The 72,089-nt window shown below is 44.4% G+C and overlaps 1 protein-coding gene across 1 annotated transcript; it reads left to right on the plus strand.

Annotated features, from left to right (window-relative positions):
• Positions 1-5,458: 5,458 nt before the first annotated feature.
• Positions 5,459-56,040, plus strand: LOC119455913 (uncharacterized). The gene is made up of 6 exons (XM_037717451.2): positions 5,459-7,042; positions 39,019-39,054; positions 42,243-42,383; positions 51,216-51,350; positions 54,314-54,425; positions 55,753-56,040. The coding sequence occupies exons 1-6, from the start codon at positions 6,805-6,807 to the stop codon at positions 55,943-55,945; spliced, it is 855 nt and encodes a 284-aa protein (XP_037573379.1). The 5' UTR covers positions 5,459-6,804; the 3' UTR covers positions 55,946-56,040.
• The last annotated feature ends 16,049 nt before the right edge of the window (positions 56,041-72,089 follow it).

Here is a 72,089-nt window from a genome sequence, read left to right on the forward strand (position 1 = left end):
ATTGTGCTTGACCTCATTTCTATGTGGCCTGTTTGCCTCCAGATGAATGCCTGTATGTTGAATAAAACCATCCTAATTAGGCATTTCTATCACTAATTGACAGTTACAAAGGAGCCAATAACTGCTGTCCCGAAATCCAAGAAACGATGATAGCTTACACGTTGCCATTGAAACCATGCCATGCAGTGCGTATGATGCACGAAGATCACGAAGCACACACAAACACACTATTTTGCATCCGGGCAGTCAAACAGCAGTGAAAACTGTACAAATATTTGATTCTAGGTAAAAAGAGCCAAACACCGACCTTTTCAAATAATGGGCTACCTTTTAGACCAGAAATACTCGTTTACAAAGTTAAACGCTATTTTACGGTGGGAATCTTCCAGATAAAGTCAATGTCAATCAAATAAATACTTGAAGATATCGATCAATTCTATGGTTCTCATACGTTCAACATAAGCGGGATCAAACTTAGGTTCTCTAAAGAGAGAATATGCATTTTTTATAAGTACCGGCAAGCATTGTACATGTAAGCTTACAGTACAAGAAACACTACAATATAGACGATGACGACGACGACACACAACGCGCACTTTGTTGTCGTCCTTGGTTTCGTCTTTTTTGCACTGAAGGCCTGCATATATAGCTCTCACCAACTCTAGAGATTGCCTGTAACTACTCCGGAGTACAATGGCTTCCCAACAGCTTTAATATGAATACAGTTTCTTCGAAAATATTGCACTGAAGATAGGAGATAAATTAAGCAAGATGTAAAGTGAAGTGGGCCGAAAGCAGCATGGTATCTGCAGCAAAAAATAATTTTGGGATTCTGCATTTGAAAACTGCAAAGTGAACTGCAGTGAGGGAATCCGGGCGAACTGCACGGTGCACGAGCCTTTTTGCGTTCCGGCCCCTGTAGATTGGGCCGCTGCGGCCGGTGTCGAATCCACGACCTCGTGCTCAGCTGTACAACGCCATAGCCACGCAGCTACCGCGGTGGTGGGTGTTCTCGACAGGGAAGCCTCCACGACGTACAGGTACAGTTAACCGCAAAAGATTACGGGATGCGGTTTTCCCTTCAAATGTGAATTACTGCACTGTTAAGGCAGGACACTCGTATTTTAATGAATCACTGTGTAGGAGGCGGCGAAGGCTACTACAAGCTGGAACATTTAATTTGAGGCTGCGTCACCACGCGTCGCGAGAATTCAGCTTCTTGGAAGATCCTACGTCCCGTAAACTTTTGCGGCCGACGGTACATAGGTAATCAAGAATACCACGAAGTTCAAAGTTTTCCAAAGGGAAGATCAAATCGGGATACAATTAAGTCACGCGGCCAAAGGTGTCCCGCACCTCGGTAAAGTCATAGTGGCTTCAATATGGACGACCTCTTGTGGTCGCGTTAGTCTTCTAACAAGCGATTGCATTTCATGCAGGACTTTCCGCGGCTGCAGATGCATTTTGTTCGTGCATAACCACAATCTTGCGCAGGCACCACGAAGCACGCAGGCGGGAAAGCCATCGGATAGCAACAGACGTGGAATACTATAGAAGCGGTAATGATGTAATAACCTAGAAGGCTTTATAACTCGTACATCTGGGGTCCGCGTGCCTAATCGAGCAATCTTTTACTCATTTTCACAGTTGAGCATCGATGCAGAAAGAAATGTTAAATAAGCGCTCAGCTGACAAGCAATGTGCGAACTAATTGAGAGGAACATTTTAAGTTTGAACACTCACGCGAAGCGAACCTGCACCCGAAACTGCGTGCTGCAGATAGCCGGGTTTTGAAAATCACCCTAAATGACATTACCATTAAAAAGGTTTGTAGGGGAAATGACCCAGTAAGAAACACTTGAAAAAAATGCGCGAGTGCTTAATAGGTTTTACGTAGTCAAGCATCATTAAGGACTCAAATAACTCAGTAGCACAGATACGAGTTCTCAAGGCAGTTCGTTGTTAGAGTAAGGGTGGAAAACTACCCAGGCATACCAGATTTTCAAAACTTCATCTCTGGCTGTGTCAAAACTCAGCAATAAAATTTTAACGTTTCATGTGCTTTTGTGATCAATACAAAAGAAATACATATATTGCTCTAGGTTTTATTGCTGTAAGTAACAAACTCTAGTGCTACAGAGGAAAAAACGTTATTTTCCTATGTTCCTTGAGGGTGTGTCAAGTGGGCGGTTTTATACCCAGTGCCACTTAGCAGGGCACCGTTGGAGGAAGTAGCACACTTGAGGGCAAGCAGCGGCGAAAATTTGCTCGTGAGAGTGAATCACTTAACAGAAGAATTTGAAGTAAAAGGCCATAAGGTTCCGGAATTTTTTAGTTGCTGACAGACTTCCATATTAAGCCATGAACTAATGAAGTCAATGAAACCATAGTAAAAATCATCTTATGCTTTAAATGAAATGTAAAAATGATAAGGTAAACGGAAATGGAAGTGAGGAGGAAGCCTGAACGGCCCCCTCCAAACTACACGTGCGACATTCCACCGTTCACCTCTGTGACGGCTACTCCCAGGCAAACATTCTTGGGTGCCTAGGCATGTATTTATACAAAATCTCAGCCGGAGAATGTTAGCAAGCTTCACTCATGTTCATGATGACGGACCTGGCACATACTTTTTACCAATGGCATCGTAGAGTTTAGGAGCAGACAGCTGGCAGTAAACCATCGTTTGGTACCTCGAGCTAACAAATCGAGGGTGTGGTTTGGGCTTCCACCAGTGGCAAGTTATTTTTCGGCCGACTTTATTTCTCGTTACCTTGTTATTTCCATTTCTACATTTTATTAAACCGTGAAGTAACTTTCGCTGTGCGTAGCCCGATTTCAATATTTGTTGTTTTATATGGTTGCATGTGACAACAAAAATCGGGACCCTTCGTTCCCCGCCTTCTGGTTGACCTCCTCAGTGAGACATTCCTTCTGATGAAAAGAAATAAGCACGAATCCAAGAATATTGGGATGAACCATTCATCAAAATACAGCTTTGTCGCTAGTTACCCCGCGTGTTCTGCCCTGCTCGAAAGAGGGTCGAATATCTGTGAAAGAATAGAAGCTCCTACTCTCCATCAAGACTGAATCCAAGGGTACTAAAATGATCAAGTCTTTGTTATTAGCGCGAGCAAGAGTTAACAAGTACCCCACAAGAGTCGGGTGTTCTAGTCCCCGTAGATGCTGTAGTTAATGCGCTATCGTCTTTCGAGAAGTGAAGGTGTCATTAGGCACCTTCTGTGCACCAACTAAAGCATTGAATTGTGTAACTTGCACAAAACACTTATGACCTTATTGTGGCATTTACTGGATTATATTTTGGTGACTAACATAATAAATTAGGTCTAGCGTTGTAATATTGAAAACGATGTTCAGCCTTGTATAGCAGATTCGGTGTAGTTGACGTTATGCAACTAACGATTACTTCGCAAATTGCATGCCGCCTCAATTCTGTTTTTCCGCTTTCACTTCGTCACTTATGCATCATTCCTGTTTTTTGCTGATACTTTTTCTGCTATCCCAAGTCTTTTTTAAGTATTCTCTAACGAATCATATGGAATTCCTGAATATTACGGACACACCGTAATTTCTTGCAATATTGTTTTTATTATTGCATCGTATTGTATGTTGCTTCTGAGCGCACAATCACTCATTGCGTACATGTACACTCCCGTATATTGTTGTTTCATATCTTCAAGAACGGCGTGCATCTCAAAGGAGTGTATATTCTGCTACTTTAAATGTTTTTTTTCTCCGCAGAAAATTGGTTTTGCAATAGCGGGAACCTATCTTGTGAAATATAAAAAAAAAGTAAATTCGAGGGCAGCTACCGAGAAACCAAGTTCCTGGCTGTGACGGATGCAATTAATAAAAACAATGCCACATACGGCTCCCACAGTTCTAGAGTCTCTCGCGGTTGTGGCAGCAGAAAAACAGCACCAAATCGCGCCAGCTATGCAGTCGTTCCCATGGATACGATAGGCACATATGGGGTGCGTTCCAATTCTGGCCAGCATTGAAGACAGCATATGTTGACAGCTAAAACGACGGTTTCAAGTCGAAGTAAATAAACGCATCTGGAATACGTCTGTGCGACGTGACTCCACCGCGTGTTCACAAGAAAAAGCTAAGGAAACCGCCTGTAACAGTTTTATTTAAACATTTTGCGTGAATTAATCTTGTAAATCACAACGTACGGTAGCTTCTATTAGGGGCACAAGAAAGCGTAACTAGCTTTTCTTTTGCGCCTCCGACCTTCGCATCGAATTGATAACCAACATATTAAGTCGCCATATTGTTTGGAAGGCAAAACGTGGTCTATATTTTTTTTTTTACTTTGATGACTGTCTTTTTATCGGATATTGTTTCAATTGCAACGAGAGTTAAAATTACCGATGTCCTCTTAGCTGTCTAGTAAGCCATCTACGGCGACTATTAGAACACAGCGCATACTTTGAATGACAACATTGGAATATAAGGGAGGCATTCTTCCTAGTAATTTCTGGTGCTTTCGTAGTTATTTGTCCATGTCTCAAGTACTCCGCTCTAAAGAACTGATACAATAAAACCGAGATTTTGGGATCAAACACAATTTCTCTAAGCAGTATGCAAGTTATTCGGTATGCAAAGCTACTTTGGTAAGATCGATGACTAGTCCCTCGGGATGAACCAATACAATCTCCCTAATATGTTGCTTACAATATTCCTCACATTAGCGGCGTAGAGCTGAAGTGGTAGAATGCTCAAAAAAAAAAAAAAAACGCGCACCTGGCTGGCCGTTTGTAGCAACGCCCAGGCTTTCCTTTTACCATGTACCTTGGTGGTTGGTTACTCGAGGAATTTGTTTAGCTTTATACGGGTGCTCCAAAAGTGATTTCAGAGAATCACATGCGATGCAGTGACAAGAAACGAAATTTGAGCGAGTGCGTTCCCTACGCCACACCATCGGTAAGCCACGGTGTAATCAAATTATCGAAACTCGAGGGAACCTAAGCGCTGCACCAGAACCCGGAAGAGTAACGCTATACTCCTCTTATCTGCGTGTTCTAGCTTCGCATATTGTCTTTTTTTCGCGAACTTTCCGGCCACATTGGTAGGCTGCGCCTGGAAATTACGTGGCAGAATGAAAAGGAAAGAAAAATATCCCGAAAGAGGGGACGAAGTTTAAAAGGACGAGCACAGTGGAAAAGTCATAAACCGCCCCAACAAAATGTGAGTAGCAAACTTCTCCGAACCGCTATCAGATGGCGCCGCAGACGGCGAGAAGCTAGATGGGCGTGCGTCGCTCGCGAAGTGAGAGGCCCGCATCAAAGCGCATGCTCCGTTCCCTCCGTCTCCCTTCAGGCCTCCTTCACTCTCTCCCTGCTTGATCTCGCCTTCTCCCGTAGTTGTGAGCAAGGGTCCGAGCCCAATGGTGGGATTTTGTGACCCGTCGCAAACACTGAATGTGGTGAAGTCGCTGAGTGCGGCGGTGGTTACCGCTCTCCGGACTTCGAGCAGCGGTGGCGCCCGGCGTACTATCTTCTCTCATCCACTGTTGCTCCTGCTCACTCATCCCGGAACTGCGAGAGTGGAAAAGCGCGCGCTATTGTGCCCGAAGAAGACACGTGGCACACCTACTCGATACGGGGCCACCGGCATCGCAAGGTGACAGCTGTGTGTAGTAGCCTGCTGCTCAAGAGGACGTTTCCTAGCGTTCAGCTTATTTGCAAGTTCTTCCCAACTTCCATCAATTACGTGCAAAGTTCATGAGCATACACACAGGATATGAGAAGGGTGCTGATGATCTTCGTGCGAAGGACGAGGAATATCTTTTCAAGTTTCCACGTATTTCTAGGCACTGACAGTTGAATGCTAAGCTGTGTCCGCTCGTAAACTTGGAGTCAATTTCTGTTGCATTAAATTTTCTCCTTTTTGGTAGATCAGTCCTTTTTATTTTGCATGGGATAACTTTGTAACCGGTTACCACGCTCAGGTTTAGCACTACCAAATATCAAGACCGATTGCCATAAAAACAAGCTTTGGGGCATGCCAGCTCTAGGTGATATGCCAGTTCTAGATAATGTAGAGGGTTTCGCGGTGCGCAGTTCATTCGTCGCGTTTTTCAAGGGTATAATCCCGAAAGGCCTTAAAGAATACTGCAAGGCTTTTATGGTAGTGTGAAAACGAAAGATAAGTTGAGAAACCGATCACACTATACGTGGTTCAGAAGAAAACCAATTTCAGAGGAGTTAATTCATCCTTTCCCCAGCACTTGCTGAACACCATGCGTACTGACTTAATGTCGGAAGCAACTTTTCAAAGGGGCTTGGTGGCAGGATGACTTCGATATACGAAGTACGCTTTGAAGACAGGTAAAATATTTTTTTTCTTTTAGCAGTTGCCTATACATCGTACCAAACCAGTTACTGCATCATCTCTGCTACGCGACAGTTCTAAAAGCATTCAAATCGTTCAGTAGACTAAGTGTAAGAATGACAAGGACTCAGACTCCGGTAGTTTTTCGAACTACTTTTTGTGAAGATTTCGCAACTCTTTCCTCATCCTGTGCAGCGAAAGCCTCGTAATGACTGTAAATACAGTGGTCAAGAGCTGGCTTGGCGTCGTCGCAGTATAAAACTGAGGGTTAGCATCTATAAACATCTTCAAAACTGTCCAGCGTATTTTGACATCATCCTCAATGCTGTCAGGTGCTTGACTACTTCTGTACGTTTGTTTAGTATATAGCATGGGAACTGAGAACGCAAAAAAACGTGTGATAACACGCATTTTGGAGAATAGACTGATCATACAGATATCATAATGTCACCGACGACTGGGTCATGGCAAAGCGCGACTTCGTGCACTGCGGCGTGCACCCGAATTCCGAAACTCGTGAGGTTGCCAATGATACGGTGGTCTGGCCATGGTTTGGTGCTGGTGACAATGCTATTGTCGGTGTTACTGCTGCCTAGCCTTCTGCCGCAACACCCTACTGCTGCAGTAGGACTGCCTCTTTCTACGGAGTCGACGAGCTGGCTTGCCAGGATCCGTAGGGACGGTGAGTTGATGTCACATATTTGCCTCATGCGCATTGCACAAATATATATGTCATGGCTTTCATGAGTAAAGCAGAATACCACACGTACTACTTGCAACATAAGCATTAGCAACATGAGAACAGTATAAATACCCAGTCTTAGCAGTTGCTGCTAAGCTCGATGCAATGGCTTCCTGTTTAATTCAATTTCCTCTCGCCGTTTTGAAGACGGCAGCGTCATTGTTAAAAAATGCCCAACGGGAAACAGATGAATTCTCTATAAAAACACGTTGGCCGCAACAAGGTCCTTGCGTGCGGGAATTTCGACTCAAATATGAACTCACTGATTAGGCGTGACAACGCAGTGCGTGGTAGCTTCGCCGCAAATTAGCCTTAAATAATGGATCACAATGCAATAGCTAGCACTTGGGCTTTGTCCGAAAATACTTAGAAATACAATCAACACAAGTGAAATAGTTACGTTTAGCTGCAGCACCAAATGCGTAATTATATAAAAAAAGTTGTCGCAGTTTCACCTGATAGGTGAAGCATCAATTGCGATAGCAAACTTGTAGAGAGCTATACGGAGCAATGATATTAGCTTTATCAGCTGTATAAACTTGGACATGCAGCAGCATCGGCAACACGCAGAACTGTTGTCGACGCCATCCGCGTTTTGCCCGCGTTCGCTCAAAATGCGTGCGGCGTTGGTGACTGTTGCCGGAGCCTCTGATATAAATAGGCACTGCGTGCCGCAGCTTAACGTCGCCTCCCTTCCCTCCCCCTCCCCCACGGCCTCTCGCTCGTCGGAAGAAGGCGCGTTGCTCTACATACATGGTGATTGTGAAGGAGAACAGAGACGCCTACTTCTGCAGCCCTTAAGCGAGCACGGCGCAGAACGCGCGTTTGTTCTCCGCCTTGCGTTCACTCCCCGTGAAAGACGCGCCCCTCGCACCCTTTCACTCGCACATACAGCGTTCGTGGCGCTGAGCCGTGCTCCCTCAAGGGCTGCAGAAGATAGCGCCAACCTTTCCCTTTCCCTCAAGAACCACTTATCATCATCATCATCGGCGACGATTTCTTCTCCAAATGACGTCATACGGAACCTCACGGCGACGGCGACGCCGACGGCAGAAATCTGCTTTTGAGTGTCCATATAATTGCTATCGCAATAAAACGTTGCAAGGCGAGAAGGTGGTAAACACTTCCAACGCTGCTCGACGAGTGTCCCTGTTTTGATCTCGTCGATAACTCCGAGCCGCCCCCAGAGGCACCGGCAACAGTCACCAACGCCCCGCGCGTTCGGTGCGAACGCGGGCAAAACGCCGACGGCGTCGGCAGCAGTTGTGCGCGTTGCTGGTGCTGCTGCATGTCCAAGTTTATGCAGCTGATAAAACTGCCATCCTTACTCCGTATAGCCATATACTAATTTGCTATCGCAATTGATGCTTCGCCTTTCGCGTGAAACTGCGACATTTTTTTTTCATTTGTGTCATTGTTATCGAAGGACAGAGAACTCCAATCAGATGATTCTCAGTTGATTCAACAGAATTACATGCATTTAAACGTCCCTCTCAACAATTATGCCATGCTAAAAATCTCAATCAACCTCTCCTTTTTTTACGAAAAGCTTGGACTGTACGCAAGCTTGGCACTTCCCTGTGTTTAGAAATAAGGTATTTGGTATTCGATTCGATATTCGGAAATTATTTTTCTCATATATTCTTATTTGGTTCAATTCAAAAATTTTACTTTTCGAACACCCCTAATATAAATTGTCGTGATACGACTTGGTTAAATTCGGGCAAACAGAAAAACGCTGCCGTCTATCCTTCTAGTGGCCATCAAATGTGTTTGCCTACTGAAACACATGTACATTTTAAACATCACGAAAACGCGACAACTTTTCTGACCTTAGGGTATTCATCACCTGGCTATGGTACATTCACAGCCTTTTAAGGTAATCAATGGTAAGATATTATGTTTCGTTATGAAGCTCGCACCACAAGCTGTTTCATGAAATCCTGTCCACGGAGAGCACCGCTATGTTATTGATACAAATGTATGACAATTCTCGCCAGCACAGCGTGAGACACTTGCTTTCGCATTTGCAAGCAGGCCTCCAATGTGAGAATCCATCAATTACTTTCAGCTCAGTAAACGCATCCCGCCCATTCAGTCCCGAAATTATCATGCGCTGTCAATAAGTGTGTAAAAGCAGCACAATTTCATTCAAGGTACTGCGAAGTCCACCAAATTAAAACCAATTACAGAAAATTAAATATCCATTTACTGAGCAGCCAGTCTTCCCGAGATTTTGTATAAAAGGTTTAAATCGCCGGGTTGAACCAGATGCGCAAATCAACTATTTGCTGCAGGCATTACAGGGAAGGAAAAAATACTATTCATTGACAATTGCTGACGGGCCACTGCACGTCAAACATTCCGTGAAACATGGTAGAGTAGTTGTGCGCAGCAGTAATCTGCAACTTGATGAAAACTGGTGTCACGTTGAATAAGCAGTGTACAGTTGGGTCTCGGCTAAACGTCCGCGCGTGATTTTATTGGCACTACATACAGAACTGGCAGAACATTAGGCAGCACGCATTCTTTCCAAATAATTCTCTGTTAATGCAATTAGCATTCAGGTGGTGGTGCATATGTGATTTAGGGATATGGGAGACTTTAGTGGAAAATATTTTTTTCGTTTATGCGATGAATTCAGGAGTGTGTTTTGTCTGTTCGCACACATATCCAGTGGTACCATATCCACTGACGGTGACAAGAACCTTATTTGATCCTGAGAAACTGTATCCTGGTGGAGCCGAAGGCTCCCTCAGGTAAAGTCGATGGCTCCGCCCAGGATGGCACCGGGAGGCAAAGTCCGTTGCGATGTCGTGGGCCCTCTGGACTGCCTGGAGCTGGATCCACTGACCAAAGCTTTCTACTAGGCCAGACTTTAGCCAGCACCAAGTTGTCTACTCTAGCACATACCTGAAGGCCCAAACAATAGTAGGCAACTTCGGTCACTGGGAAGAGCGGCAGATTAGATTGAATAGATTGACAGAGGCAGACATACATACATACACACAGGCAGGCAGGCAGACATATATATATATATATATATATATATATATATAGATAGATAGATAGATAGATAGATAGATAGATAGATAGATAGATAGATAGATAGATAGATATAGATTCGAAGTCCCTGAAGTAGACAAAGATTGTCACCCGCAATAATATAGCTTCAAACACATCACACACGGAATTTGAACTGTGCACGCAGGTAATGGAAATAGCATTGTCGTCCTTTCATTAGGTGAACTTTTCTTTTTTTCTCAGAAGCAAATTTGAGCCCGACACGTGGCAAAAGGGAAGCCTTTCTGTGCGGAATATCTTTTGTAATTCAATGGTGGCTGCTGCTGAATTTCTGTTTCAACTCATGAATTTAAACAAGGCTGCGGTTGTGCTGACAGTCTATTCAGGACTGCGGCTGATATTAAATATCACGTCTTTGAAAGCGGCTCACATAGCCAAAAGCCGTTTGTCGCTCTTTTTGCCGTCTTGCTTTCTACGGAAGGTAATTGCGCCAATTGGAGAGGTCGAATGCGTAAAAGCACGAGCAATATTTCGCAAGCATATGCTACGGAATAAAAAACAAGCACCATGAACGCATCTGCGCTCCTTGGATCTTTTGCGAGTGCACGCGTACTGAGCAAATTTGTTAACCGCGAAAAGTGTAGGAGAAAGGTCACGTCGCCTAAGGGCGGAACCAATTTGGCGTTCGGGGTCGGCTGGTGCAACGCAGTGGGCCCTGAATAGGACGTTCTACAGTGGTCGGAAAAAACGCGCCGAGCTCGAGACGGAGTTTCCATGATTCGTTGTTAAACGAAATGTCAGCAGCAGAATTCGGCGCGAGCACACGTTGAGGCGTGGAGTGGATGGTAGCACAGCTTTTTTGGGACACGTGTGCTCGAAGGCATGAAATGAGGAAACGTGGTCACACGGGAATAGGTCCAAGCAGAAATGTTCGTTCAAAAAATTACCAGTGTCAGTCGAACTTTAGAGTCGTTATACATCTCAAGTAATTTTGAGATGTGCCTGAACTGTTTTCTTGACAAGGCGTAGGGCGCCGTTGAGGACGTATTTCGCCAGCTACTGTGCACTGTTCCCAATTGAATTTGTTTTTGCCTCATTCAAAAAGGTATCTGCCTAAATTGGCCTTTTCCTTGTCTGAACGTGTTTCTCAGATGGTGTATTTATTATTTCTACGCACTGAAACTGATCAGTAGTTTTCACATAAAAACATTGTTCTGCGCATGCGCACGTGCCTGCCAGCATGCTTGCGCGTGATTCGTTTATGTGCGTGCGTGTGCGTGTGTACGTGTGCGTGCGTGCGTAACCACCACTACTTCTGGTTTTTTTCGCCACATTTTATCTAACATGTAAGGTAGAGGGAGTGATGGTTATGTCCAGGCAGCGTATGCACCCTGCTTGTATTCTTATGTACCTTCGGTTTTTTTCACTAAACGCTCAATTCTTGTCGGTGAGTGTGTCATGCCTCACTCATTGGTCATGTCCCTCGTTTCAAATGCATTTTAAAGAATAACCAGTACCAACTCATACAGTTTGCTGCTGTACTAAAAAATATACATGTCTTCTAAGGAATCCGAATCTCTCTAAAGATGAAAACAACACCAGCAGTTGATTCCGCAGTTGCTTCCGCAGTTGCTTCCACAGCGGTTAAGAAATCTGTCGCGATGTGTTTAAAGGAGCAGACTCGGACTTTTTTGTTTGGCGATGTGCAAGCTTTCGGAACAGAGGATTAAATAAAGATATTGGTGTAAAGGTTTAATGAATTATTTGGCATTTATTGCAGAAGCCTAGAGATAGCACCGACACATCGCCCACATGAAACTAGCAAGGGTACGCAAAAAAGTTAGAGGACTCAGGTGCAATGCTGGCGTGACATAAAAGCATATGAAGAATAAGCTCGTTATTACGAGCCTGATATTTATTTTGAATAAAACAAAGTAAGAATTCAAACGAGATACCGAAAATCACGCTGTCATTTCTTGCGTTTTTAAACAGCTACCAGCTATTTTGATCCTCCTCTTCCCCATTTTGCATTCTCCTGGGCGACAAACCTAATTTCCGGTCAACTGATTCGTATAATGCACTAACACTCACTCTAATAAAGCTCTTTGATGCTAGTGACAAGTGAATGTCGTAATTTTTCGCGCAATTCTTAGTGATGTGCATGCGATGTGACAGCTATCACAACTATTCCGAACCAACTATCCGGAGAAGGTACACAACTATGCCAAAACCATAGCTTCACTCATGGCTAAGTTTGCAATACGCTATATCATCAGTGGTCATCTAGCTTTCACAAATAAAAAAAAGCTTCAAAATGTATCTAGATGCGACTGGAAACGACTGATTTGTTTGGTACGTGTTTAATTCTGTAGCTATAAGTTCACCTTCTGAGTTTTGTTTTTAAAGAAAAAGACTCGACAGTCCAGCACCTCTTCACATTTACCGCCCGGCCGACGGCCGACGGCATTAGACCCTGAGCTTTGTTCAGCATTTTAGGTTCCCTGCTGTTGTTACGGTGTACTTTCAGCGATTAAGAAGAACTTTGGCCCTGAGAAGGAAGCCCGAGTGGCAGGATTAAAGGTTTGGAGAGAAAGCGGTCTTTTTTTTTCGTCTTTGCTACAGCGTCCACAAAAGACGGGCGATGGAGCAGGGATAAAAATCGAACACAAGCGTTGCCTCCAAGCTATGAACTGTTTTTGTTACGATAAAATCCAGACAATATAAACAAAGCTTATAAAAATATTTCTGAGAAATCAACAAATAAAATTGAAGGCATTTTGTCTGTGATACCTCTGGTCCCTATTGCTTTAAACTTTCTTTTTGGGATGTTTTCTAGATAAGCTGCATTTCTTAAGACATGAAGCCTCTTCGTTTTTTTTTTCAGTCCTGGTACTTTACGCCATTAGTTCGTCTTTCAGTCTACGTTGGGGCGAACTAAGAGGAGAATGGGACCGTTTCGAGTAACTTTGAGTTAACACCGCGGCTTTACATGGATTCAATTCTATCGTTTTGAGACGTCAAGTGTGTCGTGTTTCACGCAATTCTATGAAGTACAGTAACAGTATACGTTCATGGAGGCACTAAAAGAGTGGAGAGGCCCTTTTGTGCATTAAGAGAGAGCATTAAAAATCCACATTGTGCATTGTGCATTGTGCATTAAAAATCCACAGAAATGGCGTTACTCGATATTAAAGATAAAATAATTGACAATATGGAAAAAAAGCTACTTACTGTAGGGTTGTTCCTTGACTTTAAAAAAGCCTTCGATTCTGTCAAACACGAAATTTTACTGCTCAAACTATACAGATACGGTATTAGAGGAGTAGCTTTAAACATCTTGAAAAGTTACTTCGAAAACCGTCTACAATACACCAAAATTGGAAGTGCGAAATCTCACTTCGGTGAAATTATATGCGGAGTGCCGCAAGGTTCAATCCTTGGTCCTCTATTATTTATCATATACATTAACGACTTAGTAAACATACCGCTAACACCCGACATTATTTTGTACGCTGACGACACCAATGTATTTTTCTCTGGGCCAGATATTGATGTCCTTAAATCACAGGCCAATCTGTGGTTAGAAAGTCTGTCTGCCTGGCTAAGGGCAAATAGGCTAAATTTAAACGCTAAAAAAACTAAGTACATTATATTTAGACCCCGTAATAAAACATATACAAGCGAAAAGATTATTAGCTTTCAGGGACAGCCTATTGACCGCGTTACGTCGCACAAATTCCTCGGTGTATTCTTTCACGAAAACTTAGACTGGTCTATTCATATCAACTACCTACGAAAAAGCATCGCCCGAGCAGTTGGCATACTATGCACGTTACGTCACTTATTACCAGTATGGCTAAAAAGACAAATTTACTACACAACAATACATTCGCACCTTCACTACTGCCTTCTTATCTGGGGGACAACGACAAAAACGAACCTCAGCTATTTATATTTATTGCAAAAAAGAGCTCTACGTTTAATTGAACTGCTTCCCTTTCGTTCACATACAGCTCTACTCTTCAAAAAGCATGAACTCCTAATAATTAATAACATCCGATATAAAAAATTAGCGACGGTTGTGTACCACGAAGTTAAATCCAACCCAACTGGATTTTTTAAGACATTTCTCGAAAAAGATCACAGTCACAATTTAAGACACATCATCTACAAGAAAGATACGCTTCGTACCAACTACGGTGAACAAAAATTAACATACCAAATTCCTGACTTCCTTAACGACCACCCCACCGCAATGACACTAATTGATGAAAGCTCTTCCATTCATGTCTTTAAAAAGAAGATGCATGCCTACCTTCTAAAAATCCAAAGATAACTTCACACCACTTTCAATTTCTTCTTATATTATGTAACTTGCATATGCTACGCTTGTTTGATTTCTCTTTTTAAGCTCTGTATAAGGTACTCATTTTTCTTCCGGGTTAATCACCTCAATATGTATATCTTGTATCTAATGGCATGACTTAGTTAAAAATCGCGACGTGTTTTGTTTTCCAGCCCATGTTCACCTACTATGTATGACTGATTATTCATGTGTGTAAGCGGGTGATCGGCGCTCTGTCAGGCTTTCTGAGCCTTTACGCCGATCCCCTAGGCAACTATGTAGACTGGTTGTCTGAAATAAACATTTCAGAGAAAAAAGTAGCAGTTTCGCCTGAAAAGCGGAAGCATCGATTGCGTTGGTAAATTAGTGGACAGGAATACGAAGTATAGTAGTTTTATCGGCCGTATAAACTTGTAAATATAGGCATACTAACTAAATGGACAAGAATTGTGTCACGCGCGCACAAGTAAACATGAGCACATCTCAGTCGATGACCGGGGAAACTCGCTCTAAAAACGCTGGGGTGACGAAGCGCGGCTCAGCAGCGAGCGAATCGACCTTCATGCTGCGTCTCGCATCAACGCGAAAACACAGCGCACGGTGAACTGTGTACCCGACGCAGATGGCTTTCAAGATACAGCAGACCGTGCGGCCGCCGGGGCCGCCTGAAGTAAGGCGCCCCCCCCCCCCCCCCCCTACTCTTCCCACGTAGCGTTGAATGCGACGGAAGACGCCGCGTTTCCTCCGCTTCCTTCGCGTGCGCGAGATTGAGCCGCGATCGCCGGCTGACCCTCGCACGCTTTCACTCGCACATACAGCATACGGCGCGTGGCGATGATTTTATCGCCCTAGGAATTTATACGGAACCTCACGGCGACGCCGACGGCAGAAATGCGCCTGGAGTGCCCATATATTTGCTATTGGAATAAAAATACAACAACGTATTTTGGCTTTATATACGCACTTAGAAAAAACTACCCTAGATAAATCTGCCTAGACAATAACGTTCTAAGGTTATGGTTTAGCTGCCCTCCGCCGACTCCACAGGGACGTATCTAGTAAAATAAGAGCCAGAAATTGTGCCAGTAAAGATTACCACAGAAACTGCAATATAAATACAAGGTCCGGTTACTCGTGAGTGAATTGTGGTAACACACGGCACAAAATTTCATTATTTGTTATACGGTAACATTTGCTGCTCTTTCTCACTTGTATTCCCTTAGTTACAAAGCCAGCGCAGACCAGGCGGCTGCCCATGCGCATTTTTATGGTTGTAGAAGCCGCGGAAAATATAAACATTCTTGATCTTTTGTGACTGGTCCCTGCGTTACACACACCTTCCCCGTTCAACTGCTTCCTAAAAACACGCAGCTATGCTTCGCAGAAACTCCAGCGTGAAGCCTAGTGTGCAGTCATTTGACGAAAGGCAACGAAAACGGGAAGAACACGGAGGCAGAATTGCCATTTATGTGGCTACTTGTGTTAATCACAAAACAGTAGCGACGGAAGTTTTCATTATGAGACCAGCTCTATAAAACTTGATCTGGTTTGTGGCTAACGCATTTGTGTAGTGTTAAACGTGATGTCTATCCAAGAAAACCGGCCTGTTCATTGATTGTACCGTCTAGCATGCTAGAGTAAAGCACTCTACGTAGGCACCCTGGCAAGAATTGCATGTTGCAACATAACGTTTAGTCTTCAACACACAGGCAGAATTTGCTAATATATAAATTAAGCTAAATGCAGGCTAAACGACGCACGATCAATAATTGACATAAGCTCGATAGGCGGATCTTTCAATTACGGAAGCCCGCCACAACGTCATAGCGACTATGGCGCTGCCCTGCTGAGAACGAGGTTGCAGGCTCCATTCTGAGCTCGCGTTTAGAAGCAGGCGAAATGCAAAAACGCCCGTGTTCTTATATTTGGGTGTACGTTAAAGAACCCCGGGCGATCAAATTATTTTGGGGTCCTTCCTTGCGGCGTGCTTCGGTATCAGATTGTAGTTTTGGGACGTACATAGATGCTGATGAACATAAGATGCGCAAGATATGTTATGTAAGCACTAGAGAAGGCATCTTGTATTCTATGAATTTGTGATTTTTGTGATTTAGTAAAATAATGAAGCACACAATGAAGAGCATGCAGTCGGAATTTTGTTCACTTTAATGCTACAATGGCGTCACTAAATATGCGCAGATATTTATTTCCCAGAGGAGTTCCGTAAACTGGGGCTTTAGCAAGTACCTTCGCTAACACTCGACGAATGCATATACCAGAAGAGCTTTCGGTTACGACCGAAACACAGGGCAAATACATTTCAGCATCCCTCCACCCTGCGAGCACTTATTACGGCACCCCCTCCACTAGAAGGGTAATAGTTTCGGCTAGTTTCTCTTCCCAAAGCACTAGGCAGATTCCTGGGAAGCGCATCGCACTATGAAGTTGTATCTCAATTTTAGTTCTATACCCTTCGACGGTTACTCGACATGCTGCGACATTCGAAGCTGTCCAAATGATGGCTATGACTAAGATCTAGCGACTCGTATGCTTTAGAGGTAAAGTGCGTTTTATATGTATATCTGCGTTTCGTCGCCGCGTTCTTCATTGGTTCGTCCAGAAGCTGCGTATTTATTACTTATGTCTTCGACACTGAGCTTTCCGCATAATGTGGGATGCCCTGTTGGACCAATCGTGCTTGGACGCTTGCCCTTTTGGCCATTTCTGAAATAGAAATACTCTTCAGACTCTTCCACGCCATGTTGGAGAGCTCGGCATCATGGGCATGACATGCGTCTGCAGATTATAATGTTTTTATATGTGGGCTTACTTTTTCTAATCTGCACAGTTGGTAAGAAGAGACTTCCGTGCTGAAGGGGGGTCTGATTAATATTGATTGCCTATACAAAACTCATTTATTTAGTTCAGTGCTTGAAGTTCTTGCACCTCGCCGCCGTCGAGTTGCGTCCGCTGCGGCTTGGACTCGAACCCGTTACCTCTTCCTCTGCAGCAAAATGCCTTAGACCCTGAGCTATCGAAGCGGATGCAGCATTCCACCCATTTATCAGATGCGTCCGTCGGGTGCATGAGTTTCTCTCTTAAAAGCACTATTTCCGGCTAACAAGATTACAGCGGGATATGCATAACTGTTTCTCAATTTCTTCCCTTCGTTTCAATCGCAAGTGCATTTCTCTCCAGAGTTTAGAAAATGTAATCTTGCTGGCACTCTTTTAAATTTGCATGAGTGGGACATAATACATAATCTGTCAATGGTTGTTGCTCGTTTTGATCACACCGTGCTTTCCTTTTTAGATTTTAATCGTTATGCCGCTACAGTGCCGAGTCCCACAAAAGCTTGAACTGCCTTATGGCAGTTTCGGAACTTTTGGGCGCGTACGCATGATTCGTCTTATTGGACGAGACATATTCAAGACGCCGCCAGCTTTCACATAAAATCAGTAGATCACTCTTTTGTAGCGTATAGTGCACGAAAGCTCACGTGTCGATGAGCTGCAAATAGTGATAGCGAAAGCGAAAAAATGTCATCTACCCGATTGTAGTACGAATACAATCGAAACCTATAGCTCTTTGGGTTCCCTTTGTAGTTCCGTGCTACAGGTCGGATGAGGTAATAATTTTGCCTATCGTGAATCTCCCTTCACCTCGTGGAATTACGCAGAACAAATCTGACAAATAGTGTTAATGTGAGTCGTTGTATATAAGCCGAATAATGAAGTCTGTCCATTGGGCCAGCTAATCAATGGACAACGGTACAAATGGAAGGTCATTTAATAGTTAGTTCCGTGATCGAAAACCTTAAAACGATTTGTGTTCTTTTCTCACACAAAGACGAGGGCAAGAGTTGTACGTGTAGTGAAAGCTGGTTTCGCCTGATGGAAAATCGCTTTGTCTTATGAGTGTCAGATTTTATATGCAGTACATATTATGCCCAAGTAGATTGCGGTTTTATAGTTTCCTGCATTTATTTAGGCAGCCACACCACAGCGAATGCTGTGAAATATCAAAACAACCTATTTTCGAAGTGGGGCATACGGAGTCGTTCCATCACAATTCGCAAAGCGGGCATCACCGCCGGGAACTGCACGAAAAGAGTAAGAACACAGCGTTTCATTAGAGAAATGTTTTGTAGGAGTTTGAGTTTGACTGGTCGGTAACCTTTCATGGTGCTGAGGAAGTCTTTTAAATTGTGTTATCATTGAAAACTCTCGTTACAGTCGCTAATGCACTAAGCTCTAAACATTTCTGGGTAATATTGCTTTAAATCTGTCCTGTAATATTGCTTTACGAAAGCATAACTAAAGCCAATTATTTATAAATATGCAAAGAAGAACTAGAGCTGTTCGTTAAATGAGCTTTATCATATGGCCAGATATCAATAAATGTTTCATTACCTTCGAGGGACTTTCGAAATAATGAAATAACATGCGGGATCACGCAAGATCAAAATTATGCTTTGAAATTTCTACTATTGTTAATAATATGCCTCGCAACAAACTGCCCAATTTTATTTATTTATTTATTATGATACCACAAATCGCCCAAAGGCATGCATGGCTGTAGGGGGGATCTCAGAGAGGGGGGAGGGGGGGAAACGCGAATAATAGTTGCAAGGTGAACATATCAAGAAACATAGCAAGACCAAACAAACCAAAAGCAAACACACTAAGAGCGTAGTTTGTGCAAGTCAGGATAAGCGCTACGCACTATCACAAATGTGCCGTCTTAGCGCATACACAAAATCATTGTCGATTGTGGGCACCACAGCCTGAGGCAGTCTGTTCCATTCTTTAATGCTGCAGGGAAAGAAAGACGAGTGAGATGCTTTTGTTCGGCAAGAAATTTCGCTTATTTTTCTGTTATGGTCACGTCTTTGTGTTGCGTAGGTAGGGGGTTTTAGGAAAACGCGGCGGTTGATGGCGGAATTTTTCCGATCAATTCGATTTAATAGTGAACAACTAGATAAGGTATGATTCAAGCGTGTCCCAGGGTGGTGACGCTAGTGTTAATCTGATGCGAGTTAGTTACAAACCGCGCTGCATTATTTTTGATAGCTTCGGACTTCTTAGCAAGAGTTACTGAGCCAGAGTTCCCCCACTCCAGCAGCGTATTCCAAGATAGCGCGAACATTAGAAACCTATAAGACCTCTTTGACTTCACGCAATGCTTTCCTGAAGTTAAATACGCGGCCAACATTTACGGTTACGTAGTGTATATGGCTGTTCCAAGTTAGGTTCGATGAAAATATAACTCGTAGGTATTTATTATTGCGATAGCAATTATATGGGCACTCCAAAGCAGATTTCTGCCGTCGGCGTCGCCGTCGCCGTGAGGTTCCGTATGACGTCACTGGAGATGAAATCGCCGCCGCGCACCGCCGAACGCTGTATGTGCGAGTGAAAGGGCGCGAGGGCCGCGCGCTTTCACAGGGAGTGAACCCACGGCGGAGAACAAACGCGCGTTCTGCGCCGTGCTCCCTTAAGGGCTGCAGAAGTAGGCGTCTCTTTCCTCCTTTACAATCACCATATATCGAGAGCAAACGCGACTTTTTCCGTCACGCGAAAGGCCGTGGGGGAGACGGGAGGGAGGGAGGGGAGGCAACGTTTAGCTGCGGCACCAAATGCGTATTTATATAAAAACATTGCGAGGTGAGAAGGTGGGTAAGATTTCCGATGCAGCTCGGCGAGTGTCCCATTCTGATCTCCTTGAAAACCTCTGAGCCGCCCCCAGAGGCACCGACAACAGTCACCAACGCCGCGCGCATTCGGTGCGAACGCGGGAAAACGCCGATGGCGTCGACAACAGTTCTGCGCGTTGCTGGTGCTGCTGCATGTTCAAGTTTATACAGATGATAAAACTACTATCCTTACGCCGTATAGCTCTGTGCTAATTTGCTATCGCAATTGATGCTTCGCGTTTCGGGTGAACTGCGACATCTTTTTTTGTTTTTCCAGGGCCTTTAGGTACAACTCCTTCCGTCACGCATTGCGTCTAAGTGCGCCACTGCCGTTCCGGAGGAGATGCGTTAGACGCTTCACGCGTCTATCAGGATTACTTCCTTCTACTTCTAGGGAGCCTACATGCAAGCGCAACCTACATGCAAGCGCAACAGCGCTTGCATGTAGGCTCCCTACCTACTTCCATCGTGAGGCGCCACCAAGCGGGTACGCTTTCCTACGATCGTAAAGCAGGCACGAACGCTAGCCAACGGGGAGAGTAGGAAGGCCGATTGGAGAGGGTGGTGAACGGTTGGAACAGTCGCATCTGGCTGGTATTGAAGAAAAATTGAGGATGCTTAAGCTTCGCTTTTAGGAGTGGAACGCGATAGCGTTATGAGGATCCGTTCGCATCACATTTTTCTTTATGAGTAGGCTTCACTGCAACATACAACGTGGGAAAGACAGCTTACAAAAACTAAGCTTACACTGATCCCCTTAAAGTCGGCTTGATTTTAAACACAAGCGCATTGCTGGGAAGACATTTTCACAGGAGCCATTTAAGCCGTCTTATCAAAAAGTGAAGGCCCTAGGACCTTTTTTATTATTTTATTAATTGTTTGTTGTTGCCCGGAGGCGCGCGCATGTCCAAAATTTAGAACGGCTCGGTTTTCAACATTACCCTCAATGTTGCCTAGAACCGAAGTACAGCAAACCACCATCAGAATTCGAGGACGCTTGAGCTTCGCCTTTAAGAGTGGAACGCGATAGCATTCAAAGATCCCTGGCTGCTTATCAGGCTTTTTTCTCGTATATTCAAATTACAATCTGACGGTATCATGCCTGAGGTTGTGGTCAAGTCGTACTTTACGATTCTTCTGACAGATTTGACTTTGAGAAGTTCAATTTTTGTTCACTAACGCCTTGCGCCACGTGGAGGGCCTGTGTTGTCGGTATGGTTCGGGATGATGTTGTACGGCATGATTATGTCCTCCAGACGCCGATTCGTAACGCCGACGCCGGATTTTCTGCGTCATGGGGCCCTTAACACTCTCGCGTTAAAGAAAATAAAGGAGGCGCTGTCGAAACTTGCCGAGCCGCCGCCAGAGGCATCAGTTGCAGTAACGGACACCACGCGGACGGCGTTGGCAGCTGCTCTACGCGTTATCCAAAAGCGCGCGCCGCACAGAAACATCTTCCCTTATCGCCTCTCCTCCTTACGCCAAGCACGGACTCTCATTAGTCGCCTCCTCCAGAGCGCGCCCTCTCATTGGTCACCTCCTCCCCCAGCACGTCTCTCCTCCTCTGCAGGTCACGTGACCTGCCCTCCCGGGCGTGGCTCTCATGATATCCTGGTCACGTGACCTGCGTCACGCCGGACAAACGTTGAACGGTCGACTAAGGACAGCTTCGCTGTTATAAAAGATGGTTCTTACGTCGTGACCGATTGTCAGCAGCATTTGCCGCCGCCTTCAATATTGCAATAGTCTGCGACATTTCCGATATGGCATTACCGTGACATGATTCTCGAGAAAGACCAGCATTGTCGTCGATTGGCAAGGCTTGCTCAAAGTTTGTTAATCTTTCGTGAACTTTTTCCAGTTTTGCGTCAATTAACGCCTGACACTAACTCTGACTGTCCTTGCTCGATTCGCTGGACCCCCTCAAGTATACGGATAAAATTTCGCAGGCGTCTGTCCGAGCGCTAGAATTAGCTTTTCTAGAGCCAGGGTTGACATCAACCAAAACCCTCCTTGACTTCAAAATCGCCTGATAATAGTAGCAGCGCACGCAAACAAAGAGCATGGCATATCATATATAAACAACCAGTGAGCCCGTTGCGCGTAAAGTCCCTGAATATTTTTCTGCAGGAAATCTAGGGACTTTGCATGCGCGAAAGTTCACCAATGTCAGCGTCAATTGGGCACGACACCATAAAAAGAAAATGATTACCACACTTATAGCACCAGAAATTGTCCAAGTAACTAACCTAGGTACAAACAGTCGTAAGCTCATGCTCCACTCGGTGGCGGTCCCAAATGCAACTATATACTGGCGGTGGGTGTTTAATAACGCTCGTTATTGATCTACCGGGTTGCCAGATGAATGAAGGAGTCTGGTCTAAGCTGAGCTGGAAATCTTGCAGAGCTATGTTAACTGCGTCGCCGTCGCTGTCATAGCAACACAGGTGTCCTGCAGGCGTGGCACCTTCGACGAATTCCTCGACGACGGTTGCTGGCTAGGAAATCTAGGAAGCAAGCACTACCTGGGTTACAAACAGTCGTAAGCCCATGCTCCGCTTGGTGCCGGCCGAGCGGAGCTAGGATACTAGGATAAATTTCTTCCTCGAATTTGACGCGAAATTGTCAAGGCGACCATTTTCACCAAGCAGAATAACAACAGAAATGCCTGCCATTCCGAAAAGTGCTCAGTGATAATTTTAGTTATAATAGCCTTCGTAAAAACAACGCGTAAGCCGAGACGAGCACATTAAAATATAGAAAGAATAAAGAAAAGTGTTTAATGGGGCATAAAAACCTGCGCTGCTTGACATTGCGAAATAAAATGAACATTGGACTACGGTTCCCTGCTTCAGCTTTTGTCCAGTAATACGAAGCCACGTGCGAGTTTCTTTAGGCACATAAAAAAGCTCCTGTTGCGTCCGGTCACCATGGCGCATGAATAGCGCTGAAGGCAGTCAGAGAGCGCGCACAATCTAAAAGAGGAAACGCTGGAGCATTTAATGCTGCCATTAGCCAATAAACAAAAAGGTGGCGTAAAGCAGCAGGACTTTAAAAACTTCTTCGGTCCTCGTTTGTTAACAAGGTATTAGTGAGGGATTAGCCGCAACATGCTCACCGGAGAGAGCAGTGAACTTCTGAGACGGCTTAAAAGACAGATACGAGAACGCCAGCATCCGGCTGCATGTCCTGTAAACGCGTACAAGAAAAAGAAAGGAATATATACATGCAGGAAAAGTGATGACAGTACTTTGAGGGCTTAACTCTGAGTTGCAATCTCACTTGTCGGCATCGCGCCTGCTTGCGCCGTACTCTTCTGATGACCACGCTAATATTGTAAAAAAAAAAAAAAGCGTAATGCCCAATGAACCGAAAAGTGACCATTTTTACTGCCGGCCAATATTCGAATTTTGTTGTGATGGTGATTGCATGGAAACTCGAGACGCGTTCGCACTGTCTGCGCCGCCGAGCTGTCACGGTACCGATGGCGCATGCGCAGCCGATGTGTGCGTGGTTAGAAACACCAGGGTTCCTGCTTTGCATCTGTGCGCACACCACGCCGTGGTGCATACATACAGTGGGTTCAACCGGAAAGGAGAGTTCATTTCAAGTTACAAATTTGGTCCTTTTCCTTCTGTAACATGTCGTACCCTAACAAGGTGCGTCACCTGTAACGCCGGCTACCGCACTCCTTGTCTCAGTAGCGCACGAAGCCCTCATACGCACGACTACGCCCTGTTGGAGTGGGTGTGCGTGTGAATGGACTCTACGACAGCCTTGGCAGATGCCCAATAGCTGCCAGGACGCTAATCCTGCGCGCTGCGCAACAGCAAGTGCTTTGTGTACTTTTTCGCGCCAACATGTAGCCCCCACGTATTCTAAGAACACTGTATCGTCCGTGCTACAAAGAAACCCTCAACCTTGCTGTCGCTTTAATGTTCCGCACTTTCAGCGAAACTGCGGAATTTTTTGTAGAAGTAATAAAGAATAGTAATAGTGTGGCTGCTGGAAAGTACTTTAGGCGATTCGCTTTATAAAGGGTGTCTCATTTTAGCAGAAGGGAAAAACAAGTTCACAGTTTCATCCGCAGGCGGAAGTGTTCACAGCGATGGCAAGGCATAGCGTTGTAACGCGATGTTGTAACTATATGAGGGTGCGACATGGCTCGAAGCACCAAGCACGGAAAATTCTGCTGGGCAGAAGGAACAGTATCCTCGCAGCTACCAGGGGCGGTATTCTGTAAGAGTCTACCTAGTGGACTGTCCATTTCGGCTGTCGCTGATTGGCTGTTGCTTGACGTGCAGGAAGGAGACTGGCTGGCACCTTCCTGCACGTCAAGCAGCAGCGAATCAGCAACAGCCGGAATGGACAGTCCACTAGGTAGACTCTTACGGAATACCGCCCCAGGCGTCCGAAAAATGCTCGCGTCTTGAGCGCCGCCAATGGCGTTCGCACCTCGTTGCTACGCGAAATGAGATTGGATGAGGCTGACGGGAAACCACCGGAGTTAGTCAGTGTCCAGGGAAACTATAAATCCATAAATAGGATTGGCGCCGGTGCCAGTGAAATAGCATGACTTCGAGACTGGGAGCCCAACTATTGTTTTCCACTGTTTTTATGATTTAGGTTCAAAGGTACACTCTACGAATGAAATATTTCATTTCTGTTCTTTGCGTTCCTAAATTGTCAATATTCTGACGGATAAATCAGTCAAGACCATAAAACGTTGTCCATAAACAATAAATCGCTGTACGTTTTGGTGATTAAATAAGATAGCACCTATCTAGCATATCGAAGAATCCATATGGACTACTACACCAACGGCGACCCGCACGCCGACACCGATGGCGACAACGGCGCCAAATAGTTGCAAGGAGTGCCCATATAGTTGACAATAAAAATTTTAATAGTCATGGTACTTATAGGCGGATGTGGCCAGCAGCATCTCGGTTTGCTGTTTTATTGAGCTACATAAAATATTTCCGCGGTGTTATCAGTAGTAAGAAAGTAAGAGCATTTATGGAATTGCTGGTAAAAAAAGTGCGTTTTACGGCATAACTTGTACTCTAAAAAAATCGATAGCTTCACCCGAAGACTGAAGTCGTGGCAACGACAGAACAGTTTATCTTTGCGCTCGAACTCTTCGTGCGGTGGTTCACCTACGCGCGATGGCGACATATTGGCGCGAAGCAACGCGCAAGGCAACTGCTGCTCGGCAGAAGGAACAGCACCCCGGTAACTACCAGGCGTCTCACAACGCTGGCATGATGAGCGGCGCCATTGGCTTTGCAGGTATCGTATCTCGATAGTGCACGAGATAAGACCAACGGAAAAGCGTTGCCCTTATAGTTAGTACCCAGTGCAATGCTAGATAACGTTAGCTTGACGTTTACTGCCCGTTACGCTGACACGAGTGCGTACACACAGCAGCTCAGCAGGAACTCTGTGTGCTTATAGCACGTTTGCGTGCGCACAACGCTTACACTAGCAGCGGAAGGCGGCACGCTGCCTTTGCTCGACCGCCCAGGTGATTGATAGTAGCGTTGACGGCGCATACATTTCGCTTCATCAATTTGCAGGAGCCGCGCATTCGCCGTCAAAGGGGCAGCATGACTACGGCGGTGTTGGCGTTGACGGCGTGAATGCGCCTCGAACGTCCCTATAGTTACTATGACAACAGACATACGCGTAGACTGCTTTAAAAAAAAAAGTGTGCGCAGTTGTTGCAAAGATGACACTTCACGGGGATTCAAGCTGAAAGAAAGTATCGCACTTTCGCCTTTCGGGAGAAACTGTAATAGCAAGGTGTGTTGACGAGGCGTGTTGACTGCGAAACTGATGCGTCTAGCGCTTTGAATGTTGTTTTGGGACATCTAATTTTAGATTCAGCCACAATGATGTTTGTTTCGTAGTTGTAGAATTTTTATGGAGTGCAACCAAATGCCCCGTTAACAGTGCCCTGATTTTTATCATCAATTAACAGTAGCCTGATCGACGCTGATCGCTACACATGATAAAACTAGTTCGGGAAAAGAAATACGAAACCTTTTCTTCCTGTGTGAGAAAATTCCTTGTTATGCAACGGGTACTGTAAATTAGGGCTGAATATAATGAGGGCATCTACCAAATACATTTTTTGTTAGGCGCATAACGACCTTTCGAGTAAAGTACTGTTCGTGACAATTTCCATGGTCATGAATAAATGCGATTTTTGCATTTAAAGCACGTAGTTATTTGGCTTTGATTAATTCGTATAATATTGTTAGAAATATTTCGGCAATGCGCCGTTTAGCTGCCAGACAGCGTGAAAATGGGCCCGAATATAAAGATCTTGAAGTAAAGCAATTTGAATTCTAATGTCCAGGTGAATGCCAGATGATATCATGCAGCATGTCTGATATGACAGTTCCTGTTCGAGCTTCTGACTTGTAGCCGCGAGCCACTCGCGCAAAATTTGCGTGCACTGATTTGGCTCATCTGAAGGCGAAATTGGTTTCCTTTAGGGAAGTCACAGAAAACAACCTATGCCGAACGATGAATATTCACGAGCTGTCCAAAAATTATGAGGATGTGTGCTTTTCTAACATGCGGAGCGAGATGGGATGACGACACCATCGCCACTCCCTTTCCCCGACGGCTCCAATGGCAGCGCGAAACTAATTACTTGACTTTCACGGGGGAATTCCTTGACGTTAATGCAGACATATTTTCTCTCATTAGCGAGTGATGAGTAAAGAGGAGCGTTGCCAACATCGATGGATCTCTTGTATCAATGTCGCAGCCATCTCTCCTGCTTAGTTGTGCTTGCTTCCATACGCCTTCCCATTATGAGCGAACACAGATTGCGGATGGCAAAGGATTACGGATGAGATGCTATGCTTGCCTAGCCGACATGCAAGGAATCCCCTGGGGATCCGTGTCAGACAAGAGTAAAAAAAAAAGGATGAATAATTACTTCCGTACCTGTACACTTATACGCAAAAATCTGGAAGCTCACACGCAAATACTGTGCTAACGTGCTTCTATCGTTTTGCCATGGGGGAATACGCAGGCGTCAGAAGACGGCCACGCCGCTGTCGTCATCATTTTCTTTATATGTTATTTGCCTAAGAATTAGGTTCTAAAGTTCTGCCAGACTAATTAGCTAACACAGCAGCGCATATTGTCACCGCCGAAACAGCACCACTCCTCTTGTCTCAGGGTTCGAAGCTGCTATGCGTATAAAAAATGAACATTGACTCTGTCCTGTCAACATTGGCTGCGTTTCAATGCTCGTCGTAGGCGGCAGAGTAGACGTCTAAGCGGGCAGCGGCCACCTTAAGTCTCGTTCTAATTCTGACGAAGAAGTCAAAGAAGACCGATGCGCGTAGCTGTCAAAAATGAGGCAGGCCACATTCCTGTCAAAACAAGATGGCAGCTTAGCATGACGCCTGGAAACTTGACCGAAAGTTCGTCTGGGAACAAGAAAACGTAGTGACGTTTTCCTATGCGTTCAATGTAAAACACTTCATGTTTTTTATAGGTTTTCAGGCGCAGGGAGTTCAAATGAAGATATAATTTACGGTTTTTTAAACTGTCTCTTACGACCGCGAGGTGGGCCTAGCGTAGCAGAGGCGCCTTTCCAGTGGTTCAAGACACGGCCCATTACTTAGGCTCGAAGCTGCGTCGGCTGTCTCTTTAGCTGTCTCCGATGCTGGCCAGGATTGGAACACACCCGATGAGTGCCTAGTGGGCGTCGTACTGAAGATACCAAGGAGGTTACAAAAAGAAATTGGGAAGATACCAGGAACGCAAATTCAAGTGCACTTTCGAAATATACATTGAGGTCAAACCCTGCGAACTTTTAGCGTAATGGATAAAAAAAAATGTCAGTGAAAAAAAAATATCGGGCATGATAAAACAAATTTGAAGGCACCACCAGGAATGATTTGGATATCATTCGTAATTATTAATAATAATAGTCGAAATAGTTGGTGAGACTTCCTCCTGTAGAAAACATGAAGGTTATGATGATGACAAAATGTAGCGTAGTGGTATCGACTACTGGCTGCTTCATCTTAATGAATGAGAAGTCCGTTTACGAGTTTAAGAACCCGAAGAGGAACGGTGGGTTACGAGGAACGCGGTAGTGGACGAATGTGCGTTAATTTCAGCCACCTTGTGTTATTCGCCGTCCACCCAAGACTCGGGCACAACGAGCGTTTTGGCTTTCGTTTTATCTGCAATCCTTCGTAAGGAACACCATAGGGCAATCAAAGCGCGTGGGTGGAACGAAACGTTGGTACATGCATAGTGCATGTTAGAGCAACCACGCAGGTGTGATGGGTGTGATGTATGATGCCTGTAGCTCAGAAAGGCGTTTAGTGCGTGCTATCGGCGAACGCAATTGACGAAGCCTTATTCCGTGTAGACCTCTTACTGCTTAATCATGCTTACATTATCGCAAGTAATAAGCAAATAACTGAATCGAACACAGGCTAACTACTTTACCTTCTCACACGCGTGTCTCAAAGCAGATGTGATAGGAAGAGTACTGCAACTAAAACACAAAGAGCAGGAAAAGCTAAACAAATATGTGCATTGTAGGTGCTCGTAAACAATTACTCCAGAGTTATGTTAGGTTGCACACACGGCAGTAGTTCGCAGAGAAACCGGAAAACACAATACAATAATCATTGTGAGCCAGAAAACTTCGGGACCTGCCGGGAAACGCCGGTCAGTGGCGCATGGCGCGCACGCACTCACGCAAATACGCACGCACGACACACACACACGCACACACACACAAGTACGTATTTCTGCGGCAGGCTGCATGCGCGTTCTCATTTTCGTTCACTCCTTTCTTTCTTTTGGTTGCCTACTTCCGTCATAGAAATATGGCTTCCGCTACCAGCGTAGCTTCCGTTTCCTGTCTGCCTTATACTCTCTTTATTGATTTTCTCAGAGGAAACGACGCTTAATGGCGGAAGAACGCTCACGAAGAAGTTAGCGGAGAACGCCCGTCTAGCACGTCAGGCTCTGGAAGGCGGCACTGAAGAGCAACTACTTAAGTAGGCGAACCACCATTTACGCAAATACGCGACCCATGCTCGTGGCTGGTTGATCGAATCGAGCGGTAATACAGAAGGTACTCCAGCTATGGCTGCACATTCCCGCCCACTGTTTCAATTACCTAACCAACCCGGCAAACTTCCTATAGGAAGTTTGAGTGGTGTTCAGCAAGTCAGCAGAGCCATTTACTACTCCAGTCATTTCGTGAAATGCCGACTCTTACGCCGCTAACCGCCATGATTGTCAACAGCAAGATGCGGTGCCAAATCTCGAAGTGTTTGCTGCTCTGCTCGGGAGAAACTGCTTGAAAGACTTAGCGCAAGTTTACGCAAAATCTCCCGATTCTGACGAGAGTGCGCACGCGCCAATTGGCAGCTTGATTAGCGCGCGTATTGTACGCATGTTGATGCCCATGAATAAAAAGAGTACAGAAGTTTTATTAGTGAGTGTTGACATGTTACAGCTCATGGAAAGTCTCCAGCCAGGGAGGCAGACTTATGGAAATTTCAGTGCTGTTTTACTCGTCGTTACACTGACGTACGATGGTATACACATTGCAATTTTTGGTAGAACTAAGCGTCACAGAATCCGCTGATTGAGATCAACGGAACGTATTCAATTCTGCAACATTATTTATAGACACCAAGTATATAGGGAAGGTAAAAGCACGCTAGCTGAGAACGACAGCCAGGGTTTGTTGACATACATTATATATGTGGTCGACCTACACCTTATATAGGCGGTGGGCCGTCTACTGTTATTGTGAACGTCGGCGATTATTAGCGGCTGCTGGCCGGTGGAGGAGCCTACCCTCGTTTGGGCCCGGTATCCTGGAGAAGGAGGAGGAGGAGGAGGAGGAGGAAAAACATTTATTAAGAAAAAAAAAGCACAAGCAGGTGTCTTCGTGCTTGTGCTGGGTGGTGCCCTTAGTGGAGGGCTCCTGAGGCTCTTGTTGTTTCCCGGGCCCGCCGCACCAGTTGTTGCTGGTCACGAGGGTCCGAGCTAGTCAGCACGGCCTCCCACTGCTCGGGTGTGGGGTTGGGTATATGCGGGACTACCTGTATTTTGGGGCATGCCCATGTGCTGTGATATAGGGAAGCGTAGTCGTTACAAAGGGGGCATCCGTACGAGTACGGTGCAGGGTGTATTGCGTGTAAGCTGCTTAAATGGGGTATGTGTTGGTTTGTAATTGTCGCCATGCTACTGCGTCTTCGCGTGAGAGGGTCTTGTGTGGGGGTGGGTGTTGTCGTCTGTTTAATCTGTGATGTTGTAATATGGCGTTGTATTGTTGTCTTGTTGTCATATCATAACATTGGCTCATACCCATTACGGGGGATTGGTCAAAAAGCAGGTCGTTTCACCTGTGTTTCTTTCATGAGTGTAACAAAATAGTACATTTTGCATAGTAGAGCATAGTTTAAAACAAAGATAAATTTGGAAATGAGAAAAAAAATCTAGCTCGCGCGTGGCCGATCGTCCTCAGCTTTGGCGGTCATCGCTAGCACCGATACTAGGGCTTATACAAACCTATCACCGTAGTTCAATGAAGTGTACTATGATTGTTACTTAAAAGATGGAAAATGTTATGACGTCCAGGTGGGTCTTTTAGATGCTATATATCAGTGAAGCAATGGATCACAGGAGCCTGCACAGAAGTAATTCAAAAAATACAAGCACGTCGGAAAAACAGAACAGGACTTTACTGACATTTCGGCCAGGGTCCGGCCTTCTTGATGACTCATGATGAAGGCTGGACCCCGGCCGAAACGTCAGTAAAGTCCTGTTACGTTTTTCCTACGTGCTTCTTTTTTTAAATATATATATATATATATATATATATATATATATATATATATATACTGCTATTCGCCTCAAGATATATCATGTCAAATAGTTTGTCCCGTATGGCATACAACGACGTATTCATTATACTAAGTCAAATTCTCCAATATTTGTTAATTTATATTAGCACTATGCCACGTTATTATTCAAGAAACAAAATCATATAACCCAGTTTTAATCAACGCCCAACGTTTCTTCTTTCGTCCAGTTTTATCACAAGCTGCTTTACATAAATCACGCAAGGAGCCTATTTAGTCTCACAGAAACGAGGCACGAATGAAACACTAAGTTAGGCTATGTGCATTCACTCAAAGCGACATTATATTGACCACAACTCGTTATGTATTATAGGACAGAATACTACCTAATCGCTACTGCATCATTTTATAAGGAAAACACATAGTTTCTAAAGAGTCAGGAGCATACCGACATTAATACTTATAAATGAGATCCGGTGGCTAATGCTGAGGTGAACAGCAACACTGAAATACGGGCCGTCGTTTCCACGTCCGATAGGTAAATAATTTATCTCGTTACCCCTGTGAAAATGCTCATTAGGACTCCTCTTTTAAGTTACTCCAGTTTCATTGTACATGTTTTATTTAAAGTTTGGAGCCTTTATTGCGGTACAATACTGCCGCAAAGGTTATATGAATGTAAATGTGTGGTTTCTTGGCTATGTGTGGCCCTTTAAAGTGGTCACACGGCGAAAAACACGCACGGTGGTGAAAATTCAAAGCTTATATGGCAACTGCGTATCAGAGTTCAAATAGTGACGTAAGAGTTAAACTAGCAATACAATAAAAATAGCAAATACCAAATGTTCACGTGAAAGCAAACAGGTATAATTTCAGGAAAGAAAACAGTAACAAAACTGAGAAAGTGAGGAGAAATTAGATTGTAAGTGCCGCTGTAAAAATAGCACTCGATAACAATGCGAAAAAATAAACACACACATAAGCAGCCACAGACAGACCGAAAACAGATGACGCAAACACACACAGCATACCCTATAAATATCGGGCAGAACGCCTGATAGTTGTACGGTCAGAAATGCACATGTATGCTTATATAGCAACTGGTTTTGATTTTGTGTCAATATGGACATGCGCTTAAGTTCAATTTTATTTGATGTGTTTATAAGTTGGCTCATAGCTGAAGTAAAAACGCGTGAACACGTGCCTAAGCAATGGTCCTAAAACACCAAGGCCTGCGTCGCTAATAATCACAATGGGGACGTTCTTTATTACGGACAAGTGCGTATGATATTTTACTTTACTAGCCAGAACAATGGCTCATTAAAGAACAGCACTGTGTTGTCATTGTCTTGCACAAAAGTTCTATACTATTGCTCTCATCTGGCATATTTTGACGCTGGTATTCTCCTTTTGATCTCCCGCTTAGTGACTACGTGAAATGAAATGGAATCCTCTTTGATCCCTGCGCTCAGCAGGCGTGCACCTTCTGCCGACTTCAGGAAAACATTCTTTTTTCATTGTATTTTTAGCCGCAGCTGAAGCATCCTTTCTCAAAGTTGGGCCCTTTTATGCGCTGGCGGGAGCGCGCTCTCATGGTGAAATGCCTGGACTTATAAAAGCCCTTCGACCCGTTCGTCGCTGGGGCCTCCAAACTGTTCACTCCTCCCCAGCTATGGCTGAAAGAACAAGGAAATCAGTTCGAAAGGCACGTCTCTTAGATCTCGCTTTAGGCGCAATGCAATAACAACATAAAAAAACGGGAACGCCAACGCGTTCATGCATTACGGACGGCTCTACTGCGGAAGACACAATCGGCTACTTCAGCAGACCATAGTTGATAAAGCTCCTTCGCACAACGGCACAATCTGCTTCGCCTTCCCCTCCCTCGTGATATGCCAGCCCTGGCTTTCGAAATCTTTCTTTTTGTTTCGTTCAAATAATTATGCATGACTGCGTTCTATACAATGCTTCTTTCGCACTTCTGGTCGCCCTCTCGTCTGACAAAACCGTTATTCCAACTACCCCTCCCCCCTTCTCCTCTCTCCGAACCATTCTCTTTGCTGCAACTTTAAGGCTTACATTCTAGGCTCACTAGTGTAGCGCATTCGGTAATATTGCGCCGTTTTCGCCCGTGCCTCGCAGTGCGTTCGCATCTTTGTGCAAGAAAATTCGTGCCTCCACGGGCTCTTGTGACGCACAACACAATACATGCGTTACTGCTCAGGAGTATATTGCTGTACAACGCCATTTCTTCACTCACGTGCACATTTCATCAATGTAATGTAATATGATTGTGCGTGGGTCAGTTCGTCATTGTCTCCTGTCTTTGCCTTGTCCAGTAATCTGGCGCAGATATTGCGTGTGGCTTCGGCAGCTCAGTTGCAGAGATTGTGGTAGACTGAGGTCACTGCTATTAGATTTACCCACCTGGGGCCGTGGTCTTGTTTGCGCAGTCTACATAAGCTTGAAGGGCGTACAGGAGGGTTATCGTCACGTTTAGTCAACACCGCCGAGCCATATACCAATGTGGCCGACAGTAGTGGCTTTTCGCCGGCAGCAAGGAGTTCAAGCTCTTGCAGCTGACGAGAAGGAGAAAAGGGTGGATTCGCTGGCAGGATATTGGCGGGCGTTCTGCTTTCCCTCTATGAAGATGTCCGCGAAATTTCTCTTTTACGTACCAGGTTTATTTTTATATATACGTATATATAACATTTTATTGCTGTAACTTCGGCGCAGTATACGCGTTTGCCTACTTTTCTTCCTTAATTTTCTTCCTCTCCTGTGGCTTTAAACTGTCAATATGTGCAGGCTGCCAGCGCATACCCCTGTGAGGAGCGTTTCACCAGTTTTATTTGCTGAACAAAACTTCATGCGCGCACATGTTGTTTTCTAGTTCTGAATTATGTTCTGTATCACGGAGATTGTGTCACAATTATATACGAAGAGATAAATTATACTTAAGTTGCAACGACGGTTTTCAAAAATACTGATGTTAACCGGAAACAAAAGGTTTAGTCTATTGTCCAGAACGAATATCGGCTAACCTGTTATGTACAGCCAACCGCGGAAGCTTTCCGAGCACGGCAGTTGAAAAAAAGTTGAAGTCGAAACTTCACCGCTGAGGCTAAAATACAAAAGGGCCTGTCTGTCACTTGAGGGAATGGCGGGGACTGCAGTTTTCAAAGGGAGGAGAGCTGGTTTGAGTGTGATAAAATACAGTTTTAACAAGCACATCGTGCTTCGAGAACTTTGGCAGTTGGATTTACGTAGTACAAACAATCAGACGTTTAATTTTCTACCCACGCACAATATTTTCATCCTGCAAGCAGCAGCAGCCACAGAGCACGCTTTGCTTATCATGCAATCAACAAGAGTACAGATCGGGTAACTGAATGCGGTTCAGCACGCATAAGTAGAATCAATTCTTCACATAAAACTCGAAGAGCAACATACTTCAACGAATCACTTTGAAAGAGTAATGTTGAGTAATGTCGGCGCCACTAAATGTCTGGTTTCCGATCACGGATCACCCATGCCATTCGTTTTTAGTTCATGCCTTTCCTACCTTCTCGCCACTTCGCATTTATTTCCTTCGTTTTTGCGTTTTACTCCTCACAAAGTAGAGCATTCTTTATATTTGACCCTGGTACTAACCTTTTTGAAACTTCAATTGTTTAATAGAAGAAAAGCCAAAGATAGCAAACTGCAAAATTTGACAAAGTTGTAGTTACAAAAATGGTTGCTGAGGCCCATCAGCGTTTACAACTATAATTTTTTGGTCAGGAATAAACATCACAAGTGTAAAATGAAAACTGTATGTGAAAGCTCGCTTGCTGCCGTAAATTTTGCTACACAGTGCTGGACGAGCCTTCAAACTATGTGCTATAGTCATGTATATTGGCGATCCCCACTCTTCCTATTACATTGCGATAGCAGTTAATGGGCACTGCAGGCGCATTTCCATGGTCGCCGTCGCCGTGATGTTCCGTAGTAAAGTGCAAGGGCGATAACATCTTCACCGCGCACTGTATGCTGTATGTGCGAGTGAAAGCATGCGACGGTGAGTCGACGGCGGTGGCTCAATCTCGCATGCGCAAGAGAGGAAAGCGGGGAGGAAGCGCACCATCTTCCGTGGCGCGTAACGCACCGATGAGAGGGGAAGGAGTGGGGGCGGTCTACCCTGGTGGCTGCTTCGTATGGCGCGGGCCATATCTTGAAAGCGATCCTGCGCTGGAAACCGAGTGCGACGACTGCTGATAGCTTCGTGTGCGCTGTGTTCTTCTAGTCGCTTAGTTGGCGTTGAAGCGAGAGGTAGCACTAATGTCAATTGGCTCGCTGCTGCCGCCGCGCTTCCTCACTCCAGCGTTTTGACAGCGACTATGCGTGGTCATCGAGTGAGATGCTGATGAGTGAGTCACACCATGCTGGTTAATTTAGTTGTTAAGCGAATGTTTACAAGTTTATACGGCCGATAAAACTACTATCCTTACTTCGTATAGTTCCTATTCTACTATCGCAATCAATGCTTCGCCTTTCTGGCGAAACTGCGACGTTTTTGTTCACCTGCACAACAGTTCACTGCAGCATATTTCCTCACTGCAACGGAGTTACGTTTTCTGCATTTGTTGCTTCTAGCGATGATCAGTGTCAATAGTTTAATAAACTTCTGGCGAAGCTTCTATGAATATGTCTTCAGCTATTTGTTGTGCGTTGCTCATTCTTCTTCTTTCCGGGGTTTTACGTGCCAAAACCAGTTCTGATTATGAGGCACGCCGTAGTGGAGGACTCCGGATTAATTTTGACCACCTGGAGTTCTTTAACGTGCACTACAACGCAAGCACACGGGCGTTTTTGCATTTCGCCTCCATCGAAATGCAGCCGCCGCGGGCGGGATTCGATCCCGTGATCTCGTGCTCAGCAGCGCAACGCCTTAGCTGACTAAGCCATCGCGGCGGGTTGCGTTACTCATTACTTCATTTTAATATATGTTTCTCGTTGCTATAGCTTTCGTCACATTTCCCTACGTGTTTTCGGAAGGCGGCAGAAATTTTGGACGCCTAGTTCATAGCTGTACATGTTTATAAAGCCATGTAGTCGCTCGTCAAGGACTCGTTAAAATCAGCGCGCATGGTTTAGCTAATGTTCTATGCATCTGTACAAATACGGCCTGCGACACGTACATTGCGAAGTAGTTTGTTTAAACTATTATTTTTTTAATATAACTCTCGATACGTAGTTTGACTCTGCCGAAGTATAGCTACACTAACATTCTTCTTTATTGTGCTAATTTTGCTATACTTCTCTATTTATAAAGACCTTTGGTTGATTAAAGACAACAAGGATTATAGTGCTGCCACTAAATATGGATTTCGTTTATTTTATCGCAAATTCATTTTATGCGCATCAAACGCACTACACAGTAATAAAAACTGTTGTCTATACTGAAGTGATATATTGATCCCAGCTAAAGAAGCTGGCATGTATAATATGCACTCAGATCATCATAAGCGCACAACAATGATACTAGAAGCAAAGCTCCTCGATTATACAAAAAGCATGCCCGGGTCCTACTGACAAGTAAAGAGCCATGAATAAATAAAATTTGATTTGTCCCAAAGCCGGGGCGGGGCGGTGGCGGCCATCAGAAACGCCCTATAGCTTCAAACCTTGAAACACCTTGAAACGTTTGCAAGAACATCATCGCTGTGACTGTGCCGACGATATAGACCAGGTCGATTATGAAGGTTATGTCAAACTGTGGCCTGCATCAGAGAGGTGCCGCTTGTTCGGTGTCACGGTCGACCACTCCTTCTGGTTTCCTCGAAAGGACCCGACGTTAGTTCCAGCACGAAGCGCACTTAGAAAGGTCGGGCGTCTTCCGGAATGCCGGCCACCTAATTATTCCGCTTCAAATACGCTCCCTGCAGGATGGCGACTCCTTTCGAGCTCTGTATAATGTGATGGCCCTCCTCCACAAGTACCGAATGCTTTGAGGACCTTCGAGTAAGTTCCGGCATTCAGCTTCAAGAATTCTGTTCTCAAATGCCGCCCTTCCCGTGTCCGTTCGGTCAAGTTGGAGCATCGGTTTATGCGTTGTTGCAAGTACGGTGGTGTAAGAAAGATGCGCCTCCTGTCCACTTTCCAAGTTGCTAGTGCTTAGAAAGCTGGTTGAGTTTTAAGTGCGCAATTTTTCCAGGACTGAAAATTTCTATGGAAGATATCTTTGTTACTTATACTTCGTGTGGAATGTTGTTGCTGCGAAGGATCCGATTTCTTTTTCAAGCACAGTGATTTAACGTTGAAGTGCAAAAAAAAGAAGTTAAGCAAAACAAGAAGGGAATATTGACTTGAAACGCTATGGCAAAATAATTGAATTGATATTATAGGAATTGGTTTTTGTCCCGATTTTCCAAAGACGTATTTACAATGAACTGTCAGGAAAAGTCACTGGCAGCTAATCGCGGTACTTGACACAATGTTAGCAAAGGCAGCCGGCCAGTAATAAACAGCCCTTACATACAAGAAGATTTCTGAACTCGACCACTAGAGCCGATTTGATTTATTCTGTGATTCACTGAAGTAGTTTATTCTTTTTTTATTTACTACAAGAACGTGAGTGGAGCAAAAGCTAAAGGCACAAAGCCTAGCGCGGGCCCTTGCTTTAGTAAACATTTCGAGTGAACGAACAATACCAACGCGTGCTCTAGAATTTGATTAGTGCAATTGTAAATGTATTCATCAGGTTTACCACAGATACAGAGGAGTGGTGTAAACCAAACTACAATTAGATTTTCCGACGAACATAAAATTTATTAATGCACTCACCGTAAGTGCAAAATTCCTCACATAGTATTGAAATTAAAGACAGACAAAAAAATCACAGAACAGTTTTTTGGTAAGTGCTGGCTGCCTTAAGTGCATATGGGCACTAGGATAAATGCCAACCTTTAATTATTACATCAACTTAGCCGAGGTGCTGGTGGCACTACAGGCATTAAATACAATGAACAATTATTCAAGAATAGCAGACTGTTTATTCTAAGTGGAAACCAGAAGTTAGGTCAGTGCATTCTCCAAAAACCAACAAAGTCGACATAACGCGTGCAACCAATACTGGGATTTACCAGCATGCACCATGTCAGAGAACGGGGTTTACTGAATTTTTTAAAATTGTGATCGTTGCGATAATTCACATCTTTGCATAAGCAGAAAGTAACCAATATGTGTTTCAAAACATCAGGTGGCAAGGAAAAGAGGTGCGCTTTGCAGCAATTTTTTTATTTTTCTCAGAAGAAAACACTAAATGTTATATGTGCAGGAGCTGTGCAGATGTTCAGTAGACATGTTCGCACATTCAGCTGAAAACGAAGTGTGACCGGTTGCATAGTACACTGTAACTCTTACAGCATGCACCGAATTTATATTACATACGTTGAAGCCATGAAGATTTTAAAAATAGTGTAAAAAAAGTACATAGGATATGCGACTGGCAAAACAACCTGAGCCTTGCCAGATATCCGCACTATGTCTGACCTAGTGGAAATTCCAACTTTTGTAGCTAAAAAAAGAAATTGCGAAAAAAAGTTGGCATTTGATATGCCAGAACCACGGTATAATTAGGAGGCACGCCGTAGTGGGCGATTCCCGATTAATTTTCACCATCTGGGGTTTTTTAACTTGCACCTAAACCTAAATACACGAACATTTTCGCATTTTGCACCACATTGAAATTCTTCCGCCACTGCATCGATCAAGTCCCCGCCCTGGAGCTCAGCCAAGCAGCGCCATAGCCAGTAGGCGACTGCGGAGTGTGCTAAAAAAATTCGTCTCTGATAGTTGAGGCTCGCGCCTTTTTTTTTTTTTTCAACTGATGCACCACGCGGAGCTTACAATTTCACATTCTCATTTGAACTTTTGACTTCTTGACATCTTAAGGCATAGTGATGTGCTAACAGAACTATATTCCATTATCTGATTCCAGAGAGCGAAGGAATCGAGAACAGACATCGCACCGCAAGTGAGTATTCTTTCTATCTGTGCTTAAAAAATGCATGAGTGCGCAAAATGGCGTGTGAAGGTTTGTCTACCATAGCTACAGGAAACTAAAAGCTGCCAAACCACTTTCTCAAGTATGTACACATGCCACACTCTAGGATTGTGGGATTTTTTTTGTCTTTAAAGTTACGTTGCATATTGAAATTAATCTTGCAACAGTAACACCTGTCAAAGTCGGGGTATTTTGCAACGCTGCTGGTCGAAGTATATAGTCGTATCCACCCCTGTAAATGCGATTGCAGAAACAACGCCTTCTTATGCGAAATATTTTCAAAGTGCAATTAAAACAGCACGTGAGGGAACATCACCTTATAATGTTGAAAAATGGTATGTGGGTTGCTTTTCCAGTGTAAAACTGACGGCGCTTACTCTTTGTGTGATTTGGTGTGTTGTAGAGTGCCTTCCCCTTAATTGTCCTTTCGTTTATCTACTTCCTATATCTCCCCCCCCCCCTTCTTTTTTTTTCTCCCCTTCAAGCGGGAAGGCATGGTGCGCCTTCGGGATAAAATTGCTATCCCGATTCTCCTTGTGTCTGGGTGGTGCTTATAATATGCTTACATAGTTGCTGCTACTGACAATAACACAACAAAGGCGCAAATATTTATTAGGCATAATTTCAGCGCAATTGAATTGGCTACTATAACCAAATAAAAAAAAACGTGGAGTCAAACTGGTTGTCGCTGTACCGAATTGACGTCAATTATTGTTCTGTAAATCGTCATTCGCCATCGAAAGTGACGCGGTATTTTCTGGAGCATTTGTATTTATTCCCCTCTTCCGATGGTTGCTTCTAAAGATGCAGTCAACACAAGGTCTGAAAGCCGAACGGGGAAAGCATGAAAGCACGTTGAAACGTGATCTAGAAACAGCAATTGTTAAAAGTGAAAATAAGGAGCTTAATAAACAGAGAAAAGATGTAAAAATGACGAGCAGTCTCATGAAAATGAGCGTTCACATCAGCAGAGGTTTCAAAGCACTGTAGAAGGTACGATGTAGGTACCATCACATGGAAGTATGGCGCGCTCTTGAGGGTTAAATTCCTAAACTGCATCCTGAATTATCAATAAAGATGGTTCCAAAAGGTCGCGCTGCTTGCACTTACCTAAAAACGAGAAAATCTGGAAGTGTACTGAGATACCCCCATCGCAAACAAGCTCAAACTGCCAATTGAAGTTGTTGACCTCATTCGCCAAGTGTCTTATTCGTATCAGTGCAACAATACTTAATAATGTTGTACCAAGTATAACTGTAATTGTATCAAGCTATTTACTGTAATTTATTTACTGTAATGAAATTCCATTGTGGATAAATTATCAAATGGTTTGTATTTAAAGCTTAGAAGGAGACAAACGGCCATGCTGTGTATTCATATCAGTCGTCATCAACGTACCTGCGTTACAGCGATGCCGTTGAAACTGCAAAATGTTTATGAAGACATTAAAATGTCACCACTTCTGTCTGTCCCCCTCCCCTGATCCTTATCTAAAATAATTAGTCTCTATGACTGGAATGACGAAAATTGAAGGATAAAATACGTCGAAAGAGGGGCAGAAAAAAGGGGCCATACAAGCGTATTATGTACAGTTAAGCGCGAAGGAACCACGCAAGGGGAAAGAAAGATGGGGACACGACCCGTCTTTCTGTCACCCTGTGTGGTTCATTTGCGCTATACTTTACATCATACAACACCAACTAGCGCATCAGGCCGTCCTTTTCAAGCGCTCCTTTCCATACCCTCTACCTTCATCCTTTTTCACGCTGCTTTCACCATTACAACTCCGAATACGTACGAACTCGCCCAATTTTCAACGCATTTCAACGTTAGTTTCTCTTGCCTATTTCCCTGTGTTGCGCAGTTCATCGAAAAAAGCTGGTATACACAGTATGAACGTATTAACTGCCACGCACCTCATCTTGCAATGATGTATAACGCGAAGCCGTCGCAACAGGACGATGTCCAGGACTCACAGGGACGTGGGAGGGTGTGATTCTAAGTGTCTACACCTAGTATATTTTTTTCGTGTCTGCTGAAGTGCTGATTAGCAGGGCTGGAGTATGGTGCGAACGAGACAGGCGCCCCCAGCCTGCTTTCTTCTCGGTCGTACAGCTACAGCGAATCCACGGCGGACGAAATGGACAGTCCACTATGTGTACACTTACACTATACACCCTCTTATGTCTTGTCACTCATTGTCTTGTTACTGCGTATCTTAGGTCGAGTATGAAAGCATCGTTCACGGAAATCTCTTTATCAATGTTTTGAACATACTTACGCAATTTTTTACCATCGCCATTTCGGCTATTGACCAAACAAAGTCGGATGCTAAATTTAGGAAAATAAAAATAACTTACGCAGCCTTTATATGTGAAGTACTGCAACTTGGTTGCGATAATTACGACTGTTTTATACGTAGTGCAAGTGATTTCTTCATAAAGGTCAAATGTGTCAGTGAAATATTTGCGGAGTTTCGTGTTTTGTTCTCCTTCTGAACGTCAAGTAGTGAAATGAGAGTGCGCTCAATGTACCCGCTGCGCTTTCCAATCACGCCAATTTCGCGTTAACCCATAACCTCTTTGTGGCGTCTATAGGTTTACGTGGCCCTTTTGATCTGACATTTCGCGTTTACGCATAACCTCTGTGCGGCGGCGCCTATAGGTTTACGTGGCCCTTTTGATCTAACAGAAACTGCATGCGATCTTGTCCCCAAAATACCCTGAGCTGGCCTGCGTGATGCACGCCAGGCTGGAAAAGCAGGCGGGCTCTTTGTGGCTCAGCAACGAGTCAGTATATGTATTCTGTGCAATAGCCTGCTTTCCTCTGCAATATGAATACTTCTACGGGCGCACATTGACGCACTATTTTTATACATGCTATCTTCACTGCACTTTTGTGCCAAGAAAGATAGTCGCTTGAATATATATTTGAAAATTTTAGCCGCAACAGGCCGCACTTGGACATTATTACCAAATTTCCATATTTTGAACTCATACGAGTGACTCTAGTAAGAGCTTCCAAAAAAAAATGTGGTACGCGCAACCACAGTTCTCCTACTCTCTAATGCCAAAGTTATTCCACGCAATGTCTGAAACTTGCCATAGAATCACGTCGATGAATTTGTCCTATCTGTATATATTTGCCTCAATGCCCAGGTGTAGGCTTTTACATCGGTGACCCGTGCAACCAGACATGCAGCAACGTCCTGTACCACGTCTTCTGCAACCTCACCTCCCGGCGCTGCGAGTGCAGGCTGGAGTATCCAGTCAACGTTAACAATCGACAGTGCGTCAAAGGTACAGTCACCATCTCTGGTCTCTTCCTGCAGTTCCGTCAATATTTCATAATAGTTCGGCAGGAGATACAATGCAACCATTTACGACTTGCTTTGATAGCTTCTACGGCCACCACCACGGATGGGCTTCACTGAAAAAGCTTCATTATATGTGGTAACAAAGCCCCCGCCCCTACAAGCCACCAAAATAGGCACCGGGAGGGCTTTGCTTCATAGTACTTGTGACATTCCAAGTAACTGCACCACTAATGTCAAGGAGCCCGTCTATATTTGGCCAATGAAAGAATTTTTTATCCGTTTTGGCGTAGCACTATGACATTCTAGTCATAACCAAAAATATTCTAGAGCCATTTGACGTCCGTCTGTTAAAGTAGACTTTTTCACATCGGGAGCGATCTCTGCCATTTGTATCAAACCTGTGTGCCAGTTAACGCTTGCTTGACAGTAACGTAAACCTAAAACGTTTACAGGAATTTACAGGACGCAGGATCTGCCAAGAAGCTGCATTCTCGTGATGCCTTAACAGAGCAGAATTCAGACTTTCAGGGTAAACCGCATCCCGTAAACTTTTGCCGTTGACTGTACATGCTTGATATCCACCGTCATCAGCCTACTTAGATGCACTTAATGGCAAAAACTTGTCCCCATGTTCTCCTGTTTACATGGCATCCTGTGTAACCTGATTTCATGATCAGCAAATCTCGTAATCACCCGAACTAGTCCAGTGGTGCCCACAACTGTGTTCCCTGTTAATTTTCACCTATTTTACTCTAATATACATGGTTGTCAGTTGTGCGCATTACATGGCCTGTTCAATTATGTCTTCATCATATTAACTAGAACACGACTTAGTTGCATCTGTTTTATGATATATTGTGCCACCTTGAAATTACCCTTAAGCTATGTGCACGACTCTTCGTTCCCCTGCACAGTCATCCTTTCCTTTCCAGTTTCTTTGTTAACTATTAGGTTTTGACGCCAAAGATAATTGCCGATTGAATAAATTATTGCATACATTCGTTAGTGTATTGGTAAAGTGTAAAAACAAGTCAGCCAGCTGGGACACCAAATTACAATGAAGATTGTAATCTTTATCTTCATTTTTGAATCACGTGGTGTACATCACCTGCATTTTCCAGTCTACGGCAGAAAGGAAATATATAAGAAGCTAGCTAGCTTTTTTCAAAATCAGAAGCAAGCTTCTGTTAGTATATGTACTATATTTTCATAGTGTTGTGCTTTCTCGCACACTGATGTGCAATTCCTGCGTGCGAGTGGCCAGTGTTGCTCTGAGATAGTACTGAACTATTAACCCAGCATGATCGACTCTGTGGCAGGTTCAATCAGAAAAACTCCAACGGTTAGTGAAATATTTCCTCAACAAAAAGCACTGCACTTGTCCCAAAGCTCATGGTGATAAGATCGAGAGACATAGATGCAGTTACTTTATGATTCTGATATTAGACTCACATGATGTATGCTTTACAGTTATCTCAATTATATGGTATCGCAAAAATTTTACTGTTCCAACGGTTATGACCAAAACGCCAGTTCAGTTGCTTCATTCCTTCATATTCTATGCAACTGTTCGCACTCTCCTCACCAAATGAAAAGTATAGCATTCAGGTGAACTTGGGCAAGTTCTTGTATCTATATTTCACTACTGAGATTTCTCTCTTTTGCGTGCTCTAAACTGCAGCATTGCAGTATGTAATAATGGACAACTTACTCAAGAAGTCAATATTTCAGATAGTTAGATTAGTTGAATTTGGGCAAGCTTGAATTCACTGAAAAAAATGAGCGCGCTATTACTGAAATGCCCCTCCGAACTTTTACTCAGGTGTCTTTTCGTAGGATTTCTTTACTGAACAAATAGTATCACAATAAATCTAGCAGAATTTTTTAAAGCACTGGATAACTGAGCCCATGGTGACAGCTCTCACTATAGGTGTTTTAGTAAACGAGAAAAAGAATGCGATGTGGATTGTTCGACATTCTGTGCTATGCGAGACTTGGAGCTAATCTCGTGAATGTGCAGATTCGCTTAGTGATCGTGCGAAGGCTTTTTATTCGTAGAAGATTGCTGTACCCTATTGGCTGCACTTTTATGGTATGCTTTGGCAATTGTTTAACTATTTTGTATTACGCATTTTCTAGTACGTATCTGCCAAAGGTTGGTTGTCGCTCTCCAAAGTATCCCGAGATTACAAAGGAAAGCACTCCCTCAAACGGCCAGATAAAGTGCTTTCTTGCAGTTACAAAGTGACCGTACGTGCCCTGCAGTTCGCGACGCTTTCTCTGAGAAAGCAGTGGTTGAATAGTGTGCCTTTCCGAGCAATGGAACGTAGTTTGAGTGACGACGAGAGTTTGGCTAGTCTTCATGAGAAAACACAGAAAGGACAAAGTCAATCGAGAAAGCACCGAATAACCGAATGTGTGCTAGAAGTCCTCAATATTGATCGGATGAGCAAAAAAAATCTATTACGAATGCCACGATTGGTTTCTTTATGTTTAAGTTAAGCGGCGTGCTCAGAATTGCGGGTCACGTCCTGCGGTCAGTCACTTGGGAAGTGCCAATTGTGGAGACGAGGTAATATGGATAGAGCTCAGCAAAGAGTTGTGAGAGGAAGTGGGCACCGTGAGTGTTGCACGAGCATCGTGTGACCCGGAATACACAAGCCCATTATTTTTAGTACAGTGGATAGAACCACTCAGGACATTAGAAGAAACAGGCCTAATTACGCAAGGAGTTACGAAGAGAAGGACATATGCCGTTTTTAAGATAAACACAAAAGATGGCACACACACGTACGTTGTTATCATATTTCAGTAGCTGCAACATTCCAGCGAGAGTGCCCTCTTCGGGCTCACAAGATCACGCCATCGACACTCTCAATGACACCTTTATTAGCTTCGTGCGTTGCGAAGAGTTTCACGAGAAATGAGTGGTGGAAGACGTAAAGCGGTTGCGTCGCTACAATATTTAGAAGTTACCACAAGAGAATAATGTACAGAACAAAGTTTCTTAAGTGAGTTGGCACAGCAATGAATGTGAATGTTCAACCAACACAAAAGCACTGACGAGTGCCAGCTGGTGCACATCGGTGTTAACACAGCGCGGCAGAACTCGCCAAACAAGAAAAGATACGACAGAGAGCTGCGTAATTTGTCTTTTTGCTTTGTTTCATTCTTTCACACTGTTACAACTCTGATTTAACCAGCCCCGACATGCACGCTGAATAGCAGGGTAATCTAAGTAATCCTCTTAGCCAGGCTTGTTGCTTTCCGAGTTTCTGAAACATATTACCGGAAGAAAATCGCACGGGTCACGAAAGATAGACACAGACATGCCAAGCAAAGGATTAAGACTCCAGCGTTTCTCCAGCCTCTGTAGTTTCTGTATATATTTGCTGTAGGAAGCGATACTAAGCGAAACCAAGAATTTCGCTGTTTTGTTAATCATGGCTATATAAAGCCAACAGGCAATGAAGCCAAGGAAAGCATAGGGGTAATTACCTGTGGTTGAATGTGAAAATGGAGAAAATAATGAAGAAAATGGAAAATGAACGTACACGAAAGGATAACTTGCTAACATCGACTTAGAAACTCGCGTGGGCTAATGTTCACAGGTTAAGAGCGCGAGCAGAAAACGAGCCATAAGACACGAGCAAGGGCTTGCTGTTAATTTGTTTCCATGAAAAATAAATTAACCTTAACCCACGCTTTACCCGCCATCTAGCAACACTGTGCGCTTCTCTGGGGAATACACCCTCGCACCACCGCTCCTAACTACCTTATCGCAATCCTAACCGCACTACTTTGTGATGCATGCCAACTTGTTCAAGGGCTTGCAGACTTTGGCAGGACAAGCTTTGCTAAATTATTTCCCGGCAAATTCAGCTAGACTCATTTTCTCTCGCCCTACTATACGCTACACTCCTGGTAAGCTTCGACAGCTGCGACGATTGTCATTGCACAGGAGCAGCCGATCACCACCCATATCGTCGTTGAGACGCTAAGAGCGCACATTCGACACCTTTCACGACTACCGTCCCACCATTCAGCCGGTTTTCCGGCGCGACGACCACAGGCTACATTCTGTAGTATCGTGACGAGACAACACGAGTCGATACCTTCTGGCTTCAAGCCTGCAAAACGCCCAACATCGGCATTGTCGTGTCTCCGACAAATTCACGTGTGCTTCTCAGTTCCTGAGATTGCTAAGAAATCAGACCTGTCACACTTAGCCCTGAAGCTGTTGTCTCTGCATCTCCTACACGAGTCTTATCTTGACCAAATACATATATACACGGACGGTTCCAACAATTCCAACAGCTCTACCGGAGCAGTGGCTGTTCCATCGGACGCCGTCTGTTTGCAATTTAAATACTCTCACAACACCACGTCGACAGCAGCAGAACTTGCGACTCTTCAAGGTGCACTCAATTACGTGCTCCAGCAGCCACCAAATCGTTGGGTCATTTTCTGCGATTCGAAAGCAGCCCTACAAGCTTGGCAGTTTGCCCTACGCCATGGGTTACACGAGCAGCTAGTGTACGAAATAAGGCAAGCTCATCACCACGCGCTCAAGAAAGGACACGACTTTGTATTTCAGTGGTTGACGAGCCACTGCGGAATTGTCGGCAACGACAGCGCAGATGAAGATGCTCGCTCGGCTCCTCAAAAACATCAGCGAGTGCCTATACCGCTCTCAAGAACCGACTCTGTGCGGCCACTTCAATCACTTGCTTCCCACATCACACTTCCAAAATAGAATTCGCCAGGATTCAGCAACTCATGCTTGTACTCTCTCGACCCTAACTTGCGACTTCGCCTGCCACTTGGACTCTCCCGTCGCGAAGCAACTTAACTGTGTCGCGTGTGGTTGGGTGTCGCATTTACAAATTCCTATTCATTCCTACTAGGAATGGCTAACAGCGCGGCATGCAATTTGTGTGGGTGCGATAAGACTCTAGGGCACCTTCTGTGTCATTACCCCCTCCTTTGACGCTGAACGACGGACTCTACAAGCTCAACTCAGCATATTAGATAGCAGAGTGCTCTCACAGGAAAAGCTCCTGGAACCATGGCCTACGCATTCCTGCATGTGAAAGGCCACAAAAGCTCTTCTGCACTTCTTGAAGGCGATTGGACTGTATGAGCTCTTGTGACAGTGGACGTTCCTCTGCGACTGACTCTGTGAATGACTGACTCTTTATTAGTACTTTTTTCTCGCTCATTATCTATTCTTCCCCTTTCCCTCTCCCCAAGCATAGGGTAGCCAACCGGGTACGTCCTTGGTCAACCTCCCTACCTTTCCCTTCTCGTATCTCTCTGGTAAGCTGAGCTGGTAAACACAAGTGCTCGAACAGGTGGTAGCGTTAGTTGCCATCACCGCAACAGGCCGAAGTTTTCGTTTCATGTTAATGTCCGTCCGTCCGTCCGGTCCGTCCTGTCTGTATGTCTGTCTGGGACTGGGTAGGTACCGCTGTTAAATGAAACTCTTTGACGCCTACTTGGAGCACAGGGCATGTACCAGCAGGTGTGTGCCGTGCTTCAATGAACGTCTTTGTCACGTAAAACTTGAGTAACTAGATTTGTGCAACTAGCAATGTGCCGCTCTCCAATAAAATTACCACCCTCGTCCCTCTAGCGCGTCCTTTTCCTTCGCTCCTACTATACCCGACCTGTATCTTACCCTGAGGCCTATATCTATAGCGCGTCCTTTTCCTTCGCTCCTACTATTCTAGACCTATATCTTACCCTGCGGCACCACTGACACGACCCCATTATTCCCCCTCGACTTCTCCCTCTCGCCGTCAATCTCGTTCGCCCCCGTCACGCCGTGCTCCTTCTCCGACCTACTTGCAGCAGTTTACGATTTTTTTTTAATCGCCTGTGACAGACAGCAAAATTCTTATCGTTGAGCTGGGTTATTAGTAGCACGAAAAATGCAAACACATATTCAACTAATTACCAAAAATTAACCAATGAACTTTTCCTTAAAAACCTTACGACATATATTGCAATTTACTAATTGTAGCCGGTGAGTTTGCAAGACGCCTCCGCCTAAAATGAATTTGCAGGTTGACACCAGTTTCGAGATATATTACCTAAGTGTGGGGCGAAATACACGGGCGTTCCAGTTATTTTGTGCTTCAAAGTATAAAACAGAATTTTGGTTAAAAAAGTTCAATGGTACAACTCTGCATTTTTACGGCAAGTTTGATGGCGCATATCACCAAACTGGTATATTCTGGAAATAATTCCAAGTGGATACGCATGACATGCCCACCGTCTACAATTAATAAATTGCAATATATGTCTTAAAGTAAAAACCTAAGAAGTTAATTAGTGCATTTATATTAATTCGTTGAATATGTGTTTAGATTTCTGGTGCTACTAATGTCCGCCTCATCGAATATCCCAGCTCAATGATAAGAATTATGCTACCTGCCACAGGCGATCCTAGGATCTGAGACGCATGAACATTTTAGCGAAAATACCTTTGTGGGAAATTAGGAACGGTGAAGAAAGGCCAAAGACGGGGACGAAAGAAAAAGGTGTAAGAAACATGCTCCGCAAGGTTACATTCTAGTTAGCTTTATATTGATGACAAGGAATGCACAAAAGTAAGCAACAATGTAGGAAATTCGCGACAGCTCGCGTTACCTAAAGCAATTTTTCGTGGTCCAAAGCGGAGTGGCGTGGCCATGATACACTCCCAGAAGGCAATTTCGTATTGAAGGGTTACTGCACTGTTTTATGCATCGACCAACATTTCAAGCTTTCTGGCTGATACGTCTAGACCAAGATCCGAGCACGTGATAGTTTTCGCAGGTGATTACGCTTGGATCGGCCTGCTGCATTCGCGTGTAGATGGGATTTGCCTGTTAGGGCCTGTGGAAATTAAAATAATTGGGATGCAATCAGAAAATATGTTGAAGGAAAATTTGGGATTGACATTATTTTGAAGACACGCTGTAGCCATCCTGGTTGCTGCGCTTATTGTGCGAAAGTAATAAGCACGGGTGCTAATTGTGGCCCCACGCGAACATTATTAAGACGTCAGGCGCAATGATAAACTCAACCGTGTTCAAAATAGGTTTACTTTTAAGCTCACAGTGAAGAACAAATCAACTGGATTTGGACTCTGTCTCTGTGTCACAATGAAAAAGGGCAGTTTAGGAACGACGTCACAGTGAAGGGCGACCTAAATAAGCACAGTCTGTATATCACGTGTTGCTGCGAAGAGTCCAAGTTAATTAAATTTAAAAATCACCTACGGCATAAAGCACAATTCTTCATCTTGAGCCGGTCCACTTGGAAAGACGGACATTACTTCAACAAGAAATCAAAATACATATCCGACAAATCGGGAATAAGTACTAATTCAGTTTTTTGTCTAATTACCTTACGCCACATTTGCAATTTACAAGTTGTACCCGGTGAGACTGCAACTCATATCCACTTGAAAATTTTTGAATGCATCACACCACTTTCGAGATACCCGCTATCAAACTTGCGGTAAAAATGCACTACCGTTCAAATCACCTTTTTTCAGAACGCCATTGTATGCACTGAAGCACAAAAGTAACTGGACTGTCAATGTATTTCTTCGCTAAGTTTGGGAATCAATATATCGAAACCGGTGTCATCCGAAGAAATCATTCCAATTGGATCCGCCTTGCGAGCTCTACGGACACAATTTGTAAATTGCTACATGTGCAGTAAGGTAATTGCGCATTTCGAGTTTTCGTGCATGCCCATTTGGTTGAGGAATCGAGCTCAAGGGTTATAATTGTACCTGCCACAGGTGAGTTCTTTTTAACTTAATTACAATGTTCGCAGGAACACCCAGTTTATTACAATACACATGTCGCTATCGGAGTTACTCATTGCCTCAAACGTACCCTGAAACACTTCATAAACTTATTAAGAAAACGTTGCTCATCTGTCGTATAGGCTGCTGAGAACGCGTGAGTCAAATATTACTGTACTGCATGCAGAAGCGGATTTCCACTCTTGTGTCAAAAATACCCGAAAAATTGCTGGCTTGGCTTCCGCAATGCCGTCATCCAACGTCATCGTAAGTAGCTGGGCTACCAACGCTGTTGGCTGATTTCGTGTTTGAGTTGAATAAATGAAACATATATATGTCTCCTGTGATCTCAAAAAGACATAAAATTCATTAAAGCTTTGCACTGCTCGTGACCTCCGAGATGAGAGAGGCGTGCGACGTAGCGTAGTCTACCGCTGCCACCAAGGGGCGCAGCGAAGAACCCTTTCGCCACCGTGGCATTCAAAGTTTGGCCGGGGCTTTAGCCACTTGGCTACTCCTCTGTGCTGCATTAAAGCGCGCTAACGTAGACGAAAAGAGAGAGAAAGCCGGTAACTGGTGCGATAACTCAACTTATAGTTGAAGAATTCGAAGCGTTGTTCCGGCATTAGATTTCTGAGACGACGTCCTGTAATAGTGAGGTCATTCTATGATTAGTTATAAAAGTGGGTCAGGCCCCCTTTAACGTGAGAATGTTTAATTCGGAATATATTAAAGGGGGGAAGTGCCAACACCACGATATGCTTATGAGACACGCATAAGTGGGAGACACCGGATTAATTTTGAGACCGGGGGTCCTCTGTGTATGGCACACCTAAATCTTAGCATGAGGGCATTTTTGCGTTTTACTCCCATCGAAATTCAGCCGCCGCGGTCGGAATCTAACCCACGACCTTGGGTTCAGCAGGGCAGCTCCAGAGCCACTGGGGTGCGTGGAATATTTTTTTTCCAGGCAAACATTCTTAAACAGGTGATGCCGCCTTCTTTACACAGCCTCGTCGCTGGGCGGCCACTGTGACCATGACGAGGCCTGCGCCTACTCGGTGGCGCACTCGTCATGCCAGGAGAACGAGTGTCGCTGCATCGACGGACACGCTGCCGATTCTCAATCCACAAAGTGTACACCGTGTAAGTGGCACATGTCTCATCGAAATTAACGTTCTTTGAGAGGAATAGGATTACGTTACTTGCCTCACTAAAAGCGAAACTATTTATATAACATGGGCTGCTACAGCCGATTAACAGCTACAGCACCATTGACCCGTTGCATGGGATCTCGTTGGCTGGCTGTCACGCCGACCGGGTAAAATTGTGAAGCGGCACCGACAAATGAACTTACCTGAGTTTAAGGTGTATCTGCAGACAATGACAGACATCAGAAAGGAGGGGAGAAGCATCAAGTGCATTCTTACAGGAAAACAGGCATTTTTTTCACGCGAAGTGGCCATTGCGGTGGACAGTGGTAGTAGAGATAAAAGTTTGTTTTGCGCCGCCATGTATGCAGCGTTCAACGCTCACTACAGATCGACACAAGGCACCTCTATAGCCACATTGTGCGAGAGATGTTTTCAACAATGGCACGAATCACTGATTACGTAATACGCTACGAAAAAATCATATAGTATCATATATACAGTCTTCTAGGAGCAAACGTCATGAGCCGTCAGGAGGTGAAATAACTTTCATGGAGAAGAAGCCTTTCTCTGTGTATAAGAATACGGTTCTCGAAAAAGAAATCTGTAAATAGAAAACACCGCCATAGCACTCCGTACAGATGGTTAACCAGCGAAGCTGAAACGTGCGGCCTCGGTGTTTAGCAGTGGGTTAATCCCGACGCTGTATTGAAGCGTTTCTCAATTATTGGTTACATGTTTGTGTTTCTAGTTGGACGCAAGCGCCCATGGCGGGCGAATGTTGCTAACCACGACGCTGAGCTAACTCGAGATATCGAACGCATGTCACCAAAACGAGCCGAGGAGGCGGCGTTGCGGGCAGAGCACTGTCAACGTGGCAAGGGAGGGAACGCGTTTGCCAGGGCCAACGCCCGCTTTTGGCGGGAGTTTATCGAGCGGCACTTTGGCTTCCGCTGCGACGAATCGACCACGTTAAATCGCGAAGTGGAACGCAAGCGCCAATGGCAGGCGGATGCCACTAACCACGACGCCGAGCTAACTCGAGATGTCGAACGCAAGCGACAACGGCGAGCCGAGGAGGCGGCGCTGTGGGCAGAGCAGCGTCAATGTGGCGATGGCGGGAACGCGTTCGATAACGACGTCACTAACGGCTCTGCCAATGGCGCCCGCGCTTGGGTGCGACGTAGAGGGGGCTTGGGTGCGACGCTGTACGTAACTGTCGACGCAGCCAATGGATACCTTTATCGAAACATGTAGCGAACGGTTTTTCGTTTCGTCTAGGCATATAGAGCTTTCGCTGTAAAAAGAAACTTCATGGCACATTAGAAGAGCCTGCAGCACAAGCAAAGTGTTGGCTGGGCCTCGCTATAACATGTAAACACTCAAGAAATAAGACAGTGGCACGCTAATGTTTTCTCCAGCTCAGCTATTAAGCGGTACATCGACAGACGTCAACCAACAGAGTATATCAAGAGGCCAATTACAGTTGTGGAACATTTTATTTTCAAGCGATAGGACACCTTAACATCAGCTGAAGAATATCGCGCTACCGAGGAATATTGCGAATACAATTACCAGGTAAAAATGGTTCTCATTGTGATCTGTTTTTGCCTGTTGTGTCGTTGCGATCATGCGTATGTTTATTTCTTGCTTGTATTTTTTTCTGCTACTCTACTTTCGTGATTGGCATCTCTTTTTTCTTTGTGGCATATTACCCCGGCATTTTGTATTACAATCTGATTAAGAAATGTACCCGTCACACTTATGCAAAGCTTGCGGATGTTGAGCAAGTAGTTTTAAAGGAAACGGGTGTGTGATGAGGGATCCACTTGCGATACCCATTACTTAAACTCTGGTAGAAAACCCGGGAAAACAGAGACAGGGGCAAGCCAAAGCACGCGAACCTACGAGGATGTTCTGATTCATCAAGAAAGAAGTTATTTCACCAAAAAAATGTCGCAGTTTCGCCCGAAAGGCGTAGCATCAGTTGCGATAGCAAATTAGTAGAGAGCTATTCGGAGTAGGGATAGTAGTTTTATCGGCTGCATAAACTTGGACACATTGGCTTACTAACTGAATTAACAATCGTGGTGTCTGCGCGCACAAGCAAACATGAATAGATCACACTGAATGACCGCAGCCAACGACTGTCAAAACGCTGGCAGCAAGCGAAGGTTCGTGCAGTCTATCGCTTCAACGGAAACTGAGCGGCGAATGCACAGCGCATACAAAGGTCAGAGCCGTGTGGAAGTAAGAGACGGTGCGGACGACCGGCATCCCCGGGCAAAGCGCAAAGGAGAAGTTTTTGGTAGAGGAGATGCTGCCCCCCCCCCCCCCCCCCCTCTTCCCGCTTTGTTGCTTTCGCGTGGAAGACTGAGTGACAAGATACGCCTTTGGTGCCGGAGCACAGCGCCGCCCCGCCTCCCTCCCTCCCATACCCCCACGGTCTTTCGCGCGACGGTCACGTTTGCTTTCCGCCGAGCGTTCGCTCTCCGTGATAGCGCGCGGGGGAGGGGCTTCGCCCTCCGTGATAGCGCGCGTCCCCCGCGCGCTTGCCGTCGGCGACGACGACGGCGACGCCGACGGCAGAAATCCGGTAGAAGTGTCCATATAATTGCTATCGCAATAAAATAGACATGGAAGATGCAGTACGCGAAACTGAGCACAAAATTTCTAACTGGCAGGAAAGTAAGTTTGAATATTGCGTGCCCTATTGGATTCCCAATTATTGTGCGAGTGCTCCTAATGTTATTTAAGGGAAGTCATGTGAGGTAACCTGTATTTTCATTTTTGGCCTTTCTGATTTCAGTCATGAATTTGAAATACAAATAAAGCTGCGAGCTGTATTGGGTCCAGGAGTTACTAATTATTATATTAGGAGCATGTGTAGAACGGAGTATCTAAGTGTTTACGAAATGCTTGAGCTAAAGCGTTGTTATATTCTATTGTGAACCACAGCCCGTGGTGTGGCCATCTTGGAGAGCACCGAGCTCACAACCATTGTGAGCGTCGCCGTGTCGCTGATGCTCTTCACTGCTCTCTTCTGCCTCGTCCTTAGGTTCTGTCGCAAGTGAGTTTCCCAAACCTTGTTTTTTTTTGTCGTTTTATCGATTGCACTATCTTGAAACCCAAGTATTCATTGTTAATCACCTGTCCTTATGTGCGTCTTGAAACCATCAGGAGAGCGGTGCTCTATTTGCCGGCCACAAATATACACTCGGAATTGCTTATGAATCAAGTGTGCTTGTATTTAATCAATGTTAGTGAATTGGTTGAGCGATATTATTATGCTCGACTGCAGGATACTGTTGCTATTACAATTATATTCGTCACTTGGGGCAATGTCTAATGCATAATGTCGAGCGGTACCCATAGCCAGCGAGTCAAATTAAGTGTGGTGTAATGTAGTTGTTCTGTAAATAGGATCTGTAACTTAGGCGCGTTATTTTGTCTGAAGTACACCCCTATAGCTATGGTCAGTTCAATTGCACCTAAGCTCCGAGTTTTGTTTCTTGCTTGGTAAAGCGTCATCGAGCAAACAGTTTGTTTCTGTCATAGTTTATTTATCGAAACTGAGCGCCTGAGTGTACTGTTCAGTTCTATGAGAATAGATTGATTTTGGTTTGCATGCACACGGCTCCGCCAGTGCCTCCCAAAATAATGGGGTCGCCAAACGTTTGAACAGAGCAGAGACATGGGTCGGTGATGACACAATATGTGTCAATTTCATGCACAAACCACACGAGGAACTTCAATTTTCAGGTTGAAATATCTATTTATTGCCTGGTTTATTGCCATCATGGTGCCTCATTTAATGCCATCAATAAGATTAACAGTATATTTGCCAGGGTCTTTCCAGACACGTGCATTCAAAGAGCAAAGCCAGTTCTTCCTCATGAAAGAATACATTAATTACATGTTTTCTGCGTATACGCGCGTAGCTTGCCGTTCCAATACTAAAATAATATGGCCTGCTTTCCAAATTATTGCCTAAGTACTTGTGGCAATAATTGTATTGCGGTGCATTTCGGCACTAGCTAACCATTGACGTTGTGTGTAAGCCTTACGTTGAGTAAGCTAGCAGAATAGCACGGAGAGAGACGATATACGGCGTTCAGGATGGAGGCACAAGTTTGAGTAGTTTGAGTTCGTAATTGCCAAATAGCAATAGAGGTGGTGTCACTACGCAGGGCTAGTGCAGTCTACGTTGGGCGTACGATGGCCCCGATTCCAAGGCTACAGCGATTTTGTCATATGTCTAGTATTCAGTATATTTTCGCCCATCTACATGCAAGCAGGCGCATGTTCACGTGGCGACTAGTGCATTAACATAAATACGCGGAAAATGCTTTTAATATTTTGCGCACCGGTACGGGTGCGCCGAATTCTTGACGCAGGGCCCGCTCCCGTGCTTCCGACCGCAACAGAACGGGCGAGGCAACTTCACAAAGTCCCGACGCTGTGGTGGTTGGCTCTGAGGAGGAATCGCAGGGCAAAAGCGGCGATCCCGCGGCTGTCAAAGATGTTCCCGGTTCAATAGGATCGTCCCGCAGCTCGGTGGAATATACGGCTTCACGTGTCGCCAGCTAACCCAGCTGGAACCACATTTAGACACGTGGGTTTACAATGAGACCCCACGTCGTTCTTCTGCGATGTAATACAGCCTTCGCTTCAATTTTGAATAAAATTTCAAAGCAATAACAGACTGAGATGTACACAGTCGAATTAAGTAGTACATTAACACCAGTTATACGAGTGTAGCCGAAGAATTATCTACTGATGTGCGCAGTGTCCACAACATCCACGAAACTTTATTAGATGCAGCTACCGAGTAGAAATACAAGCCCTTTGTGTAACTAGGGTTGAACAGAAAAGGCATGGATTTGCTAGGCATGTCCTAGAGGAATAAGGCAGGAGTCAATGAAGTTACAATCGATATAATAAAGGTTGCCCGCGGTCTCGTGCTGGTACACTTCGTGACCTGATAACTTCAAGGGTTCACGAAACTTGGAAAATGCCAATAAAATAACAAACTTTAAGAAAAGAGATGCTAAAAAATTGAACAACCAATTACCTTGTTTTCGGTGCAGTACTAAACGTTCACTAAGATGGTTTTGAGTGGAATCAGGGCAACACATGACTTCAGACCAGAAAACACGGTGGCTTTTAAATACGGAACGAATTTCCAAATATGGTAGCTATAGTTGAGAAATATTTGTTTTCATTCATCAGAAATACCAGAAGATCTTAAGAGAGCACCTAGTCAAAGAATAGAGGCAGCATTTGTGAGCACCTTATATTATATCTACAGGCAGCTGCCATTATTTTTCGACAGAAACCACGAGAACATTGATTAAGAATCTGACCACATAAAACGATAAAACCTCTCCATTTCTATTTACTTTGTTCTTGGAATAAGTATTTGATTCTCATATTAAAAATAATTAGATAGGATTAGGTCGGAGGGCTAATGGGTAATATCTATTTTTGCAGAAGACGTGTCCAGTTAATTCGTCTTGCGTTGTTGTCGCACTCTGAATTTGGGACCATTGTTTACTTGCTAGGTCACATCGGGAAGCGCTCCACGTCCAATCAAATCAAATCAGTTTATTTCGACACCAGAGGAGACAGTACAACAGTCACAACAGTGATGCTGCAGGGGTGAAAGCAAAAAGCCATCAAGGCTTGACAGTGGCTTTCACACCATTTAACACCTAGCAAACAGCCACATGAAATCATAAGTATTTATTACAGTGGCAAACATGTATTTGAGTATTGTATCGATTTAGTTCTAAACGCACATAAAAAAGATGTGTGTAGAAAAAGAACGGTATCATCCTTTTTTTGTGGAAAACCTGTTTAGTGTTTGTGTCAGTAAATAGTTCATCATTTGGCGACCATAGTTGGTATGTGTGTAAGAGATTTTCCAATTATCAGAGGCTCGCGTGCTATACGGGCCGGTGCATGGTGTTAAATGCGCTAAGTCTATGAGAAAAGAATCATGATTTTTTTCGGCAAGTACGATATCGCTTAACCCTACAAAGCCCAAACACCATTCCACATCAAAGACAATTAAAACAGCGTGTTTTACATTTATTTCTGGCCATGAAGTTATGTTTATTGGTACAAGGAAAACAATGAAATGTTATTGATTAAACATTAATTAGTACGGTGATTACTTAATTTGTAATTTATTTGCTGTACTATCACGACTGTAAACGTGCTCCAGCACATCAAAAACCCTAGGTCGTGCTCTAGTTTAGGTTATTAGCACATAAATTTGAATTTTTAGGATTCAAATTCAGCGTATCAACAATGATACGTTGGGCTTTGTGGGGTTAAGTGAAATCGAATTGTAAATGTCAGGCATTGGTTGTAAACTTACGGCTTCAAAAATGGGTTTATAGTGTGCATCGCGTGGAGCACCTGTAATTATGCGTACAGCTTTTTTTCTGCAGTCTATATTCTGCCTAAGTTCTTTTCCGTTGTAGTGCCCCATACTAGATCGCAACAACTTAGTGTAGGTAACAATAACTACGTCATTACTAGCTTCCCAAAGCCCAGCGGAACTGAGGAACTCTACCGATAGGCCGAATAACACTCTAAGACATGGTGAAGGAGGCCGATAAAGGCCACGAACATCGATTCCACCACACTCTACATGGAAAGGCTGTATGACACTATCTCGGCCTTGTAGCCACCTCGCTACCGATACTCGACGAAACACTACCTTGGGATAATGTACGCGTCGCAAACAGCAATCCGCTACCTAAACACGTGGGGTCAAAGAGGCTGAACGCCATGCAGCATATGCCGGAAGCACGATAAGGAGAGAGCCAGCAGCTAACGGGTGCCGTCGGTCTCGTTTAGACAGTTCCAGCATGTCTCCATGATGATGAAAGGAAATGGGCACCTACATTCTACAGTTCTAGACATACACCACTCAGGCAAGAATCAAAAGTATAAACGCCCAACCGCATATTAGGGGATTTGAGCGGCGAGTCATTGTAGGGGCTTTCGACAGCCCGGTGCGCTCCTCGAGTGGCGGAAGCACCATCAGTATCTAAACATGCCCGCAAGACACACATCGCGCTTGAAAGTCCCACTGTTACGTGCAGTCTACCGCACATCAGGGAAAGCGGTTGTGCAAGGCAGCAGCAGACGATGCAACGGCAGCCAAGAGTGTGGTCATCCACTGTGTATCGGTTCGCAGTGGTATACGCGGAAAAGAGAAAGCAATAACGCGGCCGAGCTCTGGTTTTGAACCACTCCGCTGCACTTTTGCCAGTGCACCTATACTGCATCACCCCCATTGTACTCACAGCTTGATTTTCAGGACCCTAAGTTCAGCGCTCCCTTAAGAAGCAGCGGCAGACGCATGTGCGAGATGCTGTGCCTTCGAACCGCCACTGACTGCGTCCCGGTTTACCCCATGCCGGACAGGTGCTTCTGTTCCGGCTGCAGTCTGGCTTTTCCCTCAAACTAGGCGTGCTAGAAAAGCGGTACACTTACGCAAGACGTCGGACCGTGGCCAGTCAGCAGCAGATTTATGCTGCTGGCGACGCACATGGTGCTCCCAACAGCGGCCTCAGCTTCCCTCGCCGCAAACAATGCGTAGGACCCGCCGCCAAACACTCGATGTAGGACTATTCAGCACACGAAGCGGGTGCGCAGAAATATCCTCCAACAGGAAGAGATACCAAGCTACGAGGTGTAGATCCGACCGATGAGTGGCCACGATGACCGTTGCTCCGTTGCACAGTCCTAGAGTTTCTCTCGGCTTTTGCCAGTTAATCCGGGTTTTTACAGCGCTTGTAGATCATATTCCTCGCATAGCAGCTTCAACTCCAGACACACGTTTTCGCTTTAGCATTCTTTTTATTATAGGCCGAAGTGCCTGCGATTCCATCAAATAAAACATTTATTAAATCAAAATCCCGGTAACATACATCTGTTACTGTTCAGGACAACTGGAGATGAGTTGCAACAAATGCTTAAAGGCATTACTCTGCAACGTGCTACGATTTCTTCGAGGATTATTATGCAATGACTATGGTAATGTTTACTACATTTCAATACTAACAAGGGTTGTTGACTGGTAGTCATTAGGGGCCGGAATGCTTCCAGAATAACTACAATTGGTTGAAGCGCAATGGCTGACACCCCCAAGCCGTAACCGGTATGTTCACGTTAGCAACTGAAAAGGTAAGTACAGTCATTGCATTGTGATAGCGTTGCTAAGAAGCTAATGACAGCTCAATGAGCGGTGGATGGATGATTGGTCAGCTTGACAATAAGAGAGCGGAGTTTCGTGGTAAATGGGCACCGACAGTTGTAAGTGACACGTCGGTTCCGACTAAGAGTAACTAAACTCGTACGAGAATGCGTAAAAAGGTTTCAGAATGAATACCAAGGAAAGAGAGACAGACGCCGTGGAGGATGACAAGGGTTAGAATGTGGGAAGAGATAAAACACGTATAGTATGAAATTGGCTGATGCAATTGAGGCAGGAGACATTAGGGATGGCTCAGAGAGGCCTGAGCTCAGCAGTGACATACCATACGCTGATGGTGACTATAATAATGAACAGACGAACAGGTGAACGATGCACTCAAGGGAAAAATTTGTAGGCGCTATAGCAGCACATGTTAACAATTTACTCTGTGAATGAGTGAACAGAGCACTCGCGACCGAAAGAATATAACGGAGAATCAACGCGAGGTTAGCTCATTTTTCCAATTTCTTAGTATACAATTTCCCGCTGAGCAATAGAGTATGCAAAGAAAGAGACCTGAAAAATGGTATCAACACTTTGAAATGGAATGTGGATCTCGTTCATTAACTGCTAGTTTACTAGACTATTGATTGCGGAGCAAGAACAAGTCACCCTTCAAATTAAACTGCCCTGATCACTTCTACCGATAAACAGAATAGTGCAAGCTATTCGATCTCTAAAAGTAGAAGAAAGCAGAAAAACGTTCTCTGAGAGCCCAGTAGTCGTAATTATTTCGTATGTTTGCACTACGGCCTCTGATGACCCATGTAGTGCTTTGGGGCGGAAAACCCCCTTCAATAAAATATAATTAGAGTTTTAGCCTTCTTATACCCGTTGTTATTGTTTTGACGACAAATATGTCAGAGAAGATGAGTAACTGGCGCTACCTACATGCACCAACACATCCTTAAACGCAGCTAACAATTAGAGGAGGGTCACGTTGAAAGCTACCAGACAAACAAAAGGCAGGGTATTTCTTTTTTTCTATAAGGTAGCCCCTTCGTACATAGATAAAGCGATGATTTGACTTCGCACTTATTTAATAGCTTGTCATAGGCCACCAAGCGGATCCTTTCAATTATATGTTTCTCTATATCGTAATGACAAGAAATTTTTGGTGCACAAAATTACAATAAGTAATCATTTTAAACATTTAGAGGCCGCTTATAGGGAATCGAGTAGGACATTACAGTAGTGAAGGAAAGGCAAGATGCAGCAGCACGCAATAATAGGTTTCCTTCTTCTTCAAGGTTGTCTGTGCTTTTACAGCTGCTAAGTGCGAGTGTCCATTAATTTGACTGCTGCTTTCCTTATACCATTACAAAGAGATGTATGCTTACTATTAAACCTCAAAAGTAGGAGCAATAATACTACAACGACAAATACAAAAGTATTATTAATTTATTCTTATCTAAAACACGTAAAACCCCAGAAGGAAGTAGAAAACCCCCAGGAGGATCTTCGATTGAGGTGACCATAGGTAAGTACAGTTTCTTCGCGTCGGTTCCCGTCATTCATCTTCGAAAGAAGCCAGGTTCCCCAAGCTAGTGTTGCAACCTTTATGGATTAAATAGGACCAAATACGCTGCAAATCAGTGAGAAGGCGCAATGAAATTGGACCATCATATGGCTACGTTTTCTTTTCCAAGACAGGCAATTATCAATCTGCGAATAAACATTGCCCATTACACGAAATCGGTAGTGGTTACTAAAATTTGGCTCCAGAATTGCGTTCTTGGTGGAGGTTATCGTTGCACGCATGAAATGTCATTTCTGTCTTACTTATACATCGATCTTTATTTGGATTTACTATTTTCTTACCTTATAAAAGAAACTTATAAACTGAGCGATTTCGGTTTATTATGTAGTTTGGTTGAAATACCTCTATATACAGGGTGCTCATTTTTAAGTTTTAGGGAACTTTTAGGAATCGCCTGTGGCAGGTAGCATAATTCTTATCATTGAGCTGTATTATTTGATGAGGCTGACAACAGTAGCACGAGAAATCGAAACACATATTTAACTAATAACGAACATTCACTAATTAGCTTCGTAGTTAATTACCTTACGACACATATGGCAATTTACGAATTGTAGCCGGTTAGCTTGTCAGGCGTATCCACTTGGAATGAATTTCCAGAATGACACCTGTTTGGAGATAAGCGCCATCAAACTAGCCGTAAAAATGCACTATTGTTCCGCTTACTCATTTATCAAAATGCTGTTTTATACATTAAAGCCCAAGAGTAACTGGAACGCCCATGTATTTCGTCCAAAACTTTGGGAAAAATTATCGCAAAACTGGTGTCATCCTGGATATTCAAGTGGATGCGTCTTGCAAACTGACCAGCTACAATTTGTAAATTGCAATATGTCTCGTGAAGTTATTAACTAAGAAGTTTATTAGTCAATTTTTGTTAAGTAGTTGAGTATGTGTTTTGATTTATCGTGCTACTAATTTCCGCCTCTTCGAATAACGAAGCTCAACGATAACAACAATAATATCTGCCACGGCGATCTTTGAAAACTCCGCAAGGCTTAATTTTGAACACCCGGTATATTAATCGTTTAATTACTTTATCGCGACCGATTTCTGTAGCAATTGGTACTTAGTGTCAACGTATGCTGCCTCGTCTCCGATATAGAAAGAGTGAATGTGTAGTGCATTTCAAATGCCACTAGGTGACGCTTCCATCAATTGAACGAGGGGGGAACTACTGGGGGAACTACAGAATGGGTTCAGGCCAGGCAGACGCTTAGAGGATAATATGTTTGTACTAACTCTGTGCATACAAATTTCAGTAACTCAGAATAGACCTTTATCGATAGCATTTCTAGATATTAAAGTAACCTATGGCAAAGTAGAAAGGGAATTGGCACGGGATATTCGTAAGCACGAAGGTATAGATGACGATTTCGTGGAGCTGCTGAGCGAGGTATACAGGGACAATTAACCGAGTACAAATTGTATGGGAAGGTCGAAAAGTTAATGAAATGGTGGGAATTCACGAAGGACTGACGCAAGGATGTCCTCTATGTCCTTTGTTGTTCCCGCTTGATGTTAAGGGCATATACAGACGACTGGAAAACAGTGAATTAGTGGTTGAATTATCCTACAAGCCTAATGTACTAATGGTGCAGCAGAAGGTCCCTGGACTGATGTATTCGGATGACATAGTGTAGCGGACAACACAAGAGACTTACAAACGCTTGCAAATATATATGGCAACGCAGCGAAAAATCCAGGCCTTAATTTTAGCAGTGAGAAATCAGGAATTATGATCTTTAATGAAGAGACAAGTAATCACGTGTTGTCAATTCAACAGCAAGTCATAGCCATAGTCAAGCAATATGAGTACCTCGCCCTATACATAAACGAAGGAAACACTTACTCAAACACCCACCAAGATAATCTGAAAATGAAGGGGAAGCGGAATGCAACAATAATATAAACATAGAGCACTGTGGGGCCACAAAAAGTATGAGGTGGTGCGTGAAATCTGGAAAAGAGTAATTGTGCCAGCGCTAACAATCGCAAATGTTATTCTATACTTAAAATCAGATATTTTGCCGGGGCTGCAAGTTAAGCAAAGATCAATAGGCCGGTTGGCTTTGGGAGCCCACGGTGAAACCACAAATGAGGTAGTGCAGGGTGACATCGGATGGGCCTCTTTTGAAGTCAGGGAAGCACAGAGCAAAATTAGTTTTGAAGAAAAAACTCAGGAACATGGATGAAAATAAATGGGCGGCTAAAGTACACAAGTATCTGTACGTGAAAAGCGTGGAGACAGAATGAAGGAAGAGGTCAAGAACGTAGGCAAGCAAGTACAGGGTAACTGAAACTGTAAATAGAGAACGAGGAGTCATCAGAAAAAGTGAGAAACAGAGACAGCGAACTGGATGCAAAGAATGGAAACAAAAAGGACCATGGAGATTTACAAGAATGAGAAGAAAAATCAAAGCCCCTTTCTTAAAGAAAGATGGTTCAACGAGCAGTTTTCTCCCATGCAAACTGAATCAAATCAAAGTCCAAAGCCAACGACCACGCAACGAACCCAAGAATTGCAGAGCGACCTGATGCGATGCATATGTGATTTGATTGCGTCTTTAGGATTGCATTTTTAACGTTGAGGTTGAATGAACACACATTTCGTTAAGTTGCATAGCCTTTATGTTAGTTCATGTAGCCGTTGATGACACGCACACACTCACTCTTTCACGAACCACTCTACACTTGCGCAGTATTGCCTTTTGCTTGCTGCGGTAGACGGTCAGAGGCTCTGCCGTTGCCGGTACACGGGATCGGCCTTACGGTAACGATCGCGATCGCGCTTACGTTCGCATACGGCAGTCTCTTCTGCCGTGCGTTGCACCCGTGGCTTACCCATGGTGACGGCAGGGAATGCATTGCGTGACGCGCGTAATGCAATGCAGATATATACAGTTCGTCTGGGTAGCGTGGCGTTGCAGTTCCCATTGTTCTTATCAGTACAACTCCGAATGTAAACTGTAGTGTTCTACGATACGTATGTCATGCGCCTTGTTCTACTGTGTGCGCAGATGCACAGAAAGTTCTGTTGTGTAAATTGGCGTTCCTGAAGTGCGTTTTCGGCGCTCAAGGACGAATCAGTGAGACATAGAAAGCTTCGCGTTAAAATACATTAGAAGGAAAAATCTGTACGATAACACAAAGGACAGTGTCCTCGCTATTTCAGGCTCGAGCCGGTTACCTAAGGAAAAAATGTACAGGAGAAAATATGAGGCATCCAGTATGCTGCCGCAAAGATCCGGAGACCACTCAGCACATCCTAATGGAATGTGGAGGGATTCGCCCAGTGATAACCGTAGGTAACGTACACTTCCCAGAAGCGCTTGGGTTTAAAATGGAGGGAAGCATAAACCATTCAGCCGTCGTGATAAGCAAGAGACGTTTATAGTATTGGTGGAAATAAACAAGGAACAGATTGATGCGACCGCAGTCTCTTTCAGTCGTAGGTAGCAGCACAAGGTAGATTTTGAATGAAAAAAAAAAAGATTAAGGAGGTGTATACGAAAATGCTAGATAAAAAAAAACACGTATAGCATACCCCATAAATCAAGCGGGCTATTTGTCACCACCGAGTTTCAAAGGGGATGCCTTTAAATCATCATCATGCTCATCACCAGAATGTGATGTTACACCTGTAGGTATGTGCTAGGCACATTTGAACAAAAAGAAGAAATGGACTCTCTCCACATTCATTGAGGAGCTGGTGGGCACCATGTACTCGCTCCATATGATCAAACAACTAGCGTTCCGTTTTTGTGAGTGAGCGGTGGACAAGCAGAACTGACTAGAACACAACCCAGAATTGACTCTAAAACTGGAAAAGGTATTAGGGAGATTTAGAAATACGGGACCAAAGGTGGCACGCAATTAGCCGGGCGTATGCGAAAGAATGCGAAAAGGGCACAAAAAACGCGAGCTACCTACGATGAAGCTTGGGCTTTTCCTTAGGCTGTGCCACTTTTTTACGCTGTTTCTGAAACTCTCTATATGTCGCTAGCAGTTTGCGGGCACTGAGGAGTTTAAGGTGAGTTTCTAGCACGCATGACTGGTGAACTTGGGCCCCTATAACATGAGATGGGTTCCTGGTGCAGTGAGCTTATAAGGAAGCTCATAACGAAAGAAGAAATTTGGCTCAATTACCATTTAAGATCGCCTAAGTGGTACGCTCATTCCCACCGGGCAGGCATAGGGTTTAACCGTTGCAATACATTTCAGGGATTATTGCTTTCACCAATTTACGCTAGACAGCTGCTTTACGAGGGTGACCTTTGAGTCTGTTTCCATTAATGGAAAGTTCCGGTCTGCGCAACACTGAACTGAGTGCATTAGCTCAATAATAAAATATGCTTAGCATTCACGTTTAATCCCCTATAGTAAAGTTGCACTAGAAGGTTCTTCAAGACATGCCGGTTCTTTCCACATGACATTCAAAGTAAGCGCTATAAAAGTTGTAATTTAGGATCACACGTCCTGTGAGGCTCAAGTCTCAATTTCTTAAAATAATTTTTTGCGAAGTTGCATTTTGTTTCATTAAGGTTCAGCTTGTCTGAATTTAACGCTGCATAAAAGTGGCACGGACAAAGGTGCCCTAACACCGAGGTGAAATTTAGTCATGTGCGTGAGCTAACATGTGTAAACATCATTCACAGCACAAAACAGCATACCATTCATGATTCTGCTTATAAAATATTATTACAACACTATGCCAAGGGTGATGATTAAACAGGCTCGGCAGTTTCCCGCTCGAATATTTCTGATCAGCTATGCTTATATTCATATCTGGCTTATATGCTACACGAACTGGCGTTCCTCTGAGTGCATTGCCGCACTGCAAAGTCCCCACGCTAGTAGATATAGTTTTGCGAAGAAATGACGTAGTAATATAATAACACTCGGAGGCCGCAGCACAAGCTTCAGCTTTGAGAGCTTCGATGCATTTATGCTCCGCAGCGTTCGCGATCATACGATGACATGCACGATTCGTAAAGCCCTTTCAACCGGCCCTGCTTTTGCGCACATTCCGGTCGGCTGCTCTCAAATAAGATGTGCAAGTGTAAATCACATGACAAAATAGAAACATTAAAAAAAAGGAAAGCAATAGCTGCCTGTGAGAGACCTCTTGGCGTGCCATGCAAAGCAACGCAAAAACAAGAAGGACCACGAGCTCATATTACATTCGTCGCTGACGCTCACGATACCGCCGGAAGCCGCCGAGACCACAGAAATATCCAGTTCCTTCCTTCATCTAGGTCATACGTTTCCTCAGAGAGACGTAAGACGTTCCTCAGAGAGACGTAAGCCGAGCATTTGGAATCATTTCGGAAGCGCCCAAAACGAATTATGCATGAGAGGGCCCGGGGACTGAGTCTCATACACTTTGAAGCGGCCGCCCTTCGCTGCTTTTCTCAGCTCTTCCATTGCATCCAATCCTGTGAACAGTCGATGCACAAAGTTGGATCCCAAGAGCTTCGGATGAGTCTTTTATCACCTTTTATATTACTAGCTGATATCGCACAGTCGTCGTACTGTTCACATAAATTCCGCTTCGTGTGCGCCCACCTGGTGCTTTCGCGTGCTACCATTGCGGGACAACGCGTGGCTCAGTAGCGTCGTGCGTGCGCTTGAGCATGCGTTGCATTTTCAAGCGGCATGTTTCTTTCAAGGAGGAGTGCGTGGCCGTTGGCACTCCTTGCGTTCCGACTCCACCTGTCTCCGAAGCAGATATTACCTCTACACTTCAGGAAATGTGCTGCATAGATATAGGCGTCCCGCGATTGCTGATATTCCACATTCCCACATGCGAATGGATCTCCCATTCTAACCTCTCTTTATAGCAGCCGTGCGGGCTGAGCGGCTGCCAGGTGAATTGCGATAAGCTCAGCCAAATTCGAACAACCTCACCTATGCCATGGGCACAACACCTTCAGCAAATAGTTCAAGCTCTGGAGCGTGAAGGAAAACAAGAGGGTACAATTGATAGCTGGGTATTGCGAAGGTTACTAGACCGGGCAGCTAGGGTGGTGCTTTTTTTTCATGTTCGTTCTTAGAGCCTGTTTCCGTTCCTGTTCCGCTTTCTCATACCGCGAGATGTACTTCGTGCATTTTGAAACGGTATATGCGAGTGGTACAGCCGAGTGTAATTTTCCCTTTAGACCCTACCCATAGGCCCATATGCTACATCCAAGCTCATTACTAAATAAAGGCCAGTCAGCACCAAACGGAAGTAAACAAAACATCAGTTGTGAAGCAGGCAGTTTGCTTACGCGTCTTGCTGCGTCGCGTTCTACAGCTCTAACGAAGCTGGAAGAACATTATAATTTACACTGTGCATACTGCAAGGTGCACTTGGCGAGTCTTCAAGCAAAAGGTCAATATGATATATTTTCTTTCCAATGTTATTAGTATATCCCTAGAAAGCGCGCTGACAAATATTGAAGACACCTTGAGCACCTGAATTCGCCCAATAACCAAACCGCTTTTAGCATCACTTTTCGTTGTTGCATATTGTGCGAGGCGCACCGAGCAACAGATCCTGCATTATTTTATATGCATATTCCTCCTACGTGGCACCACAGTAATGAAGTAAGCGTGCCACAAGGAACCATTCTTTCCGCGATGCTTTTCCACATGGTAATTGTCCAACGGGTCTAGCAGCTCGAGAAAGACCACCGACAACAGTACGCTGCGGCGGTATTGCAAACCAGATATCACCGATCAAGTGGCGGCACATCAAGCGATGCTGGCCAAGACCATTGCTGAAAAACGCGCGGATGAGTCCCTCCTCTGAGATGATCGCATTCTTCACACTTGGTGGTAACCAGAAGCACCAGCATATTGCTGGCGTTTCGCATTCCAATATTAATGTGGCCTCGCATTTCGTAGGCACGCCCATCCACCCAGCGCCCGAAGGCTACACATAAATAATTGGTGTACCGAGCTTCTTAAAGATACTCGAACCACGACAACATAGGTCACTGGCTCAAAAAGCTATTCGTATTAAAGGCTGACGTTTCGGAACCCCACCTGCTCCTTTTCCAGGGATAAGATATAGTGTGAGGCGTAGCAGTGATTATACCCCTAATTTTTTTTTTTTTTGCTTTCGCGGGGGCGTAGAGGCTTTGCGCAGCCCTTCGAAGTAGAGGGAGCGAAGTGTCCCTGTTGAACGAGTGATGTTTTCCGACGTCTTATAAATATGCAGACATCTGAAAGAAGCAACCGCTGGTGGCGGTTTTCTCTCTCCAATACGACTGCATCGTCAGGGCTAATGCGGTAGCAAAACGCTCGCAGTGTTCTGCCACAGGGCTGCGTTCTCTTTTCCTTTGGTGAAGGTCATCCTTGTGTTAACAAATTATTTCAGGCAAATTTTAGCCTCACCAATATATGATGTGGAACATTCGGTGCAAGTAATCGTGTACAGAACGCCGTGCGCTGTTTTGAAAGGAGCGCGCTTTTTGGACGTACGAGTAGGCTTGCGACAGTAGCGAAAGGCTTGCGCGCGGCGTCAACTCCAACCTCTCGAACGCAAGATACTGCGACACAGCGCTGTTGACCCACATTCAATAATTTCCCTGAAATAATTTGTTAACACAAAAATGTCCTTGGCCATCTGAATAGAGCACGCCGTGCTGTGTCAGAACACTTCGAGCTTTTTGGCCACCACATCAGCCCCGACGACGCCGTTGTATTAATAAGACGTCGGAAAGCATCAGTCGCTCGTCAGGAACACTTCCAGCCGTCTACATTCACGGAATGTGCAAAGTATCCGCGTGCGTAGAAATGCATATAAAAAACGCGTATAACGCACTGGTACGCCTCACGCAATCATACCCCTTAAGAAGGAGCCCGTCGGGCATGGGAACGCCGGTTTCTGAGATAAAGTTTGCGGCGAGTTTCTTCACTATTTCAGTTGCTCCAAACCAGGTCGACCTCTGCCGAATCGCTGTGCCTTTAAAGCTATTCGTACACTGGTGCAATTGAAGTTCACCAGCCTGACTGACCGTTTATAATCCTCCTGCACATCCGTGTATACACGCAGTGTTCACTCTCGGCTTATTTTCCTTTATTCAGCATTTCCCTTACCCCCTCTGTAACCACCTGGACGTCCGTCTGTTTCACCTCCCTGTGTTACCTCTTCTTGCTTTCTTTCTCTATCATCCTCTTGGCGTACAGAGGGCTGCACAGTGCTGCTAACTTTAGGGCAGTTTGCCTATAGTCTGAGAATTTTAGGCATTGCTTAGGGAATTAGGGACCTTTATTCACAACTGGGGAAGGTTTGTGCTAATACATTCAAAGGGTATAACTGCTGATGTGCCGGCTTGTTTTGATTTTAGCCGCCACAAATTACCTTCGCATTAGCATGCGAAGTATGAATATCAATCATACAGTATAACTGCTGATGTGCCGGCTTGTTTTGATTTTAGCCGCCACAAATTACCTTCGCATTAGCATGCGAAGTATGAATATCAATCATACAGTAAAGATCTGAACGAACCTCGCTAAGTGAACGACGGAGTGTGGATGCCCTGGCCTCTTTAACGAAGTGCTGATAGTACATTTTGCCGTTCACTCCTCTAGCTATCCTGTTGATGCCTGTGCACTCTGAATAAAATGTTTATGTGTCCGGCAAAGATATTGTATGCTGTCGGAACAATAAACAAAGCAGCACCGCAAAATCTGGGTGTAAGCGGACACATATATTTATACCTACCACGCAGCACAATGCGGTCGTAGCGTTGAACAGCACACTATGACCTTTTAGGCGTAAATTCATTATATAGTAAGAGTTAAGGAATCGACAATGCCTTGAAATTATGTAATCAGCGAAGCAAAGAGCCGTGCAAAGTTTTCTTGTCTCAAGAGGGTTTGGGTAGAGGCACACAGGTTGTTATAAACTAAGAATTGTGCGCTAGTACCAAAGTGGGTTCTACCTTTTAATGTGGATGAAATTTTCTTTCGATAAACAGTATCTGCATTCATTAACAAAGTGCTCGAATCACGCCATTGCAGTTACCATTCGTGTTCACTGTTCAAATTGAAAGCACAGTGTAAACTAATCATACTTTCTTTGAGTAGAATAACGCTTGCTTACAATCAACGCTGACGGTTTTTATCTGTTTTTAGTGACTTCCTTGCGTGTTATTATCGTTTCTACATTGGTAAACAAAAAAACAAAATAAGAAGTTCGTCTACATGTGCTCCGCAACACACTGCGTGTGGTCTGCGATTAATTAAATTCTGGGGTTTTACGTGCCAAAACCACGATCTCATTATGAGCCACGCCGTAGTGGGGGACTCCGGAAATTTGTACCACCTGGGGTTCTTTAACGTGCACCTAAATTTAAGTACACGTGCGATGTCTTCCTAACTTAAACAAAGTTAGAAAATATGTGAAAAAAGTAATGCTGTCTCAAAAGAACTCGTTAACTGCAACATGCAAATAACCTGGTTGACGTCAGCAGAATGAAGTCGCTACGGGCATTAACGAATGCACAACAAAACACTGTCACAATAATCTTGTCGGTGCAGCAAAATAAGTATTCTTCCACGACAGCCAATATGTAAATATTAGCTTTGACATTTTGGGAGTACTTAAAATTTCTGATACCATTTGCAGAGCTTTGTAATTGCTCGCTTGGCGGAATGTGGCTAATTTCGTATTCGCGTCGCGAAGCCATTAGAATAATGTACTAGCTCGCTTAAAGAGACTTCACCGGCGTCTAAATGAAGAAAGTAACGATAAGAAAAGTTCTGTTGTAACAAAACAATAAAAATCGCTGAAAGTCATCAAAAAACTCCTTTCACCTCTCAACTAGGCCCTAATGGGACTAACCTGTCACCTGTTAAGTACGTGTATAGAAGCGACCGCAGGGGCGGAAGCAGGGACCAAATTGTTTCATAAATATCTATTAGGGAGGTGTCCAAAAAAATACAAATAACTGGATCAATATGCTAACAAGCGGCGAAGGGGCAAATTCCTTGATATTCTTTTAAAGCATTTGTTTATTTGCTGAGGTTAACCTAACCTACTGGTATGCATTTGTCTATTCATTTATCTATTCATCTGTGCATTTGAACTGGCTTTTTTTTTGCAATATGGGGTACAGCCAACCACACACGCACGTAAAGTGGCGATACAACATAACTTGTAGGCCTTAGTTTAAAAAGGACAGTGTTGCATAGGTTCATAACGCAAAGCCGCTGACGTGTATAGTTCACACTAACCGAAACGCTGGAATCCTTATTTTGAATAAAATTGGGGTAGGCAACTATGGCTTTCCTAAGAAAAGTCACTTTACCACTTATCCAGATAACTATGTCGCGTTATAGTGCTGCAACTCTTTCACTGCTTAGCAATGTTTGCTTTTCTAATTAGGCAAATTAGCATATGATGCGAAACGGCTGTGTGGGCTGTTGGTCATGTAGCGTTTAATAATTCACGCTGTTATCGCTTGGGAATGGCTGACTATCCTCCTACGTGAGCTTATTTCCTCTGCCACTGCTCCCGTTTCGACGAACTATGCCACACTGTCTGGTCTGCCATGAGCAGACTTTAGGATCGCCATTCCACCGAAGCTGAGATCGCAGGGACCTTCTTCATCCCTCATTATACATGGACACGGGTTTTCAAGGCGAGTAACTTGAGTGCCCGACAATAGTACGTTCCTTTGGGTACCCTATTATTGAACCTGAACTCCTTTCTGATTCCGCTCTCTCTCTCTCTCTTTTTCCTCCACCCCTACCCCACCATCAAAAAAAAAAAAAACTCAAGTGCGTGAGGTGGCGAAATGAGCCAAATCTAGTTAATCTTGTTGGGTTTATTTTATTCAGCCGTCTCGCTAATTATGCAAAAAATAGCTACAGCCGATGCGAGAATGCGAAAATGTGTACTCTACAGTTTTTTCGTGTCACTT

This window comes from Dermacentor silvarum, chromosome 6, assembly GCF_013339745.2.
Source record: "Dermacentor silvarum isolate Dsil-2018 chromosome 6, BIME_Dsil_1.4, whole genome shotgun sequence".
In the NCBI taxonomy this organism is placed as follows: Eukaryota; Metazoa; Arthropoda; class Arachnida; order Ixodida; family Ixodidae; genus Dermacentor; species Dermacentor silvarum.

Bases quoted from the DNA above. Each gene is read 5' to 3' on its own strand.
- LOC119455913 (XM_037717451.2), top strand. From the start codon at position 6,805: ATGTCACCGACGACTGGGTCATGGCAAAGCGCGACTTCGTGCACTGCG. The intron at 39,055-42,242 runs GTGAGTATTCTT...CTCAATGCCCAG, and splicing joins GAACAGACATCGCACCGCAA to GTGTAGGCTTTTACATCGGT. The intron at 54,426-55,752 runs GTGAGTTTCCCA...TTCTTGACGCAG, and splicing joins GTCCTTAGGTTCTGTCGCAA to GGCCCGCTCCCGTGCTTCCG.